This window comes from Solanum lycopersicum, chromosome 11 (assembly GCF_036512215.1).
Source record: "Solanum lycopersicum chromosome 11, SLM_r2.1".
NCBI classification, from domain to species: Eukaryota; Viridiplantae; Streptophyta; class Magnoliopsida; order Solanales; family Solanaceae; genus Solanum; species Solanum lycopersicum.
The window spans coordinates 59212166-59264220 of NC_090810.1; the positions used below are offsets into that span (position 1 = coordinate 59212166).

Here is a 52055-nt window from a genome sequence, read left to right on the forward strand (position 1 = left end):
AACTGGCTGCATAGACAAGATATTGACGGACATCCACAAAAAAATTTGGAATTTTTTACATCTTAATCCAGATTACCCAAAAAATGGTTTACACGAAAATTGTCTAAATGAAGGGTATGCTCACTTCGGGGCTCGTTTGACCTTCAAAATTGGTCGGACTGGCTGTGAGGGCCAACCAGCTACATAGAAAAGGTATTGACGGACGTCCACAAAAATATTGACATTTTTTACGTCGGAATCCGGATAACCCAAAAAAAGGTTTGCTATAGCACACGAAAATCGTCGAAATGGGGGGTATGCGTGCTTCGAGGCTTATTTGACCTTGAAAATTGATTGGACTGGCCGTGAGGGCCAACTAGATGCATAGCCAAGCTTGACGCACATCCACAAAAAAGTTTGGCATTTTTGATGTCGAAATCTGGATCACCCTAAAAATGGTTTTCTATAGCACACGAAAATCGTCAAAATGAGGGGTATGCTCGCTTCAGGACTCGTTTGACCTTCAAAATGGGTCGGACTTGCCGTAAGGGCCAACTGGCTTCATAGACAAGGTCTTGACGGACGTCCATAAAAAAATTTGGCATTTTTAACGTTGAAATCCGGATAACCCAAAAAATGGTTTGTTATAGCACACGAAAATCATCGAAATGGGGATATACGCGCTTCGAGGCTCGTTTGACCTTGAAAATGAGTTGGATTGACCATGATGGCCAACTGGCTGCATAGCCAAAGTATTGACGGACGTCCACAAAAAATTTTGGAATTTTTGGACGTCTTAAACCGGATCACCCAAAATATGATTTGTTATAGCACACGAAAATCGTCGAAATGAGGGGTATGCTCGCTTCTAGGCTCGTTTGACCTTCAAAATGGGTCGGACTGGCCGTGAGGTCCAACCAGCTGCATAGACAAGGTCTTGACGGACGTCCACAAAAAAAATTTGGCATATTTGACGTCGAAATTTGGATCACCCTAAAAATGGTTCGCTATAGCACACGAAAATCTTCAAAATGAGGGGTTCGCTCGCTTTGGGGCTCGTTTGACCTTCAAAATGGGTCGAACTTGCCGTGAGGGCCAACCGGCTTCATAGACAAGGTCTTGATGGACGTCCACAATAAAATTGACATTTTTTACGTCGAAATTAGGATAACCCACAAAATGGTTTGCTATAGCACACGAAAATCGTCGAAATGGGGGGTATGCGCACTTTGAGGCTCGTTTGACCTTGAAAATTGGTCAGACTGGCCGTGATGGCCAACTGGCTGCATAGCCAAGGTCTTGACGGACGTCCACAAAAATTTTTGACATTTTTGACGTCGAAATCCGGATCACCTAAAAAATTATTTGTTATTGCTTACAAAAATCTTCGAAATTGGGGTATGTTCTCTTCGAGGCTGGTTTGACCTTGAAAATGAGTTGGATTGGCCGTGATAACCAACTGGCTGCATAGTCAAGGTATTGACGGATGTCCATAAAAAATTTTGGAATTTTTGACGTCTTAATCCGAATCACCAGACAATAGTACACGAAAATCAATAAAATTTAATTACAGTCTTTGGGCTCTTTGAACTTGATAATGTACTCGTTTTCCCCTCGGGAGGAAATGGATACATTGATAAAGTCCTAACAAAAGTCCATGAAAAAATTCAGCCATTTTCGTTTAGTGAATTCGGGGTCAAAAAAATTACATGGATATATCACTTGAAAATAGGTAAAATCTACGTTTACGTGTTTTTGGGCTCATTAGAAGTTGAAAATAAGCGCATTTTCCCTGCAGAATAAACTGGATACATAGCCGACGTCTTAACGAACGTACATGAAAATTTTTTGCTATTTCATTTTAAAAGTTCTAGAATAAATTTTTTTATGGACTATAGCACATAAAAATTCAAAAAAATTTGTGTTTACCTACTTAGGGATCATTTGAAGTTGAAATTGCGTCTGTTTCACCATAGGATGAGCTGAATACATGGCCAATGTCTCAACGAACGTCCATGAAAAATTTCGTCCATTTTATTTCAAGAATTCTGAATTACAAAAATTTCATGGACTATAGCATACAAAAATCGATAATATCTGTATTTACCTGCTTTAGGGATTGTTTGACATAAAAATGCACCCATTTCCCCTCGGGATGAACTGGATACATAGGCAACATCTTAACTAAACGTCCATGAAAAATTTCGACCATTTCATTTTGGAAATTTCGTATGGCAATAGTTACATGGACTATAACACGAAAATTAGAAAAATCCGCATTCACATGCTTTGGGGCTCATTTGAACTCGAAGATGCGTCCGTTTTCTCCCCAGGATGAACTGGATATATTGATCACATCTTAACGGACATCCATGAAAATTTTTAGCCATTTCGATTTAGGAATCAAAATCAGAAAAATTTCATGGACTATAGCACACAAAAATCAGGAAAATTTGTATTTACCTATTTAGGAGATCATTTGACTTAGAAATTCATAAGTTTTGACCGCGGCAGATGTCCATGAAAAATTTTGGTCATATCATTTTGAGAATTTCGGATCACAAAACCTCAATGGACTATAGCACATGAAAATCTATCTGTGTCAACCTATTTTGGCGATCATAAGAACTTGAAAATATGCCTATTTTCCCAGCAGAACGAACTGGATACATTGGCAATGTCTTAACGGACGTCAATGAAAAATTCCGCCATTTTGTTTCAAAAATTTCAGATCACAAATATTTCATTGACTACAACACATGAAAATTGATAAAATTTACATTTACCTTTTTTAGGGCTAGTTTGAACTCGAAAATGCTCCTATTTTCTTCGTCAGATGAGCTTGATACATTGCAAACATCTTAACGATGTCTATAAAAGTATTGGTCATTTCGTTTCAAAATTCTGGTTCACAAAAAATTCATGGACTATAGAATATGAAAATTAATAAAATCTGTGTTTACCTGCTTCGGGGCTCGTTTGATATTGAAAATGCACCCCTTTTCCCCGTGAGAACAATTGCATACATTGTCAACGTCTTAACGGACGTCCATGAAAAATTTTAGCCATTTCATTTTAATAATTCCGGATCACAAAAATTCTGTGATCTATAGCACAAGAAAATCAACAAAATTTTTGTTTACCTGCTTTGGGGCTTATTTAAACTTGAAAATGCGTCAGTTATCCCCGCTGGACTAACTAGATACATTATCAACGTCTTAACAAATGACCATGAAAAATTTCAACAATTTCATTATGGAAATTTCGGATCACAATTATAGATTATTACACACGAAAATCGGTCAAATCTACATTTACTTACTTTGAGCTTGTTTCAACTTGAAAATGCATTCATTTACCCCGTGGACGAACAAGATACATTGTCAACGTCTTAACAAACGTTCATGAAAAATTTCTCCATTTTTTTCGAGAATTCTAGATCACAAAAATTCTTTTGACTATAGCACACGAAAATCAATAAAATTTGTATTTATGTGCTTTGAAATCATTTGAACTTGAAAATGCGCCAGTTTTTCCTGCAGGATGAACTAGATACATTGCCAACGTCTTAACGGGCTTCCATGAAAAATATTGGTTGTTTCATTTCTTTTAGAGAATTTCAGAAGACAAAATTCATCTAATTGAAGCTGCAAAGGTGGAAGAATGAGTACTTCAAGCCTCGTCTTTGAGTTTCACAAGTCTAAACTCCGTCAAGCCTTGAAGCAAGGGGCATTTGTAGACATTAAAATTTTATGGGACTCTACAAGATGCATTCAATTCGAGTTGGGACTCTACAAATTGTGTTCAACTCAAATAAGAATTCTTGGAGGCTACTTAACCCTAAACCCTAGTTTATGCCTATATAAAGGGTCCTCCAAACATTGGCGAGCAAGCTGCCAAAGCAGCCTGCGTGCAGCCAAGATGTGACGTCCCCTGCGCAACGCGCAGCCAACACATGGACGGCAAAATTTTCCTCGCAACACGGGGACTTCACATGCTCACTGCCTCAATTTGAATTTCAGAAAAAATAATTGGAATTGCCCCCGTGACGCGTAGCCACTTCCCAGATTCGTTCGCGTCGTTTTTATGTCAATTTGACTTCACAAAAAGACTCAATTAAGTGAGGATTCTTTGGTAGGGGATGACTATATAACGATTTATGGTAAGATTTAAGTCATTTTACATACCCAAATCAAATCCCCAAAGTTGAAATCAAAAATCACTCTCATCTCTCTCAAATTCTCTGTTCCTTCAAACCTCCATTAAAGACCATTAGAGCTCCAAGAATAAGGTCAAGTCTTCAAGTTCCCAACGCAATTTTGTGGCTTTATCATCACTAAGGTATTGTTTCTTTCACTCTTGGGATTCTTTTCCCCAAGAGGTCCCTCCAAAAGATGATTTTTAAATCTCCCAAAACTAAGATTTTTCTTCTTACATCGGTCTTCTTTGAAAAATGAAATTATGAATCAATTGTGATGAATAATGATGAATTAATGTTGTTTAAGAATATATTGATGGTTAATTGATGATTTCCTGTGAGTTTTTCTTAGACCCACTTCCATCCCTAATTTCATGAAAGGCTTGAATTTGTATGGTGAATTGTGAAGATTATGAACATGTAGACTGACTACATTGTTGTTAATTATGTAATTGCTTCTTGAATTTACCTTGTCTATGTATTGGTTATGTATTCTTGGTATTGGAAGTATGAAGGTTCTCGAAAGGGGCAATGAGATATGTTAATTTGTTATTCTTGGATTCAATTATGAAGTATGAGTTACTTAGATAGTAATGTTTCTATGTCAATTGTGTGGTTGTAATGTTGATGTTAAGCATTCCTCATCCTTAACCCTAGACTATTGAATTGGTTATGAAGTATGCAAGTATGTTATGGTATGACTATTATATGATTGAAAGTAGTTACTCATGATTATAATAAAGTGTTGAGTGAAAGGTTACTCACTTGTATATGATTTCTAAAGTGAAAGGACGGTTTTCACTTATGAAAACCTATGAGTTATTATGATGAGATGTTCACATAGGGGTCTAGAAGAGACTAATGTGATGTTGTATGATGAGTATGATGATTACTAAAGGGAATAAATGCATAGTACCGAAAAGGCATGTAAATGAGATGGAGGTCTCACGCTTAGTAAGTCCGCCTCCCACATGGGTTTCTTCACGTTTAGTAAGTCCAGATTCCCAAGTTATGTGTTGTCTCATGAGATGGAAACCTTCATGTTAGTAAGTCAAGGTTTCTAGTAACAATCTCCTTAACCCTTAACTATGTGCCCACATAGAACTCTAGCTTAGTGGATCCACATAGAACTCTAGCTATGTACAAATGCTTACACCTTAGGCAAGTGTTAACCCTCTCTTTTTAGTGTAGGAGTAGAACACCGGATCCCATGTAGCTCACATGGTCTCATGTTGGTTATTGCACTTCTTTCCCTAATGTAAATGTAAATGAACAAGTTAAGTATGTAAACTCTTATTAGGGTTGTCCTAAAGGCTACTAATTAGTGTGAGGGAGGGTACTTAGTGTGAGAGAGGGTATGAAACTTCTCTCGCACATTGCATATGTGGGATCCTAAAAGATGGTTCTAGTAGTGTTCTTTTATGGTTATGATTATGATTATGATTCTGTTGATAAGCTATGAATAGTATTGATGTATTAAGCATGTTATGATAAAGTATGAGAATATGTTGTAAGTATGAAGTGGGTTGCTTAATGTGATACTTAGCTTGGGATAAGATTATTGGCATTGCACAAGTGTTGCCTGAGTTGCCTACATGTTGGGTTATATTATGTTAAATTGACTTATTATGCTTATTATATGTGCATGCTGAGTTAAATTGGTAGAAAGCATGATTTTGACTAAAAGGTCCTTTTCTCATGCATTGATGATTTTTATGCATAGAAATCATACTTAGTACGTGTTGTACTAACCATATTTCTTTCTTTTTTCCCAAACATTTTAGGTTTCGATTGTTAAAGGGTTCGTGGTCAATTGCAAGGAAGACTTGGATCTTTTCCCAAGTCATTGGTGAGTCCTCATGTTCGGGATGTCGCCATGTCCCACTCTAGCTATGATGTTGCTTATGTTTTGAAGACATTTGTTCTTTCCTTTATCATTGAGACAATTGATGTAAGCCTATAATGGCGTATTGTTTTTATATTGGTTGTGTCCAAAACGTTTGTACTCTTGTAGATGGTTCAATGTGAGACAAATATTTAGATTAAGTTCTTATGTATTGGTTATATTGTCCAAACGAGAAGCCTAAGTAAGCTTCATATGCAAGGAATCTAAGTAAACTTCATGTGTAATGTGAGAGGTCTATGTAAACCTCAATATTTAAGAAGTTCAAAATTTTCCGCGTTTTTGACCTATGATGTATGCTAAGGGCTAGTCTTAGTCCTCTTCGAGGACGACGACGCCGGTAACGACTAGGAGTACTTTGGGTCGTTACAGTGGTTGAATTCCACCTTCTAAAATTATATGTGCACACCATTGGCCAAATATACGGAAGACCAATTGTATGTATGGACGATCTCCGTCGAAGAGTGAACTATACATAGAGGACATATCAAATAACGGGGAAAAAAATAAAATCACATAGAAAACAAATAGGAATAACAATAACAAAATAATGTAATAATCGAAGAACTGGAAAATATAAGGAGTAATATAAATAAAAATGCTACTACTATGGATGGGTATGAACGGGGAGTGCAAATATTGACATAAGTTATAAATCTATTTACTAGAAAACTTTGCTATTCAAAAAAGATATCTGCTGAAAGGGGTGCAATTCTGCAGTAAAATAAAGAAGTAAAGAGCATCTCTGCCTAAAATCTTTGATTAAGATTTAAGAGCCTGAAAATACACAACTACAATTGCTGATAGTGAGGCAATATTATCTCAGGAATTCAGGATAATCTATCTCAGAAAGCTACAACAAGAATCTTACGAGCAGACGGATTCATGTTCAACAGCCATCCTTTTCTGAATCAAGAACCGGTAGAATGCCCAATGCTGATGAAGAAAGATGCATACCCCGCACTAATCCTCCATACCCGGTCTTGATTTTATAGCACAGCAGCAAGATAGAATCCCAGAGTGCTGTTCTTCCCTGCAAAGAGAAAAAAGAGACGTGAGTTATAAGATTGGTCTTGCCATGTCGTTACTGAAAAATCGCAGAAAATGAGCATCTTAGTAACAATAACTTGCCTGGAGAGAAAACTGAGGCATCTTATCCCAGTATAGGGCAAAAACTGGGGGATTTTGCTTTCCAACAGCCAATATGCAAGCTCCTGGATGGAGCACGGAGGGAACACCAGATACAACAGCTACATACTTTTCAGGAAACCTTTCTTTAGGAGGTAAAACACCCAAAAATAAGGGATTTTTGCTAGACTGGATTCCAGCATAAGCTGTAGGATCAACATGTAGCATCCACTTTGGGTGCTCCAGGAAAGCACAGAACAAATATAGGAGCAAATGAGAATCGGTTGGAAGCTCGGGATTCCATTTCTTGTTTCCTTTTCCATAAACCTCTACACTGCCCAAATAATCATAATTCCTCAAACAGGTTCCCTCGGAAAGCTCTGCAAAGAAAATGAAACTTGATTAGCCGTGCAACACTGATATAGAATCAGCATACTTCATCTCTCATCTCTACTCCTAGAACATAATGGAGATCCTAGAGTGACTGACATGCAAGGTACAGTTGAGAGTCAAACTACCTCGAATCCTCTGTACTGTATATTCTGCACGGACACTGCTTTGTGGCAGCAGTCCTTTGCCCCATTCTCCTTTCATTAAGGACTGAAGTCTTTGGTGTTCAGTGATGGCATCAATGCATTCTTGTAAAATAGGGATCAGAGAGTTCTCTGGCAAGGATGGTTGAAGACCTCCAGAAGCTGACTTTGCTGCAAATAAAGAAGCATCGACAAGATACTTAAGAATTAGTACATCGATACATCCAACAATGAGTAATGAATTGCAAAACTCATAATCTTATAGGGGTGAAGTGACTTACACATGCAAGAATCAAGAGCCTGGACAAGAGTAATGCGCAACTGGTGAAGTAACCCGTCTTCGTCAACAGAAAATGAGGGTTTCCATTCATTAGTCCTCTCAGTAGCAGATATAGCAGCAGTCCCAGTATCAGGTGTTCCATTTCCAACTTGACTAACTGTGATTGTAATGCCTAGCTTGCCAGCAGCTTGCATAACCTGAGCACGCCATTAAGCATGAAATGGTTTAAATTTTTCTAATATTGCTTGAGTCACATAAATTTGACTTTTCAGCCTTATTAGATTATTCAATTAAGAAAAATTCCTCATTTTTTTTCCTTCTGCAGCCAATCAAAAGATTCTCCAAGTCTTGAGAGCATTTCTGCTACATCCTTGTGATGTACTCTGCTACAGCCCAATCTTCATGGTCGTTTCGACACTTTATAAGTGCGAAGACAGAACCGAAGGAGCTCTAACTGACATCAATGACCAGAATTACAGAAAAGAGTGGTCTAGATCAACAGTTAAGATTCTTCAGGAAGATCATTGTGTGCCAAGAAGAGGAAAATACATTAATGAGAGAAAGGCAGTATAACAAGTATCAAAAGAAAAAAATAAAAGCAAACAAACAAAGTTTCTAAACATAAAAGTTGGAGCGAGAATCCACCTTTGTGTGACTAGTATCAATTTTGTTAAGCAAAGGCTTTAACAGCATGGATGAAAACCATTGCCTGAGTCGGTCACGCCACTGCTCGATCTGTGGATATATCCCCAGATTTCCAAATGCTTCAGTGGACTCTTCCATTGACATTGGAGGTGGTAGATCACCTTCCCCTCTCTTTGGTGGAGTTGAGAACTTCTGGGAACCAGGGGACATCCTAACCGGCCTTAGAGGAGTACTTCTTGGAGTTCCAGAAGTATTGGTGGAGCTGGGCAGGTTACTAGGACTGACTACACCAAACCCACTTATGGTGGGCGGTGGAGTTGCCAACTTGCTTGCTGATTCAGTAATTCTCTCATCAACATCAGCCAGGAACCTTTCAAGCTGTTCCTCCGTTGCAATCTCTTTTTGGAAAGTAGCTCTCTTGTTCGACCAAGGGGTGGCAACCAATTCCCCACCTGGTGAAGACTGGATTGAAGGTGATTGAGAAGGAGATGCTGAAACAAGATATAAGGATGGGGAAGCTGGTGATTTTGATGGGGTGCCAAAAGATGGTATTTTAGTTCCACTACCAGTTCTAACTTTGTCACTACTAAGTCTAGTTGAAGGTTTTGAACTAGAAATTGGCTGATGAATGGGGACTAGGACATTTGAAGGAGAGGCTGAGACAACTCTTGATTTGGGAGGTCTTGTCGAAGACTCCATAGCAGTTTGCTCAACATTTGTTTTAATCCCCAAAAGCCCTAATTGTCGATTAGTCAGACGTGTATTCTCCTTTGTTCCTTTGGTAGGAGACGTAATTGACACATCAGCAGTCTTTGTTCTACATAAATAAATAGCCTTGACAAGGGCAAGAAAGGTTCCAAATAAGACTATGGCTGCAAAAGTCTGTATGAGTCTGACAATAAGACCTGAAAATAATTATAAAATGTTCGTAGTAACAAGTCTTTGATAACAAGTTTGATACAGTAATGTTTAAGTTCAACCAAATAGGACCACATCACTTACAAGCAGTTTCTTGAGAAACATATCTGAATTTCAGACTGTCGGCAATCCCGCTTTCCCTACAACCACTCAAATTCAAATGAATTTGTTAGCTGAGACACGAAATATCAAACTAAAAAAGTTATGAATTCTTATGATTGGTACTTTCTTTCTCTGAGGCTGGGAGGAGAAGGTTTATTCAAGCCTTTTAACTAGGTTTTAAAAACCTTCTTTCTTCTTTTTATGAAACTTAATTCAGGGTCAAAATGTGAAGACGTTTAACATTATTGAAACACTAAGTTTCAGAGCAGCTTGGGTAAGCACAAGAACTCCTTCCATCTAGATTTATGTAAGAGTTAAATTAAGGCAGCATGTTCAGCTACGATCTCGTTAATTTATCTAAGTCTCCATGAGAGAGGCCAAGAGAGAATGAAAATATTGACCTGGTAAAGTCATCCCTTCCACTGCCCTAATCAACACCAGAATGATAGAATTTTTTCCATACTAAACATGCAAATATACTAAACAAAACCAAACAAAGATAATTAATAGCTATGAGTCTATCTTCAGTAAGCATCGGATTAACTCTCCAACAAAAACAAAAAAAAACACCCTAAACTAAAACACATAGTTTGGCGTCTGAGGACACTTGTTTCACTTGGCGCTGAATGATCAAAGCTAAAACCTTTAGGCATATCTTGGCATGTTTACTTTCCAAAATTCCTGCAGTCCCGTGCTATGACATTATCAAAGAGAGAAATATGGCTAGTAGATAACTACTTTATTGATGTAGAAAGCATAGACCCTTGCTTGTAATTTAAAAAGTCAGGAGAAAGTGAAATATAATACCCTTGCGCTGTTAGAAAAGGTTTTAGGCAAATACAGACCGATGTTAATATCAAAATAGAATACTAAGACGGTTATCCATCCAAATGCATGTACTTATTAATGTTCACATCATAACGTTTTCATTGACATGGTAAGTGAGCTTAGAATCCAATATAGAAAGTGTGCATATGCCAAAAATAATATAAACTTCAGCAATACATATTAATCAAATGACACACACACATTCTGAAGACACAAACATAAAACAGGTTGTAACTTTTAGCTTTACTACAAACTCCCCACTTTTTCTCAACCGTTCCAACATGTGGACAGAACATTATAATTGCTTCTCTCTCAACCCTTTTACTCCACAAACAAGTACTAACTTTCATGTTAAACCTTTCCAAGCATGACTGAATGCAAGTGATTCCACGCCTACAGCGCCTAGCTGTATATAGTTAAAAACTTCAAAACATATCCAAACTCATAGCTTGCTTGGCCAAACTTCTAAAATTTGCTTATTTTCAAAAGTGCCTTTTGAAATAAGTACTTTTGGAGAACACCAAGTTGTGTTTGGAAAATCAATTTGAAAAGTACTCTTGTTAGTACTATAGCAAAATGTATGCTTGACTAAGGTTCAAAAAACGCTTCATTTAAATAAAAAAAAAAACTTCTATAAATTTGCTTATGCTACTACCCGTACTGACTTAACTTTTTTTCCTAAATGCTTGGCCGAAAAGGCTACTAGTTTGTCACAAACACATAGTGAGTCCAACAGACTTAAAATCCTATATTGACACATGGTATCCTTCAGGGACAGATGTAGAGTCTTATGCATATGTATAAGTATATTACGAAATCTACTAAATATATATAAATATTTGATTGTGAATCCAGTTACTATAATAGTATTAACTTGAGGTCGATATAGGACTCATAAACTTCACATTTTGGATCTACCTTTGTTATCTTCTATTGGTATGTCCTCATCAGCAACAACAATTTATTATAATTAAGAGTGAAGAGCCAAAAGCAATACTTAAAAGTATCCCAAATTTTCGAGTTTCATACCTGAACTAGAACCAACTATTCATCAAAATACACTTCAACTATAGATTGTTCCCTTTAACTACATGAACGACTCAACTGTGAATTGTTCCCTGATGATTAAATCTCAAATAGGAAAAGGCAACAACATATAGTTTAGGTCTGTTATGGTAAATAGTTGTTAATAGTTATGAAACTCATGATAGTTCAAATACAAAACTCGAAAAATCGGGTGCACTGGGATTGTGATTTTTAACCATTAAAACTCTAAAATTAACAATGCAAAGCGCAAGTAGATAAAAATACCTAGAAAAACTCCTGAGAAGAGTAGATACAGAAGCAATGGAAATAATGAATATGGAAACGAAAGTGGACTTGGAAGGACGAAGACTGCTCGTTGTTAGGGCAGCAGAAAAGGCTGGATTCTGATACACAGCGAACTTTGAGGGTTTAGGTGCAGGCGAGCTCCGTTCTCCTCCTCCACCGGCGCCTGCACTCATTGTCGGCGATTTTTCTCCGTTCGCCGTTCAGCTCACGCTCACAGTGCTCGATATTTTTGCAAATTTGAAAAAAAAAAAAAGTTACTTTAGTACAAAGAGGGAAAGAGTTTGGGTTTTTAGAAATTATAAATTGATTTTGATTGTGATTGGAAGTATAATATGCAAATAATAATTTCTTTATTCTAAAAATAGATTTTTATTTTTACACGATTTTTATCTTTTTAACATATTAAGAAAAATGAATTATTTTTTTGTCATGTCTTATTCTTTAATATTAATTATTTATTTTGAAAATTATATTTTAAGATCTGATACGAAATATTATGTCGATCATTATTATATGGTAAGTTTATAAATAATAAAAGTGAATTGAGTGAGTAATATATTCTTATGTTATTGTGTATTTTAAAATCAAATACTAAGCTTCCATTATTAAATTACTATACAATACCAAGAAGAGATTTAAAACAAAATCGAACATCAATTAATCCAAAGAACCACAAGATTAAGGTAATAATGAACTTTATAGTTTGAAAAATTATAACAATCACAGCTTGAATTAGTAATAATAACTTAATAAATATGAGTTTGATGTTGAGATACATCTTGAGTCACTAGATCGTCGATTAAAATTAATGAAAAACTATTTAATTACATAAATAATTTTATTATAAATACTAATTCATTGTATAGTTTAAGTTTATTTCATATTATCTCACTAGTTAAAAATTTTGTTTCAGATTTCAAGTTAGGTATACCACATTTTCAAATTTCAAGTCAGATATATGTATAAAGCACAATATATATATATATATATATATATATATATATATATATATGATACCTTAATAATTTTAAAATACAAATACATGTGGAGAGAGGCGAGAGAGACAATATGTACCTTTAATATGGATACATTTCGATATACAAATAACATAGAGAGAGAGAGAGAAAAGGGATTCAAACAAGATAGGAAGGAGGTTAGCAAAGAGTCAATATATCTCAAGTACATGTGAATCTTGCTAGAATACGATGTATTCAAATAAATTACACTCATCTTAATCCACATGTATTTGGAATGCATATATCTAAATGTGCTAAATATATATATCTGACAAAGTAAATATAAACGAAAAAGTAATTTTGAAAAATAAAGAAAAATAACATAACTAAGGTCATGAACTAATGAAATTTGTGTTATTATGCTCTAAACTTAAACATGTGAGTTGAACACCTAGACTTGTGAATCCTAATGAGTGGAATTTTCACTTTGATTGTTTCGTCATTCCTTAAATAGAAGGGAAAATTATATGGAACGACAAACATTCTTAAGTAATTATATAATAGGGGTATAGTTTAATTTATTTATTTTCTATAATTATAGTTTATTTTTTTGCCATAATTAATGGGGTCCACCATCTATTATATAACCAATAGTATAAAAACTTTTTTTTTAATTTTGTATATAATTTTACACAAAATAATGTTATCTCTCCTATTCATATTCCATCTTTTTCTCCTACAATTAATACTTCTATCCGATTTAAATTTCAAATTATCCAAAATTCAATTATTCCCTCCCGAAGTTGAATTCAATTTTCGTAGGTACTCCTAAATTTTAGTCGTTTTTCTTTTTTTTTCTTCTTATTCAACAATTGTATATGTATTGTGTTCTTATGTTTTTTCATATTTTTTTTATGAAATAATCGATTGTTTGTTCTTATTAGATCTCAAATTAGTCACAGAATGAATGAATCATCTTCATCTATGAGGACTACCAGAGATATTCCATTGCATGTCAATTTTATTGACAATTTACCATCGTTTTCAATGGGTTTAACTCAAGATTTTGGGGTTGATGTAGGGTCTATGGTAAAATCAAAACAAGTTCAACATGAACAAACAATGGAAGAATTGAGATCAAAGAAAAAATATGACCTTACTGCAGTTCAAGAAGTTATTAACAATGCTAAAACTAGAGGCATTAAAATTGTACAATGAGGAAGAAAGAGGAAAGCAGTAAACATTGATTCAGAGGAAAATGCATGTGAAGTTGACGGATCTGAAGAACATCATAATCATGAGGTAGTAGCTTAAAACACAAATTTAGATACAATTTTTTTGTTACTTAGATGTCAATATACAAAAAATTATTGTTTAAGTAAATTTTGTATTCACGTAATTGTATATAGTATATTGCATGTTTAGTACACACATGTTTTAGTTATATATTTGTATATGTGTTTGTAGATTTGATTACTTTATACATACTTTAAGTTATGTATAATGAATAATATACTAAGTCTTAATAGTGATAGTAGCAGATTGTATATTAAAGGCTCATTATTATTTTTGTTTTTGTATATACTAAGTCCAATTACTTTTTGTATATATATACAAAAAGTAATTGGACTTAGTTATACAAATGAAAAAATTTCATATATGATTATAATTTGTATATTTTATTAGTTATATACAAATTATTGAAGTTCGTATATATTAAGTTTATATACATATACAAAAATTGTAATTTGTATATTTTAGTAGTTATATACAAATTATTGAAGTTAATATATATTAAGTTTATATATTATTGGAGTATATACAAAGTCATTTAGACAGTTGTATATATTGTCATGTTTAACTACTATATTCATGTACACATATTAATATACAAAAATTGAAAGTTTGTAGACATATACACAAATTAATTTGTACATGACTTCTTTTAAAATTGTATGTTTTTGTATATATTATACAATCAAATTACTGAATTGATTTTACACTGATATTCTTTTTAATATACAAATACTACATCAAAAAAAAAGTATATAATTGTATCAAAAGCAAAAAAACTTACTTTATGGCTATCTACAATTATCACCAAAGATTACTTGTATTCACTTACAGTGATCTTCTTTATAATATACAAATACTACATCAACAAAAAGTATATAATTGTATAGTATGAAATTTCTGCTTAAAATAATCATATTTTGAAACCAATTTTTCAAAAAATAAATAAATTATGACACCACAATAACGAACACACATAAATTAAAATTTGTAAATCCAATAGAACATTGTATAATTATTGCAATAATAAACATGAATTTTCATCCAATGAACACTTACCTGAATTCGATTACAAAGAAAAAAAAATTGATGAACTGTTGTTTCATAAACAGCAAAAACAAGTTTATCTTTTGTTTCAATTGCTGTATAATTCTTATTTTTTTTGAAAAAAATTTGAATTTGAACGTTTACCTTAAAAAAGGGCGTTTACCTTAAATTATGGCATTATCTATATTTATTGTTAGCATATTTAACGCTTCAGTTACAAATTATTTTTTAAAATAAAATTGTATAAATAAAAAATAAAAGAAACCTTATATACAAAATTAAAGATACCCAAAATAACTAAACTATACCCATAGAATCTAATTAAGTAAACTATACCCATATAATGTTATTTAATCAAATAAGTTCGCCATATATGAAATTTTCCTTAAATAGAAACTATTGTTGAGGCGAGAAGCCCAATTAGAGTCGGCCCAATTATAAGTACTGAGGGGAGCCTTATGCACTTCATTTCAGCTTATTTATATATATATTTTTGTCATTTAAGATAAATAAATGTATGTTTTTGCATTATAAAATTTAATCAGAACAAATCGTACTATCAAATATATGTTTAGTTAATTGTATTAATTCAAAAATTGTAGTTGGGTCACATTTTCACGTATGAAGCATATAGCTTCTTATCTACGTAAGATAGACTATACGTTCATTTTTAGAAGAGCTTTATCGTAAAAATATAACAATATAAGTCCACGACATAAATAGACTATACATTCTTGAACCTAAACATAGTATTCTCCTTATAAAATTATAATATGACCAATCTCAATGGACCAATAAAGCTTAATTAGGCCCCCTTATTTGAAATGGATTAGGGGATGAAATTATTGATTATAAATTTTACCAAAATTACTTGGTCTCGCTTAATTCAGTGTATCCTGAAATCTTTCACGAATTAAATTTATGCAGGCAGTTCATGGATATTAGGCCTCGTTTTGCCCTGTTTTTGTCTAAATTTAAAGAGTTTAAAATAAATTCTACGATTTTGCTAATTTAGAAAGAAAGGAGAAGAATACCATCGAAGCAAGCATTAAAATTCTAAGTTAAAATTATTTCAAAAACACGATCATTAATAAAAATATAATGATGTATTAGTCTACTAGTCTTACCTAATTAAAAGATTCTAATGATGAAAGGGAAACGTTCAAGTTTAAGGAGTAATGACCAGTTAATTCAATTATCACAAGGAATAAATTAGAATAAATATAATTAACATACTGGAATAATTAAAAACCCAATGTTAGCAATATTGGAAGTGACAATTATATTTTTTTAAGGTATTATAATTTATATTATTTGCTGAATACTTTAATTATGAACTCTGACTCGGGAATAAAATATGACTTTTATTTTCTGAATTTTTAATTCAATTAAACAATGTTTGACGGCTAATAAATGGTTAGAGAGAATGTCTGTTTCACATAATTCTTTAATTATATCTTTTCTTTTATACTTCTTTCCTCTGAAATTACTTGTCATGTCACACTTATCAAAAGTTAATTTAACTAATTTTTAAATATAAATTGGATCACTTTAATTTGATAATTTAAATCAAAAAATTAGATATTCTAAAACTATATGAAAAGTACTATAAATTATAATTTTTTACATATTAATATGATGAAAAAATCATTTTAAAACATTAATCAAAGTTTTTATAGTTTAACTCTAAAATAAAAACCATGACAAATAATACGGACAAAAAAAATATTTATATATGGTATTTAGATATTTAGAGGGAACTTTTTATTATTATTATTTTGACTGTCTCAATTTTGAATTTTCAATAAGAAAGTCACGTTCAACAAGGAATACTTTACTTTCAAAATATATTTATCGATATAAATTTAAATTAATAAAAATTCAAAATAAATATCATATAAGACATGAATTTAAACCAAAAATAAAAATAACAAATCACGTGAACTATCAAAACTAGTAGCTAGGCTTTGCAAGGTAAATTGAAAGACGATCTAATTTCCGTACTTATATCCACTTCTTAAATAAAATAGAAAATATTATAAAATTATAAAATAAAGAGAAAACATATAATTTCTCTCGAAAGGAATTTATCGATCCGATCTATAATGAAGAAAATTTCTCTAATTATAAGTGAAAATTGACTTGATTTTAAAATTAGAATTTTTTATTTTCTCTAAAAAATATATATATCCACTATGTTTATAATTAAAAAAAATTTCAAATGTTTATGTTAAAAAAAAAAAAAGTGTCTGCTGTGGAGAAAATATTTTCTTTTTTTTTATTAGTCTGGTTAAAATATCTTTTTAAATGCTTTTGGCAAAAAGTTGCGATCGGTCTAATCTTTTACTTACTTATCAAGCTCTAAAAATATTATTTGTTTTGCCAAGAAAAAACATTTATAAGAAATATATCTTTATATCAAACACACATATATTTTTATATGTCATGTATATCGATTAGACAGTATAAATTTTGATAAAATGGTCCAGATATTCATCTTATAAAGATCTCAGATTCGAGTTTCTAAAAATTAAATCTCATCTTAGCTGCTTGTTACCCGCCACTAAGTATTCAAACTTTGAGAAAATACGTCTAGACAACTCAATTTGATTTCAATTGATAACTAAATATTTTAATACATTATTTCGTACTTTGACATGAAAAATATATTTTAATGTTGTTTAGATCATTATTTTTTAAGTTGAAAATTTTTACAGTCACAATTAAGATCAGTAAAAATGTTTGGAATGTACATTAAAATATTTATTTATTAACTAATATCAAATTTAAATATTTATTTATGTATTGTGTCAAAGATAATTTAAAAATTCGCATTTGAGAGTGTTAACCTAACTTCCATGTTTATTTTATGAAAAAAATAACAAACCTTTCCAAATACATTATTATATTTACAAAACAAAAGCATTTGAATATAATTATGTTCACTGTCTTTTTATTCCCAGAATAACTGTAATATTTCTCTTTAAAAAAAAAAAGACTTTAAAGTTTGAATTGTGTTACCTTTGAAGAAAATTTAGGTTTTAATAATATTTCTTCGTTCACAATTATTTGTTTTGGTAAGGTTATGCATTTTTTCAAGAAAAATTTAATACAAGGAGTAATTTGATTAACATAACTCTACTATACAAAAAATATCAAAAGTCTATATAACTTTTCAATTGAAAAAATGGAATTATTATTAAGGACAAAATTGAAAAAAATGACTAATTATTTCTTGATCGTTTAAATTAACGATTACTCTTGGACATCTATTTTTAGTATACATACCAAACCATTGTGGACAGGGGAGTATTTGTGTAGCCTAAATTAAAAAGCTCAAATTCAATTACGAAATCAGTATTCAACTATTTTATGTATCAAATAGTTATTGTATCAATACGTGCAGTATTTTGAATATTAAATATTATAGTGTTTAGAGCTAATTATATCTTAACTCTATTTTTAAAAAAAATTATAAAAATCTCTTAAAATTTAAGAAATTTGGATATATTCCTTAACGTTTTGATACATTGCATTTCAATTTTGTACACACTCAATATTCTGATATATTGCGTCTCGATCTCAAATACATCGATCAAACATCTCAATACACTGCATATCGATTTTTTATAGACTCCATAAAATGTATAAAATGATATATTCGACTAATATATTGTGTAAATTAATATAATTAATATATCATATAAAATGATGTATCTAAAAATATTATAAAGTAGAAATGCTCGTAAATTTTAAATGACAATTTTTTTTAGAGAACATTGTAAATATATTATGTACTTAAGGTAATTATTAAATTTCTATCGTATGAGACAATTAATTAAAAAAATCGTTCACAATTTTCAATAAAAGAACACTAAATCTCCTCTTATTTGGATTTGATCTTTATAAGCTGACGTGTCTATCCAGCTCACATGTTTATCTTAGTATAGTAGTAATATAAACAATTTGGTCTTTGTATAAGTTCTTATTATTTAAATACAATATACAATATATAATTTTCAGAATGAAATATTGGATAAGGAATATGTAAATTTTGCATAATTGATATATGGTTTATTTCTAGTTCTAATTCTAATTAAAGTTTTTATAAGTTATGTCTGTATTAAGAATATTATTAGTGAATTCTATTGTAATTTTAACCGCAAAAAGGATGGATTTAATATTTTTAAAGATTTTATAAATAAGTAAATTATAACAAAATTATAAGTTCATATTTATTATAATTTTCTTATAAATAATAAATTTCGATGAATCTGATATGAATATTGTATTCACATTTTTGAATTCATATTCAATCTTATAGATGGAATATAATTGTACCACTTTATGTATTATTTAATAATGTCAGATTAGTTATAATTATATCTGAATCAAACATAATACATTCATTTTACTGAATTAAAATCTATATATTTAAAAATTATAATAAAAAATAACTATTAATCACAAATATTAAAAAAATAAAAATTCATGACCAACAAATAAATTCTACAATCGAATCGTAATTAAAAAAAATAATTTTTTTTATATATTTATTATCAGTATTCTTCCGATACGCATATAAAAAATTACACAAAAAATATAAATCATATACGACAAATTTAACCTAAAAGTCTTTAACACCAAAATTAATTTTAATTTTTTTCTTTTAACGTATCACATGCCGCACCAATTTAGTCCATCTACTCAAATATGATTATATGACTATGTCTATTTTTATACTTTTGTTTATCCACATATTAAATAAAAAAAGATAACTGAGTTGCGTATATGAATTAAATACTCTTTATTTTTCTATAAAATTAGCATTTTTCTCATTCGTTTTATCACATTTGTCCTCCATTTTCATCGTATAGAAACTTAGGATATAATTATTATTATTATTATTATAATTATTAATATTCCATAAGAAAATGCATAAATTGTTCATAGCAAGGTCTGTGAAATCTGCTTTGTTCAGAATCAGGAATCAGCAGAAGCCACAATTTGCTGCGTTTTCAACTTCGTTACTCTTCGATGATACACAGAAACAGGTTAATTTCAAAATTATTATTTTTTTCTGTTATGCGTATGAATGAACAGAGAGTGTTTTGGAATTTGAATTTTATGAGTTTAATTTTTTAATTTTAGTGAATTTTTATGTATTAATTTATGTTTTTCGTTGAAAGTACTGAGTTTAGACGAATCCGAAGAACTATTTGCATGTTAATATAGCTGCGAATCAAATTTCGATCAATTTTGCTTCAATTTCTAGGTTATCCATTGTTTTTTATACAGTCGTCAATCATCATCAACCATGATTATTTTAAATTGGGGTAAGGGTAGGTAGGGGAAATGATGAGGGGAATTGAGCCATCACTTAAGTGCCGGTAGCCGATCAATTGAGCTACTAATATTTTTTGAGTTTTTTTTTAATTATTATTATTTAAAAATAATTAGGGGTAGGGGTAGGAGGGCGTGGAAGGGGAAATGGGGGAGTGGAATCGGTGAAAGTTTTGGTATTCAACTAGCCGAGCTATTAAGATTTTTTCGATTTCTTTGTTATTTTGTAAAAGGTTTTTTTATAATTTAACTGTGTTTTATTAGCAATTAACCCAGTACAACATAGTGACATAGACAGGTTCAAGTTTCAACGCATAAGTTGATTTGCTTCTATTATGCATATCTATGAGTTCAGAATTTTTTTTTGCATGTACATACAGTTGCTACTCAAATTTCAAACAATTTTGCTTCTTTGATTGTTTTATACTTTCCATCGACCTGCTAAGTCAAAGTTTGTAATTTTTAAAAAGAATTTGTCATAATTTGAATATTTTTAGGCTAGCCATTAACCTGGTATAGTTTTCTCTTTTTAGGTTTGGTGAATATTGTTGCCTATTAATGGTTTTTAGTATTGGGTTTGGTAAATCATGTTTCTGTGATTAGTCTGTGGAAGTATTTGTTTTAGGAAATTAATGTTGAATTGGGTAGCCTTCTTGCAGATTTTAATGAAGAACCATTTACTTTTACTCTTTTTATTTTTAAAAATAATTTAATTTTGTATTTTTCTTCATATGGGGCATTCTGTAGCAATTTTGACTGAATTTCTTTCTTTGTGTTTGATCTTTGTTACTCTTGGTTTGCAACTTTGCCTAATCATATGTGATGCACTGATGCTCTAAAATCTGGATTGATTTATGAAATGGTGTTTTTTTAATGAAGTAAAATGGTGTTATTGAGTTGTTTACTTTATGTAAGCTGAGGGTTTATTGGAAACAAGCTCTCTATCTTTACGAGGTAAGGGTAAGGTCTGCGTACACTCTAACATCCCTCGACTCCACTTGTGGGATTATACTGGATATGATATAGTTGTGTTTTGAGTTATTGGATGATTCTTGAAAGCTGTCTGGAGTTTTATAATTGCTAAATTGCTGTGTTCATTCATTATCAGCAAGCTGAATTAGTGGAACATTAAATGACTCATGCAACGTCACTGTCTTTCATCCTAATCTCACAAAAAACTTCATTTCTAAAAGCTATGCTTCTGAGCCATCCCTCTCGCAGTAGGTTCCGAACCTCACCTCCTATTGATTGGAAATTTAATTTTAGCACTGATTTGTTTTCCTATTTACTTAAGCTAGTTAGGAGTATGTGTTACTTTAAGGCAATATCTTTAATTGCATGATATGTGAATGCATTCTGTTTATGAGATGCACTATGGCAGTTTTCTAACGCTCTATTTGCAAATTTCAGTTTAAAGAGAGCGTGGCGCAATTTGCTCAAGAGAATATTGCCCCCCATGCTGAAAAAATAGATAGAACGAACTATTTCCCTCAGGTATGTGTATATTTGCTTTTGTTGTCTGAAGTGTTCTATCTAACAAATATGGTTTTTTAATTCTGTTCTTCTTGTCTATCAGGATGTTAATTTGTGGAAACTTATGGGGGATTTTAATCTCCTTGGTATTACAGTGCCAGGTAAGCTTTTGAATCATAATCTCTTTATTGATTTTGATGTGATACTATAGGGCGAAGAGAGAGCAGACAAGAGAACTACTAACACTCCTCTCAAGTGCTATACTTAAGACTGACAGCCCCAAAAGTTTTACGTCTGAGATTGCTTATTTTGTCTTTGTAGAGGAGTATGGGGGACTTGGCCTTGGTTATTTGTATCACTGCATAGCCATGGAAGAGATCAGTCGAGCATCAGGGTCAGTTGGCCTATCTTATGGTGCCCACACAAACCTATGCATTAATCAGTTGGTAACTGTTTTTTCTACCCAAAATTTACATAAGTGGTCTCTCTGTGCTGAGTGACAAATAATTAACAACTACTGATATTCTATAGGTTAGAAATGGAACCCATGAGCAGAAACAAAAGTTTCTACCAAAGGTATTCTTCCACCATCACATTTTGTTTTAAGTTGTATATCCACATATCCTGCCAGCTACTATGTTTTTTGCAGTATAGGTGATCAGACATCTGTGATGTTCAGTAGACCACCTTCATATTGAATACCAAAAATCACATCATCTCTACAATTGTTGGAGTCTCATGAAAGCTCCTTTTTTATATTGTATTCTTTAAGGATATCACGATTCACCAAAATATATCTCATAAGTGCTTCAAATCTTGGTGGATCCGTTTGGAGTGAGTATTATTTTTGCCCAGGGTAGGCCATAGGTTTATGCACTCAACAACTTCACATAGTAATGGCACATGATTATTTAATGAAGGACTGGTATGTGGGCATACTAGCTTATTGATGTTTCAAATACTCGGTCCGTAATTTCCAAGTCATCAACAGCATCCACAACTTGGTTGAGTTTTCTCTAGAAACTTTCTGAACTGGTTTATATTACAAGGATCAGCTCAAATGATAAATGGTAGAAATTATGTTGCACCAAATGGATAACACCAATTAATTACAGTTATGAACTCTTTTAAGACTTTTATAACCAGCATCTTAGATGGACTTACAACTTGGAACACTGGAAATATGCTGGGCTTCGAGTTATAGATGACATTTATTCATTTGGTTGGAATACTAGGGTTATATTCCCTTTAAGAAGTTGTACTAAGAGAAAATTAGGTTTTCTTTTGCTCAAACATAGCCCAATCTTATTGCAGCTTTCACGTGGTCCTGTTTAAGCTTGTTCAAGGGTTTTATCTTTATTTGTGGAGCATTATCCTAGTATATCTTTCTGTTAATGTTAATCCCGTTTTTCAATTTAATGAAATGTCTGAATAAAATAAATAGCGGCTCACTATGTTATAATTTGATTGTTGTAGCTAATCAGTGGTGAGCATGTGGGGGCTCTAGCTATGAGTGAACCTAATGGTAACTACTGCTAAATTCAATCCTCATTTTATGTCTCTCATTATCATATTATTTTCAGATGCTAATTCTTCGTTTCCTTTTTCTTTGAGCGGTGAGGTGGTCAGGTGTTACGACTAAGCCAAGGGCTTGTGAATTTTGTGTTATAGTGTAACTGAATAGTTTTGTTTTCATGGTTCAGCTGGATCAGATGTTGTTAGCATGAAGTGCAAAGCTGACCATGTTGAGGGTGGTTATGTTCTGAATGGAAACAAAATGTGGTGCACAAATGGTCCAACGGCTCAGACGCTGGTACTTCTCTTCAATGTTTCTGTCCTTACTTTTTGACTTTACCAACCTTTCGCCTCACTTAATATTGTTTGATTGATATTACTTCCTAAGGAGTTGTCTTTTGTATTACACATATTATAGATAAAAATGGAACTGTTTTTACGTTGTTAGAAATATATAGTCTTGAGAATTTGAATTTAATTTGACATAGCCAATCTGTCAGATGAGATCTCATGCTAAGGAACATGTGAAGACAAATGTCTGTTGATGGGAAGAAGTGTCATATACTACTACACACACACTTTATACCATATGAAAATCAATGTGTTACGGACATTTGAGGAGAAAAAAACCAGTTTCAGCTCTTTTCCTGCAAAGTTGAAGGGCTGATTTCTGGATGAAGCTGATTTGTGACATGTAGTGAGGGTGGGAAAAAATATAGTTGTTTCTTAAGAATTTAAATTAAGTGAGAAAAAATAGAAATATTTATTTGTCTTCCTGAGAGTAGTAACTTTCTTTGTGCTAAATGAATCATTTGACAAGCAATCCTTTTATTCCAGTTGAATTCGATTCACTACATGGGTTTCAGTAATTGATTTGGATTACAGCCTCGCATAATCACTTATTGTCACTTGGTTGGCACATCTGCAATCGCAGCAGCAATGAATAGTGGATAATCTGTTTACAATGTTCAAGGGCCAATAACTTATTCCAACGTTACTTAAGAACTGAATAGTTGTCACCTAAGTTAATTTGATTAGCTATTGTAAAGTTACTTTCGAAATATACTAATGATTCACCTGCAGAAGTCCATATACTTTCCGCTTTTAGAAAAAGTTCTCGTCTTTCCTGTTCATCCATCCTTTCCCTACATATACAGGTGTATGGTGTTTGTTTGTGCAATCCTCTTACAGTTCAATTTCCCTGATTAGATGAAAATGAGGTCTTTTTTGTTCAAACTTGGCTTTAGAAATAGCCATTTGACATTTTCTCCCATCCTTCTAACTAAGTGCAATCATTGTGTATTTGGCCTTTGTATTTCTGATCTTATTCTGAAAGGGAATACAATTGTAAGGTTCATTTATGAAAATCTATTTCTGGACAGGTTGTTTATGCAAAAACGGATGTCACAGCCGGTTCAAAAGGAATCACAGCATTCATTATCGAGAAGGAAATGACAGGGTATGCACCCTGTACTGATACTACTTGAAAGAAATGAAAACTGAGAAGAGAAGACTTAAAGTTTCTCGTTTTATTTTTTCGTAACTACATGATTGCACGACACAAATAGTAAAGTATGATAAATTATAACAAAAACACTAGAATCTCCAGGGAGCTTGAGAAATGCTTATTCTTCTTATTGCTGAATATGCAGATTCTCTACTGCCCAGAAATTAGACAAACTTGGGATGCGAGGAAGTGACACGTATGTACATCTTGCCCAAGTGCTGCTCTGTTTGGATTCACATTTTTGTTACTATGTTGAAGGTGGCCTAATAAGTTTACTCTTTAACTGTAGATGTGAGCTTGTGTTTGAGAACTGTTTTGTTCCTGAAGAAAATGTTCTGGGGCAAGTAGGAAAAGGTATGAGTTCTGAGTTAACTTCTATGTTGGCCCAAATATCTTGCCTTATTCCGTTAGGTAAGCTTAAGTCTTTCAGAAGGTAATGGGGTGCGGCAACGTTAGGTAAGCTTAAGTCTGCCAAATATTTTGCCTTGTTCCGTTAGGTAAGCTTAAGTCTCTCAGAATTTCCCTCGGTAATGGGGTGTGGCAATGTTAGGTAAGCTTAGGTCTCCCAAATATCTTGCGTCATTCTGACTCAGTGTTACACCAGACCAGTATAAGGACAGCCAGCATTAGTGAGCTTTAATCCAAACTAGCTAGTAATATGTGTGGATTTTTTAAATTTTTGCATCTACTTGTTTTATTTCAATTTGTAGGAGTTCTTTCTATTTTCAAATTTCTTAAAATGTTTAAAACCATTTAATTTTTTAAAAAAAATTGTTTTCTTATAATTCAATTCAATCAAATTATCCAAATTTTAAACTCTGACGTGATATTTTGTCTTATCAAACCAACTTTTCTTCTATTACTTAACCAATTTCCTCCATTATTAATACAATGCCCAAGTCATAATGAATATCTTAAACTCTTTGCCTAGTCAAATACCATCATAGCAATTAAAAGGAGAGTATTCGTTTTCTACGTTAACTCTGCACAGATTGTAGCCTTTTGTGATGAAAGTTATTTTTGGTTCCTAGTCTCTTTCATGATCTCACACATGAGTTATATGAGGAGTGAAGTTCTAGTAGAAGCTAAGTGGACATCATTGGTACCATCTCTCTCAGAAAAAGCTTTTCTACTGCTTCAGGTGTTTATGTCCTGATGTCGGGGCTTGATCTGGAAAGACTTGTTTTGGCATCTGGTCCTGTTGGAATTATGCAAGCTTGTCTTGATGTTGTTCTCCCCTATGTTAAACAACGCGAACAATTTGGTCGACCGATTGGAGAATTTCAATTTGTGCAGGTTATAACTACTGCCTTCTGCTATAATTAAACTTTCCATGGTTCCTGATATTTGTTGGTATAAATTCTTAATATATGTTGCTTATTGACCTGAAAATATAGGGAAAAGTTGCTGACATGTATACATCTATGCAATCTTCAAGGTCTGGTGTTCTTTATTGTCACACTTCTTGTCCATATTTTTTTTCCCCTAAATCTGATCAATACATGTGCTTGTTCTCTTTCATGAACAGATCTTATCTCTATTCTGTCGCAAGGGAATGTGACAGCGGGACGATTAATACCAAGGTCCTTGCACTAGAAATTTGTGTTTGTTTTCTTCTTTTTTTAGTTTCTCAAACTTTATCGAAGCTAAAATTTAACCAAACGAACATTTTTCCCCTTTGAACTTAACATGCTTTCAATTTTGTTTGTTTAGGATTGTGCTGGTGTTATACTCTCTGCTGCTGAAAGAGCAACCCAAGTTGCTCTTCAGGTGAGAAACTTTATTCTTTCTGTACCTCTGTGATAATTATATCTTCTACCCATAGGCTGTCAACTCATGTGTCACCCTTAGTTTGGAACTTCTGTTATCTCTTACTGGTTCAATAATATACTGAAAAGGACCGCCATTTCTGACGAGTGGATTCTTCAAAAATCTCTCTCGTCTTGGCTTATTCCAGTAATACCATGGATTTAAAGGCACACAAATCTCTCGGTCCTGCCTCCATCGTTCACCGAGTTCCAAAAAATGTCCTGTCCCAGAAAGATGATATGCTTATGAGATTGTTGCGTGTGTTGCAGGCTATTCAGTGCCTTGGAGGCAATGGCTACGTGAATGAGTACCCGACTGGACGTTTTCTCCGAGATGCCAAACTATATGAGATTGGTGCAGGCACAAGTGAGATCAGAAGAATGATAATAGGCCGTGAACTCTTTAAAGAACAATGACATTGACATTGATAGTTTATCGAGTTCCTTGAGAAATTAGTACAAATTGTTACACACACACACTCTTTTCTTTTCATTTGGAATTAAAGAAAGAAAAAAGTTCATTCCTTTTATTTTTGTGTATGAATAATGTATTTATCCTAGGTACTCCTATCAAATGAAAAGAATGTGTTGTGAGTGTTGTTAAAAACCAGCTTGCAGTCTGAGAAATGTGGATACATATTCAAAATAGCACAAAACATCCTGTGTTCATGCAGGGTTCGAGAAAAGGCTATCTTATTTTAAGGGTGTGTAATGTAGACAATTTACGCTGATACTAGAAAAACACTTTTGGGGGGACAATAAAGAATTTTGTTTTCCTTTTTTCTTTTTTAAATGAGATTTATATATAGCCTATGAAAATTGGTTTTAGTGCTTTTATATCATTTTGGTGATCCACATCCACTTCATTAAAATATTGAAATAGTAAGCCCACATAGACATAGGATAGTATTATAGTACTTGTGACCTATTGCCACTACCAATGCAATCTAGGTAGTAGACCTTAGATGGCACTAAGTCACTAAAAACCAACTCCCCTTCCCCACAAATTTGTAATTAGAAAAACACTCTTTTCACAAAGTAGTGTTGTCTAGCCCAGATTTTCAATCCATAATACTCCTACTAAATAAAATATTTGACAAAATGGAATAATATAACCTTCTAAGATTAAGTAGGTAATATTTTTATTTACCAAACACAAGTACACAACTTGGTTTTGGTAGGTGGGCTCCACTTTTTCTTTTTTGGTGCGTTTGTGTCCAATCCGTTACATAGTTGTCTTAATTACATCGATCTTCAATTATATCCACCCAAGTATTCTTGGACTTGCCCTCTAAGTCGAGCTCAACATCTTTCTATCATGTACTTAGTTGTCTCAATATTACATTGATCTTAAACTATCATCACCAAGTATTCTTGCCCTCAACCTTTTGGTCAAGCACCACCTCGTGCGCGCTAGGTTCAAGCAACTGCATACCACTTTGGGGTGGGGGTTAGAAAGAAAGGGGTATTCATACAATGTTCAATATTATACATAGTGAAACATAATTAGAATTCAGAGTTATAATGACATATGAGTCACCACATAGTTTTCATCATACAAGCTCCCATTGTAGTTGATTACAGACTTCCAACATTTAACATAACATGTTAAGTGACAATAATTTATTAAACATAACAAGAACATGTAGTAGGTAGAGTACTATTATCATCACATATATCACTTAACATAGCATAAAAAAAGCATGAACATTCATAGGTACTCCATTCAAACTTTATTCAAATCCTGATTACAGTTGGAGATGAATCAGGCTGGCCAACTGAAGAAGACTTTGAGACATCCATGATTGCTGGTGCCTCCTCCAAACAACTTTGAGTGTCATCGCTGATCCCCTCAATAGTCATTTTCTCCACTTCTTCTTGAGTGTATATATGGATCTTGGATACTACCTCACAGAACTCACTGCGAAAAGTCATTTAGAAGGTACACAAGTTACTGATAAGCAAATCAATCTATTAAGGGAAATTATACTTTTTCGAACAACATATCCAACAAGTGTAATCCCACAAGTGAGGTCTGGGGAGGACAGTGTGTACAGACCCTTACTTTTTCCCTGAACCAAGATTTTGCTGCTCGGCAGAAGTTGCAAAATAACAAGTTCTAATTTAAGGTGTGTGGTATGAAGGAAAATGTTTTTTCCAGAAAATGCTTTCTTGAAAAAAAGTGTTTATTATTTATTTTCTTGTGTGTGATAAGTAGCTTTGTGTATAAATTCAAGGGAAACATTATGTGTGGTGGGAGTGGCGAGAATGGCGAGAATGGGGTGTGGGTGTGTTGGGAGGGTGGAATGGAGAAAATCAGTATGGTATGCTATTTTAGGAACTTGTTTTCCCTACTTCGACTAAGGAAGTCATTTTCCTCATATTTAAAGGACTTATTTACTTGAAGAAAATGTTCTCCAAATTTTTTGATCAATCAAAGACGGGAAAATTGAAGAACATTTTCTCAGAAGCATTTTTCCTCCATAATAAACACACATTGGAGGGTAAAGTGTATGCGGACCTTACCCCTACCTTGGAGGTAGAGAGGCTGTTTCCGATTGACCCTCAGCTCAAGGAAAGAAATTTATCTTAACCTGGGAGAAGAAAAGTAAAAGAATACTTAGATTTCAAGTGGAGGTTAGCTAATATCCAAAACTCCGATTTCTAGTGGAAGTCAGCTAATTGGAAGAGAAATTTGTGTGGTTCTAGTGATTCATATGCATTAATAAACCAAGAAGTAATATTTTTTGAATGTAGTATCAAACAATTGAGACAGTGATGAGAAACGGAGATGCATGAGAAAGAGACTTACTGCCATGGATCATCTCCGACAACCATCATGTCATTCTCACTGTCAGTGTACAAGATTCGCCACCCCTTGTTGGGATCTCTTAAGAGGTCTTCCATGTTGAAAAGCCTCTCCAACTCAACCAGCAAGTCGTCATAGCCATTCAATCTCGAGAGATCAATGGCTCGTCCAACCAAGCTGCCTTGTTTGTGAACCTTCACGCCATTTATTCAATATTAGCAATAGAGTCCAAAGAAAAAACAGTTCCAATTCGCTATGTGCAACTTATGGAAACTTACCTTAGTACAGCTCCTCTTACCAGAACTCTGCGAGCTAGGAGTAGATGGTTCTTTCGTCAAGGAAAAGCCAAACAGTTTACATGGAGCCTGTGCATTGAAGGAGTCGTCATTTTCATTCTTGAAATGGTTCTCTGGAATGGACACTTTAGACATCTCCGGTGGCCTCTGCTCATTTACAAACTTTGGCATTCCAACTTCTTCCCTCCTAACCACATTTTGGATTGAATTCTGGTTCAAGGTAGGATTTTCTCTTTGGAAATTAGTACTGTAGGAGGGAACCACGGGATCTTGTCCAGCTCTATACATCGCATTGTAAGGTAAAAACACATTCCTCGCCCCTTCAGAAGCGAGAGGATAGAAATTGGCTCTCGGCCTCTGATATGTGCCGAAAACATTGCAACCAAATTCAGGTTTTCCCCAAGCACCAAAATTAACATCACCTTTTCCAGTAAGGGATCTCAACGAGCAAATTTCTTGACCTTGCAAGACCTTTGGAAACCTATTGGATTCCAGAAAGCCTGTGTAGGTTGTTGGAGGCTGAGTTTTCACAAAGTCACCAACAATAATGTTCTCTACACCATTTGGCATGAGATTGTGACGAGCTACTCTTTGCAGCTCGAAATCCAGTGGGCGGACTGGTTTATCACAACCATAGGGAGGTGATATCAGACCTAAATTTTCTTGACCTTGCAAGACCTTGGAGGATCTTATTGACTCCTCAAAGTCTAAAAGAGCACTCCCTCCTGATAAAATAACAAAATCGGAATAAAAATGAACTTCAGTGGAATCACAACTTAATGAAAACACCAGCAACAACATACTCAGTGTAATCCCACACAGTGGGATCTGGGAGGGTAGTGTATACGTGTACGCAGACCTTCGTAGAGAGGCCTGTCTCCAACAGACCGTCGATTCAAGGATAAAAAAAGTCCAAACGCAGTACCCATACGACATAATGACAACATAATACAAAAGGATTTAGAAAAGTTAGATCAGTACCAGCAAAATGGCTGTCCAGTACTGATGGTGCCTGCTGACTAGTCCGCAGTTTCTTCAGTCTTGGTGAGGACTGAATGCTCAGTGGTGGTAAGGAAACTGAAGAATCAATTTCCCAAGGAGAAACCCGTTCCTGATGATTACTCATTATATCTTCATCCCATCTGACCTATTAAAGTTGATGACATAGGCACATATATCAAAAAGTTTATAAGTTGCTTAATAGGCCTTATACTTATTGTAACAGTTTTGTTTGGGAAGATAACTCAAAATATACAATAGGTGAATGTATTTAATTGTATTGCCGATAGCAAACTCTATTAGCCTTGACACGAAAAAATCAAGCAAGCAACTTATAACTAGCAAACTTTATCAGTCTTGACATGAAAAAGAAATCAATAAAGCATCTTACAACACCAGACCATTTAACAATTTCTCATCATATTTCAGTGAGAATAGTTTGATAATTCATGGCATGACCAATTTTTATGACCTGATCAAACAAACCAAAAAATATACGGTCCTTCCAGTGTTCCTAGAGGTATTCAACAAGCAGATTTACATGTTACAAGATCTCTAAGTAGAGCTGATCTAACTCACAAGGTAACACCGGCAGAAAATTCAAGAACATATATGCCTCTGTGAATAACAAGGGAGCAAAAAAATCGCCCTGAGATAAATAGAAGAACAAGTTCCAACCTATTCAAAAAAACATGAAGTGATAGGTGGAGCAATACCAACTACTCCCGTCGTTTTAATTTGCTTGTCTTACTTTCCTATTTAGTTTGTTTAAAAAAAGAATGCCTCTTTCCTTTTATGGGAACTCTTCAGTTACAACTCTCCACATGATATGTTTATGACCACAAGACTAAAAGGCATTTTGATACATTCTACATATCTTTAGTTTAAGACCTCAAGATTCAAAAGTCTACTGTATTCTTTTAAACTTCGTACCAAGTCAAAACCAGACACAAATTGAAACGGAAGGAGTACTTAAAAAACAACAAAATGATAACTATATGTCAGGCATACCATCAAGCATCTCCATTTAGAGTTGGGCCATCTAAAGGGATCCATATCGCTTATCCCAGTCACTACACCGCTGTACCTGCATGCAGTGATGGAATGTTTTTATTACAACAGAAACCAATGAAAGGAAGAAGAGCATATAATGGTATTTAGTAAGGATACAATTACCTTCTTTCAGGTGAATCATCCAAATCAAATTTCATTTTAAATCTTGTCCCAACAGGAATCCGAGAGTTGATGGCTTTCACGTACTTTTGGTAAGGTACAACGAAATCAGCATGACTTGCCCTACATTATAAGAAAAAACTTTTAACTCAAAATGATCTACGTAGCAATAAAAGAACAACAATAATATCTTGACAATTCGTGACACAAACTTCTGAAAGCTGCAGCAGTGACTAAAGAATAAACTTCACATGTTTTAAGATTCGGACTTGACTACAGTCTACAAGATTGCACATAATATGAGACTTTTTCGTCCACCAGAATATTTTACGAAAATCATAGTTCTTTGTTATTCCTTATTCCTTGGGAAATAAACGGTTTCATAATCAGGACAAGACTTCTGCTTGAAACACATGAATTGAAAGAAGCAGCAGAAATAATAATTTTTCTCATCCTCTCGACTGAATCAACCCTTCCATATTGTCAATGGTTTTACCAATAGGTAATATTTTTTTAAGTCTGAATTTTCACACGTTGAATCAGGAGCATTAATATCTTTATACCAGTGAATCAAATTTCTTACATATCTAACAGAGATGCAAACTTCCTCGCCAACTTTATACACCATGGGTTCTTCCAAAAGAAATTTAGCTTCTGGGATGTAAAACTGGTTTCATAACATTGAAATAATTCACTTCGATGATATATTTAACTGTTAACATTTTCTTATTCAACTCAAACATGAAGAAAATCTGAATGAACAACATTGCATCGAATATGAACATCACTAAAAAGAGACAGCTGCTTCATTTCATAAATATGAAAAGGCAAAGTACTTCCCCTTTCCAGGTAAGTGCAGTTATATATATGATAGCACAGAGTGAAAGATTTGGGTCAACCTCAAAATCATCCTTTTGATGTTTTAGATGCTGACAATGAAATATGAACTAGCCGAAGTAGAGATTACCAGTAGACAAGTTGCTTTCCTAGCATTGACCTACTAGGAAATCTACTTGATATGAGCCACTACAGCATGCATTGCACTACATTTGCATAAAAAGACATGCATCTGAACCACTCAGTCTAAACGAATGAGTCTAAGTTGTCTCTCAACTGAAAAATTTTCATGAGATACCTGAAGTTCAGAATCAGAGGACTATTAGTTGGAAGATAATTGATGGTTTGGCAAACAGAAAGATCACTGCCTATAGAATGGATCAAATACCTGGGTACTAGTATAAGTTATGATACAAAAATAGACCTTAGGTCTAATTCAACCCCAAAAACTAGCTCATAAGGTGAGAATTCTCCAAGACCATATTAAGAGACTCCATACCTCTTTTTCTTTGAACATCTAGACTCCATACCTATTATAAAAAGGAAAAGAGGTTTTTCAACCCTAAATGACTGATGTGGGAACTCAACAGTCAACACCCCTGGCATGCCGAAAAAAATGGATTTTGGGTCTAACATAACTCCAAAAGCTAGCTCATGAGGTGAGGATTGTCCAAGACAATATAAACAGATCTTCTCATCCCTAAATGACCAATGTGGGGAGCTCAACGAGTTACTACCCTCAATTATGTTTTGTTCTGCAGCTGATGCCACATAAATAAACAGAAAGCCACTAGTTGTGCCTCAATCTAGGAACAAACTAACAAATATAATAAAGATGGATCGCAATAAAGCCAAATATATTGCCACACTGCTATGAAACCATATCAGTTCATTTTGGAGCTCCCCAATTGTAATCTTCCAAATCTTACTTCATAATTCAGTGCATCATTACTATAACAACACAATATTTGTTAGCAATGATGGCAATCAGTGATGTTTCAGTGCTATCTCACTAAACCAATACAATCATTCTATCTACGACCTTTCAAGTAATTACAAACATTTAAACTGCAACATGATTACAAGTAGTACCACCCATAATCAACTTAGTTTGGATTTTTCAAAAGCATATTTATGTCAAATAAGTGAGTATAATATTATCACTGGATATCAAACTTCACACCATCAATACTAGCTTAGTTCCCAAGTTTGACAGTAAACAGTACAACTTTACTCCTCCAGAACTGTTTCCTTAAAGCAAAGCAAATCTTCTAATACAACTGATCTGCACGAAGAAGGCCTACACACCTACACCATTTGTATTTGTTAAGATATTAATTGGACACTAAAACGGTGGTATCCAAAACAAAGACAATTCATTTCAATCTCTGCAAATGACTGGTTGGATGGAAATAAGCAATCTTTGTTTATATGTATTTGGTTATTATGCCTTCATGACTTAAATGCAATTAAAATATAAGCTATGTGAATATCAAATCTCATTAACGTCGCACAGCCTAAAATAGTAAAAGATGTATGGATGAGGGATATTGCCACGGATTTTACCATATAAATAGGCCAACAACTAAATAGAGAACTATACACAGAGATATAGTGAGATACCTTGGGCTATAGAAAACATGGAAAGTGCTCTTTGCTGATAGGGCTGTAGCAACTGACGAAAGAACATCCGGTCCAGAATATTGACTTTTGATTATCGATTCAGGAAGCCCATTTCTAGGTCTTGCAGCTCTTCTTATTCCCAGTCTGAGATTTCCACCTTCTCCCCTGCAAGGATCATCTGACTGCTTGAATAAAATTTAAATACCTATTGTGACTAAACAAGCTTCAAAAGTTGAACAGAGGATCATTAAGATCTTGGCATTGGCATCCTAACGAGTCACCATGACATATTGAAAACCTAGATATTAGACCTAATGATTTTCCAGCTTCCAAGTACAATGACTTGATATTTTCATATCGGTCACTTTCCACCCTCATTCCCTTTCCCAGCTCACCGTCAAAGCTGCTTTAGTACCTAAAAAGATGAACCATTTGGAGTATACCATTGAGCTGATATTGTGGGGTTTGTTAAGAGGTGTGAATGAGAAAATGAATAGGTGATTTCCTAAAAAAAGACACCAGGGGAAATGATGTGATTTGAATAGCACCTTTACATTGGATAGGTTGTAACTTTTCCGTACGGCACAATAACACTTGTTCAAACTACCCTTTGTTGACTATAATTCATGTGCGCTTCCTAGGATTTTTACTTACCAAAAATATGAATTACTCTACTTCTTTCTGCAATATTTCATGCACTTGCAAAGTAAGTTGTAAGTGTGATCTGGCTACTCTTAGGGTTCGAAGTACCCTAGGGTTCGAAGTACCACTACACCAGTGTGGTTTATCCATTTTATCATGGGAGAAAATAATCTTATTCCTCGGGTACTAAATTGGATTTAAGTTTCTTAAACACACGTTGTGGATTCAGCGGACTCGAATATAATTTTGTTTCATCTCCATTTATGGTTCTACTTCATTTAAAGTTATACAAAATTTTATTTTCAAATACAGCAAAGTTAACAGGTATGTATACCTCAAGAAGAGAACTGCATCCCCTGAGACAAGATTCTTTTGGCTGACAAAGATACTCCATCCAGTAGTGAGCAAATGTCGCCTTGGCTGGCCTGAAAGAAAAGCATCAAACATTAATATTTCGGACCAAACAAGTATCTAACTATTTAACTCAATACCTCTATAAATGTGACGAAATTTCCACTCTACTCCGTGCAGATCCTTAGCAATTAGCTCCTGTGAGGGTCTTTGCTCTTTGTAATCCTACATTTAATAATGTAGCACCAAGATAGAAGTAAATTAACCAGACAATTACAAGAAATCAACTAAAGATCTCTTTAGCAAAAGCCTGGAATGGAGGTCACACCAGAGGGGGGAAGCAGTCTTCAGCTGCTCGACGGGGAACTGAAAAGCCACCATGGGTGGTGGTATCCGAAGCAGTCAGCGTTTTACAGAACATGTGAGAAGCTGATTTCCCTGGATTGACTCCATTCCCTTCCTCATCCGTCCCCGAATCTTCATGTTCTTTCCCCTCTAAGCTTATAGCCATTGACTGGAAAACACCATGAAAGCAGGGAAAACTCAGTCTAAGCTCAATGTAAGATATTACACTAAAAAACAAAAGACCAATTCAAGTAGAAAAACTGAAAAGATCCCTTTACAGTGAAACCATGTAAATAAATGAACAAAAACAGCAGCTTAACACATTAAAGTTAACACCTTTACTCAGAATTTGAACATAAAACATCAAAAGATCAAAATTGAACATGACACAGCAGAGACAACAACACTAGGTAATTTTTTCTATTTTGTCCAAGACTAGGTGGATAGAGTTACTAGGTCCATGTAGCTGTTGTGGGAGGTGACAGGTATACATGTAATTAGTCAAGAAAATTTAAAAAATCAAGATTGAACATGTAAGCAATAACTGGTCTTACCTCTGGAAGAGGAAGAAGAGTGAGCTGTGTATACACCTCATCATTTTCCTTATTTGCCTGTTATTTGACATCATATAAAAATCAAGGGCAGAAAATATTACAAAAAGAGAAGCAAAGCTAAAACCTTTAAACCAAAAAGGGGCAAAAAATTAAGTCCCTTACAAGCAATTGGACATCTTCCACTCTACAGAAGATCTGAGGCTGAAGACCAAAAGTTGGTAAATCAATCTTGACAGGTGAAAATGGAAAAGCAGAAACAGCTTCTTCCATATGACCTTGAGGGAAATAAACCACTACATTTCCTTTCTTGGGTAAACTAGTAAGAGGACCAGCACAAGCATGCCAAAGCTCTTTATAAATTGAGGTAAGAGCAAGTGAAGAAGATGAAGATACATTTGAAGAACAAGAAGAAGTAGTGGAAGTGTACAAAGAGCAATTAACACAACCCCCACCACCCCCTTTATCACATTCTTCATTACAACATACATTCTTCTCCACTTCACTCACTAATGCATGATTCAGATCAATTTCCATATGAAAAAAAAAAACACCCCCAAACAAAAAAAAAATTGGTTCTTTTTTGTATGTTTTTTGTTTTGGGTTTTTCTTGTTTTCTCAGTTTAGCATTACACAGACCACAACAACAGGACACAAAAAAGCAAATTCAAGAAAAGTTGAGTAAGAGGGTAATCAAGTGTTTGCCACAAAGCTGAATAGAAAATTAGGAAAAAAATTAAGTCAAAATCATACTCAAGAAATGCTAATATTTAGAAAAAGGGGTTGTCTTTAAAGCAAGAACAGGAAAAGAAACTCAACAGAAAAGAACAAGAAAGTCATGTTTTTGGAAGGAAATAAGATAAAAAGAAAGAAAAGGGGTTAAAGGGGTATCAAATAATAACAAGAAATTCAAAGTATGATTCCATTTCCACTCCCATTTTGGAGTTGAAAGAAGAGGGAACAGAAGAAGCAGAAGACATAGACAATTGCTTAAGGTAACACAGAAGCAAAAGTTGGAAAAAGCCAATGTGGTTAGTGCCCTTTTGGACTCAAAAACTGTTTTTTTTTTCTTTAATTTGTTTTGAAAGATAGACCCAACACTGTGTTGAGTGGAGGGGACAGGTTAAAGACAGTACAGAACCCACACATCTTCATCAACCATCTCTCTCTCTCTCTCTTTTTTCTCTTTTTTTTCTTTTTTGCTTTGCTTTGTATTGCCTTTTTCTCTTTGTTTTTTTCCTTTTTAAAAATATATGTGGAGCATAATCATAGTATTGATTCTCTTCTTCTCCTTTTTTTTTTTCTTTCTACTTAATTTTTATTTTTTGTTTAAGTTTGATTGATTATGAATGAGTAGGGTTCATGTTAACCGTTCAAACACCAGTCGTCAGTGTTGATATTGACCCTGTTGTTGAAATATTCGATGGTGAGGATGAGCTTATGGCATCCTGAATCAATCTTTCTCTTTCTGTTTAGCTTTGACTAGTCTTTTACTTTTGAGATAAATTTGGACGTCTACTCATTTTAGTAGCTATGTATATATGTTTATCACGTTTTAGGATTGGATATCGTATTTTTTACTTTATATATTTGTCCCTGTTTTTATCTTTCTTTGCGTGCTTTAATTTTTTCCTTTTTTTTGCTTGTGATTTGTTGTATAACTCAGTATATTGGTTATTTGTCGTTCTGGATTATGAATTGACTAGCCTACTGTGGGTTATGGTAGATATCATCATGACTCGAGATATTAAATCATGACAAGTTGGTGTCACGATACTTCTTATTTAGCAGGATTTGTGATTAACAATATAATGTTTCATATTGAGAATCAGTTACAATGATCATCATTCTTTATTCAAATTTGAGATTGTCAAAATGAGCGAGCTCATAAAAATATGGGTGAAGCTAGGTATCGGGATTATTCAAAACCCGTTTAGTCTTCCTTTTCTATTAGAGTTTGGAATTATCAACGCGTGTGAAGTTATGAAATTGAGGCATAATTGTTAGAGGGAATTTAAAATTGGAAAAATAACAGATATTCACTTTTAAGTTCTCTTATTACCATTATCTCCTATTAGTTTTATAAATTTTCAAAATTTCTTATTTTCACGCATCATATTAATGTATCAGTGCATCAAATTAATGTATCTCACGCATCAGATTTGTATATCATGTATAAAATGTATATTAGATTAGTGTATCATGTATAAAATATAATGTATCTTACTTAACGATTAATGTATCTCGCCATTAAATTAATGTATCAGCGCTTATATTATTGTATTAGTTTGAGAGATTTCTTTAATTATAAACTTATAAGAGACAAATGGTAAATTTACCTTAAAAGTATATGATTTCTGTCCCTGTCCTTTAAAAATTTAAGCTTTGTGAATTCAACTTTTAAGATTTCAATACTAAACACATTGTAGATTTACTTTTATGAATTTATAACTACTTTTTGTTACAATGAATTAAAAAGGTCAAACGTAAATTTACGATATACCTTAAAAATATTAAATTCAAATGAATTCTATATTAATACTTTGATTTTGTCGCTGACTACAGTAAGTTGTAGTAGTTAAATTCGAAGGAAATTTTAGTATAATGATAAAAAAGAAAATGTCGATACATGACTATTAAAGTTACACCTTTAAGCCACAGAAATATGAATATTTTTTAAATTCAGATATAGCAAAAGTTTAATGCAACAATCTATTTTTAATTATTAAATTTAGAAAAAAGGGAAAAAGGATATGATAATTTTTTTTATCATGATAGCTCATATATATAATATTGTTATATAAATGATTTACGTAAAGAAAAAAACAATAATTTTAATATAATTTTTTAATAATTTGCTTTCAAAAAATATAATTCATATAGTTTTGGTTTTGGGAGGGAGGTATATTTAATCATCCTTACTCAAATTTATTTATGTTTCACCATTTTACAAATAAAATTTATATAGATATCCAAAAAAAATTACAAATATAAAAATTATATTACAATATAACCAAAAAAAATAGTTTTGATAAAGAAAAATATAACTTAAACTTTGCTAGAAGAATCATATATATTTTTATATATTATTTTATAAAATATATATATTTTAAAAAAATTCAATTCTATTAGATAATGACTGTATGCTAGCCTTTTTTTAATGATAAAAATATATATGAATTATTTTAATAATATGTGATATTTTTATAACGAAAAATATATCGACTCTAAATAACAAAGTCCGCTCAGTGTAATATGAGGGCCCCCATACCCATCCCACCAAGACAAAAGGGGAGTTTCTCATTGAATGCAAACAAATGCAGCTTTTTAACTTCCAAAAAAAAAACACAAAATGAAAAAATAAAAATAAAAAACATTTATAGGGTGTTCCATTAGCAAGTAGCAATACCCCTTTTTGGTCACTGAATTTAATTATGCTTCTTGCCTTACCAATCTTTTCTTGGTGGGTGGAATTTATAAAGATACCCCCAATAATTATTTATCTTTTTTAATAAATAAATAAATAAATAAATTAGTACCTATATTTTGTATATTATTACTCCTTCGGTCTTCGTCTCAAATTATCTGTTGTATTTTTTAGAATAGGGAAAAACACACAAGTACCTCCTCAACCTATGTTCGAAATCTCAGAGACACACTTATACTACACTAAGGTCCTATTACCTCCTAAACAGCGTTGGACCCATAAGATAATGTCACTTAGGCCGAAAAGAGATAGAAAATTATGAATAAAATAAGTTCAGGGAATAATAGGACCTTAGTATAGTATAAGTGTGTTTCTGATATTTCGGACATAGGTTGAGGGGGTACTTGTGCATTATCCCTTTAAAATAAATACAAACAAGTATCCATTTTTTACACATTACTCTTTTACCGTCTCAAACTATCTATCATAATTTAAACATAATTATTTTTAACTTTTATGGTAATATTAAATTTTTTTCTCATTTTATATTTGAAAGTAATTATTTTTGAAAACTATAAATATTTTGATAGCGTAAATATTTTTTTTTTTAAATTATAGTTTTTTTAAGAATAAATGAGGATAAAATAACAAAAGAGAGATCTAATTAATATTTTTGTAAGAGCGGTATAAAAAAGTAGGACAAATAATTTGAGATAGGAGAAAAAAATATTTATTATTTAACTTATGAGCAATATTTTTTTTTCTCTAACTTTTTCTCTTTAAAATAATTCATGTGCTAAAAAGTTTTTTGTCTTTCTGAGTTTAATACACTAATAAATGCAACAAACTAATTTCAAAGATGCCCTTAAGCATGCAGATCTTTTACCAAGTATAAAATACTTTATTAACTTAGATTTAATATTAAAAAATTACATTTCTTTCTTCTTATTAATTCGTTTTTGGAAAAAGAAAAAGTGACGTTTTACATTTTTAATCTAAAGATATTTTATAGTGTAGAAGATTACTTGATATTATATATAAAAGATTTTTATCCTATATTGTGTGAATTTAATTTAAATTTTGTTTTGAAAACTAATTTTGGCTTATTATATATATATGAACATATTTATTCAAGTAGTTAATTAAGTCCAATGACATTAAAATTCTCCAAAAAATAAATATTCGATTCGATCTGATTAATATAAAAGTATTCATACTCTGATTTATTTTAATTTTATCAAATCAATATTAAAGTTTTCACACTTTGATTATGACATTATCATATTTTGATTTGATATTTGATATATATACTTTATAATAATTGATATTCGATATTTAACTCAAAATTTTAAAACACCAAATAATATACTGAAATACTTATAACATTTACGACTGTCACGACCCAAATCCGGGCCGCGACTGGCACCCACACTTACCCTCCTATGTGAGCGAACCAACCAATCTAAACCTTAACATTTCAATGTAATATCATCATAAAATAATGCGGAAGACTTAAACTCATTAATAAAAACCAATTCAATAACTATTATTATCCCCAAAATCTGGAAGTCATCACCACAAGAACATCTATGATCAAATTACTAAACTAAGAGTATTCTAAGAAGCTGAAAATACATAAAAGCTAGTCCATGCCGGAACTTCAAGGCATCAAGACATGAAGAGGAAGATCCAGTCCAAGCTAGAAGCATTAGCTCACCCTGAAGATCCGGTGTGACGAAGACTGGCTAGAATTACTGCTGAGTTGAAGACGACGGCACGTTTGCTGCACTCCACAAATAACAAAGAAGAAAACATAAAAGTAGGGGGTCAGTACAAACACGGGTACTAAGTAGATATCATCGGCCAACTCAAAATAGAAAACAGTATATATTAAGCAATATCATAAAATCAACTAATATCCTTAGCATGCAGCATTTACAGTTACCATAACCCTTGGTTACAACACCAAGCACATCAATGAGGACTCACGCCTCCTCATCATACTCATTTGGGAATTCGGTTCATTAAATTGAATATATTAACATCTTTCAAGATTCATTATCTTTATTCCCCTCGTGTCGGTACGTGACACTCCGCTCCTCAATATGCTATCCTGGTGTCGGAACGTGACACTCCGATCCTCATTCTATCCTGGTGTTGGAACGTGACACCCAATCCATATTCTATCCTGGTGTCGGAACGTGACACCCGATCCATATTCTATCCTGGTGTCAGAACGTGACACCCGATCCATATTCTATCCTGGTACCGGAACGTGCCACCCGATCCATATACTATCCTGGTGTCGGAACGTGACACTCCGATCCTCATATACTATCCTGGTACCGGAACGTGGCACCCGATCCATATTCTATCCTGGTGTCGGAACGTGACACTCCGATCCTCATATACTATCCTGGTACCGGAACGTGGCACCCGATCCCCTAATCTCACTACTTTCGTTCATCAAGCCTTCTTTTATACCAAGGCATCATCATTAACAAAGTAGATTAGAGTTATCTTTCAAGATTTAGGATTCAATAGTTTCATCATGCTTATTTTATCACAATCATATAATCACATTCATGCAAGCATACAATTAAGCATATAGAAGGGTTTACAATACTACCCATACATATCATTCGCTATTAAGAGTTTACTACGAATAGCATAAAAACCATAACCTACCTCCACCGAAGATTCGTGATCAAGCAAGCAATTTCCCAAGCTTTGTTTCTCTCTTCCTCGTTCGATTCTCCCTCTCTCTCTTGTTCTTTCTATTTTCTTATTCAAACCCTCTTTCTTTTACCCTAATTAGTATATAATTAAGAATAAAAGATGGCAATAATAACCCACTAATTAACTTAAGGTTACCTCTTTTATTCCCAAAGAAATTGAGTTATTAATATAAACCCACGAAATATATAATTATAGCAAGAATAGTCCAAAACGCCCCTTTAAAACGTGTAAAGAAATCCGACCCAGACTGGGATTACGCAACCTGCGACGGTCCGTCCTGCAGGTCGTCGCAAGGTTCAGAGAATGGATTTTCGCTGAAGGCTCTGTGACGGTTTGTCACGCCTGTGACGGTCCGTCCTGCCATTCCGTCACGAAGTTCAGAGAGTCGATTTTCAGTACCCAATTTCAGATTTTCTAAGTGTTTTGAAACGAGACCCTGCGACGGTCCGTCGTGCCCATGACGGTCCGTCGTGGGGTCCGTTGCTTCTGCCAGTTTTTCCAGAATTGAAGTCTGCTGCTCAAAACGACTAAACAGGTCGTTACAATAGATACCAATTTACCCATCGTTCGTCCCTGAACGATCACAAGAAGGAAAACAAGGGCGAAAAGGAGTACCTGAATCTGTAAACAGGTGTGGGTATCTTTCTCGCATATCGACCTCCTTCTCCCAAGTTGCTTCTTCAACCGGCCGATTCTTCCATTGCACCTTGATGGATGCAATCTCCCTTGATCTCAACTTGCGAATTTCCCTATCTAGAATGGCAACAGGTTCCTCCTCATAAGACAAATTCTCGTCAAGCAGAACTGAATCCCAACGGATAATGTAGTTTCCATCCCCATGGTATCTTTTCAACATCGACACATGGAATACCGGATGTACTCCGGACAGCCCTGGAGGCAAGGCTAACTCATAAGCCACCTCCCCTACTCGCTTAAGTACTTCAAATGGTCCAATATACCTTGGACTTAGCTTACCCCTTTTACCAAACCGCATCACCCCTTTCATGGGCGAAACCTTCAGCAAGACTTGTTCACCCTCCATGAACTCTAAGTCTCTAACCTTTCGATCTGCATATTCTTTTTGCCTACTTTGCGCCGCTAGAAGCTTTTCTTGAATAGATTTCACTTTCTCTATCGAATCCCGCAAAAGATCAGTACCCCAAGGTCTAACCTCGAATGCATCAAACCAACCAATGGGGGACCTACATCTCCTACCATACAATGCTTCAAATGGAGCCATATCAATGCTTGAGTGATAGCTATTATTGTATGAAAACTCCGCTAAGGGTAAGAAGCTATCCCAATGGCCACCAAACTCTATCACACATGCGCGAAGCATATCCTCCAACACTTGAATCGTTCTCTCAGACTGACCATCGGTCTGAGGATGGAACGCAGTACTAAGGTCCAACCTAGTACTTAATTCCGCCTGCAATGTTTTCCAAAACTTAGAAGTAAACTGCGTACCTCTATCTGATATAATGGAGAGTGGAACCCCATGCAATCGCACCACTTCCGAGATGTAAAGTTTGGCTAACTTCTCTGCATTATAAGTCACCTTGACCGGAATGAAGTGAGAAGACTTTGTTAACCTATCAACAATTACCCAAATAGAATCAAACTTTCCCAATGTCTTTGGAAGACCAACCACGAAATCCATTGCAATCCTTTCCCACTTCCATTCAGGAATGGGCATTCTCTGAAGTGTTCCTCCGGGCCTTTGGTGTTCATACTTTACTTGTTGACAGTTTGGACATTTGGCAATAAAATCCACAATATCACGCTTCATTCTACTCCACCAAAAGTGTTGCTTTAGGTCACGGTACATCTTGGTTGCACCCGGATGTATCGAATACCTTGAACTATGAGCCTCTGTCAGAATAGTGTTGATCAAATCATCGACGTGGGGTACACATACCCTTCCCTTGATCCTCAAAACACCTTCCTCATCGATTTGTGCTTCCTTAGCCTCTCCTCACAATACCTTATCTTGGATTCTGCGCAGTTTCTTATCATCAAACTGTCTTCCCTTAATCTTGTCAAGGAAGGAGGATCTTGCCTCCACACAAGCTTTCCTCACACTCATCCGACAAAGTAGATTAGAGTTATCTTTCAAGATTTAGGATTCAATAGCTTCATCATGCTTATTTTATCACAATCATATAATCACATTCATGCAAGCATACAATTAAGCATATAGAAGGGTTTACAATACTACCCATACATATCATTCGCTATTAAGAGTTTACTACGAATAGCATAAAAACCATAACCTACCTCCACCGAAGATTCGTGATCAAGCAAGCAATTTCCCAAGCTTTGTTTCTCTCTTCCTCGTTCGATTCTCCCTCTCTCTCTTGTTCTTTCTATTTTCTTATTCAAACCCTCTTTCTTTTACCCTAATTAGTATATAATTAAGAATAAAAGATGGCAATAATAACCCACTAATTAACTTAAGGTTACCTCTTTTATTCCCAAAGAAATTGAGTTATTAATATAAACCCACGAAATATATAATTATAGCAAGAATAGTCCAAAACGCCCCTTTAAAACGTGTAAAGAAATCCGACCCAGACTGGGATTACGCAACCTGCGACGGTCCGTCCTGCAGGTCGTCGCAAGGTTCAGAGAATGGATTTTCACTGAAGGCTCTGTGACGGTCCGTCACGCCTGTGACGGTCCGTCCTGCCATTCCGTCACGAAGTTCACAGAGTCGATTTTCAGTACCCAATTTCAGATTTTCTAAGTGTTTTGAAACGAGACCCTGCGACGGTCCGTCGTGCCCATGACGGTCCGTCGTGGGTCCGTCGCTTCTGCCAGTTTTTCCAGAATTGAAGTCTGCTGCTCAAAACGACTAAACAGGTCGTTACAATGACCCATATTGTTTTGTTAAAATGTAAAATTATAAAAACTTAAAAAAAACTAACGGCATTTACATTACTTTTTTTTCCTTTTGATTCCTCATTTGGTAATTCGATGTCTGGACCTTATATCAAAATCTTAATTAAATTCGAATTATGCACGGAAGGATCTACTCAGAGGTGATGCTCCCAGCAAGATTTTTTTTATATCCATAATTTGAATCTGTGACCTTTAATTAAGGGTAAAATAATCTACCATTACATTACAATCCACGTTCATGCATTTAATTACTAATACATGTACATACATAGTCAAATTTTTAATTCTTAATATCGCATTATTAATTTTATTAATACCTATATAATTCTGATCGATTACGATTTCTAAAATTTTCTAGTGTGTCTCTCTCTATTGGGTAAGTGTTACTTTAAACGATTCTCAAGTCTCATCACTATGTCTGCTGCTATATTATATTGTTGCTATCAACAACTTATAACTCTACTCTCCTATGGCAGCACGTGAATACACTTACAGTTTTTTCGTATCTCGTATCAAAACGTTTCGATTCATATAATAAAATAAAATATTTTAATTTTATATCTCAAATTTAATGTTAGTTTACCTTCTAAAAGATGAATAAGTTAATCTTAGTATTATAATTTCAAGATTATAATCCTCCAATGACTTTGTTAATGAATCAAACTGATTCCTAAAAGTTCCTTATTAGGAGTACTATTTATAATATGTTTAAACAAAATTTGAAAATAATTTGATTAAAATTTCTATTAGTTATTATTTTGATCTTAATTTAAGTGATATTTTTTGCTTTTTGAAATTTGAAATATATAAAAAAAATTAATTGACATTTTTAAGGAGTTAGGTACGAGTATTTTTAGATTATGATTAAAATTTTAGGGACACATTTAAATTTAATTAGGTCCTTATTATCCCTTTAAACTAATTTTTTTCTTATTTTTGTGCGCTTTTCGTCATGGCGTTGCACCTTCAACTATTTAAGTTGGTTGTGTTTATACACATGTTTTTTACGCATGGAAATATCTTTTACACACGCACCTACCATCTGTATAATAAGACCCTAGTTAAATTAGATACGTCTATGAAATTTCGATTGTTGTCTAAAAAGTTCTTGTGCCTTATTCCTATTTTTAAGTTATCTTTTCCATCGCCCACGAGAAGCATTGCAACTTCAAATAATATTTTTAAATTGTTAATTTATAATATTAAGTTAATCTAATTCAATTTAGCTTTAAAATAAGTTAAATTAACTCTAAAAAAACAAAAAACTACCAACTATAAATTAATATTCTTGATATTCAAAATTTTTAAAAATCCATATCTCCATATCCAATTTGAATTTGACAATGAACTCATAAACATTTTCTTTTATTCGTTGTCATGTTTTTATTTACTGTTATTTTTTTTCATTTTATTACTGCACTGATTTCTTTTCTCGTATCTAATTCATAACATTGAATATAGTCTATCTTCTTCAAATTTTATTTTGTAAAAATTCACTAAATATGTTATTATTATTTAAAATAAAATTTATACAATTTATAAAATAATACATTAAAAATATTATAAATCACAATAAAAATTTTACGAAAATATACCGAATTTTAGATAGTAGTTAACAGAAAATGGCCTGCGCTTTTGGCGCTGCGGTAAATTGCAACCCCCCCCCCCCCAAACACCTCAACTCCCAGGGGTCCTTTTCTACCTAATAAATATAATATACATATTCGTATAGTATATAGTTTAATTTGTATAAATAATTATTTATGTTGTGTGAATACTTTTATTTAATCAAAAATATTTCTAAACAATTAGAATTTACGGTGTTATGTGTTCAGTATTCACATTGAAGTTTGACAAGTTTCATAACAAGAGTAAAATACTTCATATTAAAAGTAACTCCGTAAATAACACTACAACAAAAATAACTTTTAGCGTCATTAAATATTGACACTAATAAAGAGTGTTAAAGTATTTATAGATATTAATTAAGTGTCATTAGAACCAATGCCACTGAAGACGACATATACAAAGAGTGACAATTGTCGCTAAAAATACATATTTAGCGGCAATTTAGAATTAGATGCCGTTAATGATTATTTTTGTTGTAGTGTAAGTAAGAGGATTAGTGAGACTTCTTGGTTAAGATGAAAAAGTACTTAGAAAAATTATAAAGGATGTACATATTAGTAATAGGAGGTTAGTCAATCAGTCGACCATCGTTTCGTTTCAATTGTTCTTCTTGACTATTAGTTATATTACTCTTATAAGCTATTATTCTATCTCGATTGTATTCATCTATGTATTTTTCTTAATTACATTCATTTAGATTAAAAGAATTGTTGAGTTCAACGTCGGAAAGTCCCACATTGACGGAAACTCTCCTTGACTAAGACAATTTCGTATTCATATGAACTTGAACCCTAAATCTCTCATTAAAATGAAGGAACATTTATCACTTCATTACCACTCTTGTTGGTCAATCTTTCTGCCTTTAGGTAGTAATACGGTCTCCCTATCCTATTTCGTAAATTACACTAAATATATCTTTATTGTTATAACATTATCTAACTAGCTCAATTACACCATTATCTCTAACCCTAGATGCTAATGTGTAAAAATTAACTTAAATATATTGTTTCGAAAATAACCTCATGTTATTTACTTATTTACGAAATTGCCATTGAGTGAATAATAAAAATGACAACACACTGACTAAAAGTAGTGCACGAGCATTTAAAAAAAGAGAAAAAAAATAAAAAAAGCTGTTAAAACTTAAAACATGGTAAGGGTATCTTACTTTTAGTGGGCTCAAAGGTACTGTTTGTGTTTACTTTTATTTTGGGCTAGACAAACTTACCATCATGGCCCATCAAGCCCTTAACTATCTTTTTCACCTTTTTTTTTTTGTAATGATAAAATTGATAGAATATTTTTCGATATAATATCTAGACGTGTCATTTATGTTTTCTAATTTTCTTAAATTCGCGTAAAGTTTGGATAAGTAGACACACTGCAATTCGTGTGAAATGTCATATTGGACGTGTGTGTTTATATGTTTTGAGTTGATACATGTTTAACTGTTTACTTGTGTACGCTCAAAATGTGAGGGAATAGATGTTAAGTTATGCTAAAAGTTAAATGACATGTTTATGTGTTATGTTATTTTATTTTATTTTATAAAAGATGGGTTGAGTAGTTTCTATATTGACACTTTAGAAAAGGACAATTCGGTGTACTAAGTTTTTGCTATGCACGGGGTTCGAGAGAGAGTTAAATAACAGGGACTTATTATACGTAGCCTTGCTTTGTAGTTTTGCAAGTGACTTGTTTTATAGCTTAAGTATGTAATCTCTTAGTCACATGACAAGACTTTTACTAGTTATGTCAAGACTCCTAAAGAGATTCACGTTTTGATTTAAACATCTAAAATTTAAAAATTTTAGGGGGAAAATACATTATTTTAAATCTTGTAAAAGAAGATTGTTGCTCAATGCGTAGAGATTATTTGTACTATGTATGAGGATCACATTAGAAAATAAATTACATTAGAATACAATATATTATTTATATTTGGATCAAGGGATTTATATTTGGATCAAGGGATACTTGTACATTTCTTTGTGTATTTAACAGTTTGTAATAACATGTCGTAGTAAACATTTAAATGTAAAAAAAAACATGAAAATATGTAATTTGTTTTTGCGGCGCCTTACAATATTTTAATTCCTTATTTTATGAAATATAATTACAAAAATTATTATTTTTCTTGATAATTTTCATAAAATTGTGAAACTTCATATTTGTTGAAAAGAATACAAATTTTTTTAAAATTAAATTCATATCCAAACATTATTTGAACTTTAACAATATGATTTAAAATCATATCCAAACATTACATATTGATAATTCAAATCATGAGAGAGTTGGAAGTCAATTCTAGTTGCTATAATTGGAGGGAACAATACATAAATAATTACTTTATTTTTTTATTTTTTTTTTGAATTATGACACTGATGGAAATCAATTTAATTTGTCATTAAAAGCTCTATCTCAGTGTATAATTATGGAATTTTTGCAGCCTTTGAGAAGAGCTTCTATGCACAAACATGATGATATTTTGGTACTCGATAAAGTGTGTGAATATCTCGTTTAAAAAATTTAATTGAATTATAAAAAATAAAATAAAAAATATATTTATTTATATTTTAATAAAAAGAATTTGTGTGAATTTGTTTTTTTTTGTCAATTCAAACTATTATTCAATTTATTATGATCAATAATTATCTAAATATATAAGTATCTTTTTAACTTAAATCTAGCCAATCGATTTAAGGGACAAAGAATTGATAAAAACTCTTTAAAAATATTAAAAATTTATATCTAAGTAACTTTTATATCATTAAGTAATTTTTATTTTATTATAGTTGAACTTATTTTATGTTTAAGATTATACGCTAATTTCATATTTTAAAAAAGCTTTTCGTAGATATTATTTTTTAATGGCCTTAATGATATATATGTAATTTAAATAAACTCATTTACATTTTTCACATTTCTTTAATTTCTACCAAAACAATTAGGCTATGATTCTCAATTCCTTTTGTTTTATTTCTTTTAATTTCATCTTTTTAAATTGGTGTATAGGTAGGCTAAGATTCTTGCCTTTTGAAAAAGAAACTTATCTCTCTTTTTCTTCTAATATATAATTATTTTCTTTAATTTATTTCATTTTTTTATCTTTTTGGAATTCCTTTTCCCTCTTATATATGTTTCAACTTTAAAATACTTTTTAAAATATGGTTTACTTAGGTGCAACATGTTGCTAAAACAATGATTAAGTCAATCTAATCATTGTTAAGAAAAAAAAAAAGAGAGAATGTGAAGTATTTTTGTTATATAAACTTACTAGTCTCATTTGTCTCATATTCTTTACACATTCATATACCTTTATTAAAAAAAAAAGAATAATAACATATTTATCCCTTAATTATTGATTAATTTTAATTTAGTCCATATAACATCTGATTAAACACATTAAACCTTCAATCAATTAAAGTATTTGTTTTTTGGTCCCTTTATGCAAAACATATTCTTAGTCAAGATATTAATTGAGTAATTAAGTGATATAACTACTATCAAGATAAATAAATTTATGAATATCCATAAGTACAAAAATCAAAAGTGTACCATCTAACTAATTGAAAATTTAATATGCTTAGTCAGATATTACAGTAACTAAACTTAAATATGTGGTTTAATTATTAAAATTGTTAGGTTGTGGAGCCTGATTTATTCTCTGTAACTGTTCATACTCTGAATTATTAATATATACCTCACCGTCGTGGAAGTTTACCCACGGGGTGTTACCACGAATTACTGGTTTCTCTCCTTCTCTCTATATCTCTAATCTCTCTCTCGAAAGTTCTTGTGTTCTTCATTCATCAAGTGTGTGTGTGAATTCGATCATAACAAGTGATAATATATATATATATATTCTTTTTTTTTCTTTAGCAATATTCTTGAGGTCTTTTTCTAGGCAATAGGAATCTTATTTTATTTTTGGTTAATAACAAGTCACATTTCAAAAATTTGAGTGTCATCCGACCAGACAAAGATGGGCATTTATAGAGCTATAATGTTAGTTTGTCTTGTGACAACATAAATTCTATATTTGTCTACAACTTTCAACATCCTTCTTTTTATCAAATTTATATATATATATAATTATTAGATTATATTTTTGGTTGTAAACATAAATAATATAGTATAATAATACATTAAGATTATTCATCTTCATGTATAAAATATAATACTATAAAAATTTCTTAATAATTTCTCATGAGAATTAAGGCTTATGAATAACTAACTAGCATATAATTGGTAACAAAAATTATGTATAAATCTAGCACACTTGCATGGTGATAAGGTTTGTTGGTTTAGTTGTCTTTTCTCCTGTTTCATCAAGTTTTTTTTTTTTGTTTTATTTCAATTTTTAAAAATTATCTGATATCTTTTATCGACATATATATTGAATAAATTGATTGACTGATTTAGATGAATAGACAAAAATCACTTAATGATTTTGTTTTTATCTCTAGTTGAACGTATTTTAACTTAAACAAGAGGCCAATATAAACTCTATACTCACCCCTAATGTTTCTCTTTTTTTTTGGTTCAATTCATCAATTATTAAGTCACGCCGATATTAATCTTTTTAATTTATTAAACTTTAAATTTTTATTTTATTTTTTTACTACTGTTAACATAGGATACATACAAACATGAAATGTCACACCAAGACTTTGTCTATGTATATAATGGATCAACTTTAATAAAGTGAAGCTGTTGGTAGTGTCTTTGTCAACATGTAAAGACAGTGGGCTTGTGTCTCAGTGTGATAGTGAGAGATGGAGAAATGAATGAATCAATTGTTGTAACCAAAGCAAATTAACAAAAACGTCAATACGAGTTGTGCTGGTATGATTGAGATATAGCAATAAATTAATAAGTAAAAAAATGAGTCGTGCGAATTCATACTCATTTTTTTTCTTTGCAAAAAATTAAGTATTTTATA

The 52055-nt window shown here is 32.7% G+C and overlaps 3 protein-coding genes across 4 annotated transcripts; 1 reads left to right on the forward strand and 2 right to left on the reverse strand.

Moving 5' to 3' along the window:
• Nucleotides 1–6719: 6719 nt before the first annotated feature.
• LOC101252556 (uncharacterized) lies at nt 6720–12146 on the reverse strand. Of its 2 annotated transcripts, none has more exons than XM_004251067.5 (7): nt 11826–12146; nt 9669–9724; nt 8667–9571; nt 8023–8218; nt 7727–7912; nt 7212–7588; nt 6720–7113 (listed from the first exon to the last, which is right to left on the reverse strand). In XM_004251067.5, exons 1-7 carry the CDS (start codon nt 12017–12019, stop codon nt 6970–6972), a joined length of 2058 nt encoding a protein of 685 aa, XP_004251115.1. In that variant the 5' UTR covers nt 12020–12146; the 3' UTR covers nt 6720–6969. The 2 variants fall into 2 exon arrangements, with proteins under 2 accessions (XP_004251115.1, XP_010313402.1); XM_010315100.4 differs by having other exon boundaries at nt 9669–9733; nt 11826–12126.
• Nucleotides 12147–19833: 7687 nt separating this feature from the next.
• Nucleotides 19834–27395, forward strand: LOC101252846 (isovaleryl-CoA dehydrogenase, mitochondrial). Its single transcript, XM_004251068.5, has 15 exons — nt 19834–20196; nt 21896–21979; nt 22062–22119; nt 22280–22404; nt 22490–22534; nt 23435–23483; nt 23662–23771; nt 24856–24932; nt 25126–25176; nt 25270–25334; nt 26122–26276; nt 26378–26418; nt 26509–26563; nt 26694–26750; nt 27059–27395. Exons 1-15 carry the CDS (start codon nt 20077–20079, stop codon nt 27203–27205), a joined length of 1239 nt encoding a protein of 412 aa, XP_004251116.1. The 5' UTR covers nt 19834–20076; the 3' UTR covers nt 27206–27395.
• Nucleotides 27396–28256: 861 nt separating this feature from the next.
• Nucleotides 28257–37416, reverse strand: ARF4 (auxin response factor 4). Its single transcript, NM_001246842.2, is given in 12 exon segments — nt 28257–28709; nt 29601–29791; nt 29876–30618; nt 30875–31040; nt 31904–31979; nt 32069–32188; nt 34526–34690; nt 35502–35592; nt 35659–35743; nt 35847–36032; nt 36418–36474; nt 36580–37416. Coding segments are annotated over 12 exon segments (2436 nt in total). The 5' UTR covers nt 36952–37416; the 3' UTR covers nt 28257–28525.
• Between the last annotated feature and the right edge of the window lie 14639 nt (nt 37417–52055).

Coding starts and splice junctions, on each gene's coding strand:
- LOC101252556 (XM_010315100.4), bottom strand. CDS start 12,019: ATGAGTGCAGGCGCCGGTGGAGGAGGAGAACGGAGCTCGCCTGCACCT. Junction 9,734..11,825: donor CTTCTCAGGAGTTTTTCTAG/GTATTTTTATCT, acceptor TTTGAATTTGAG/TGGTTGTAGGGAAAGCGGGA. Junction 7,589..7,726: donor TACAGTACAGAGGATTCGAG/GTAGTTTGACTC, acceptor TTTTCTTTGCAG/AGCTTTCCGAGGGAACCTGT.
- LOC101252846 (XM_004251068.5), top strand. CDS start 20,077: ATGCATAAATTGTTCATAGCAAGGTCTGTGAAATCTGCTTTGTTCAGA. Junction 21,980..22,061: donor GAACGAACTATTTCCCTCAG/GTATGTGTATAT, acceptor CTTGTCTATCAG/GATGTTAATTTGTGGAAACT. Junction 22,405..22,489: donor ACCTATGCATTAATCAGTTG/GTAACTGTTTTT, acceptor GATATTCTATAG/GTTAGAAATGGAACCCATGA.